Genomic DNA, 68,810 nt, shown 5'->3' with positions numbered 1-68,810 from the left:
GAGTAGGAAGGAGGGGAGAGCAAGCTTTGGGGGTGCTGGATCATGATGCTGAGATGGCAAATCCGAGATATGCTCCCACCTCCCTCTTTGCACCTGCTGTCCCTCCCTCCTGGCGTGCCCTTCCCTCGGAAACCCACAGGGCATCATTGGGATGTCCCCACTCAGGGAAGCCCTCCCCAGGCACCCGCCTGTGCCCCACCCACTTCACTTGTCTCCCTAGCACCCTCGCCACCTGACATAGTGAAGCCGTTTGGGTTCTTTGTTTATTTTCGTTCTCCCTCACCAGTCTGTGAGCTGGCTACAGGCAGGGACTCTGTTCTCGAATGTGTCCTTGGTTTCTGAAACCTCACCTGGCACGTAATAGGCACTTAATTAAATATCTGCTGAATGGATGAGCCAGGGCAGCCTTTCTCTGCACCCAGAAACGGTCTAAGGGTTTTACATGGGCCGTCTCATTCATTTCATTTCATCTCATTAATCTTGCATAACTAGAAAATTTTATGATTCTGAAGTTAAATTGATCTGTTTTAGAATTCTGAGACTTGGCAGAACTCCATGAAAAACAATAAGCGAATGTTTTCTGGGCCGGCGCTAAGCCGTTTCTAAGTCTTGGCTTATAGACTCCTTACAACAACCATGTGCAGCAGACAACTGATTATCCCCATTTTACAGATGAGGAAACTGAGCCCAGACATGTCAAGTGGTCTGCCAGTCAGATTACACTCAGTTAGGCAGGGCTGCACTTAGAACCCTGCCTGGATCCTACCCTCTGCCCCACCTCTTCCCTAGAGATGGCCTCCAGGTCTGGAGGGAGGCAGGAAGGGCCGGGGGTGGGGCCAGGCACTCGGTCATTCCACAGACCTCCTCAGAGCACCTGCTAGATTAGACCTGGTGCTGAGTACTCAGAATGGAGACAGGAAGGCAGAAGCTCTGCCTTCACGGAACTCACAGCCCAGTGAGGGAGACAGACCCATAGTCAGGCAGTGATGACCCAGGACATAAACACCCTGGAAGGGGAGGTACAAAGGGCTGGGAGAGTCTGGGAAGGCCTCCTGGAGGAGGTGATTCTTCACGGAGCCTTGAAGGGGGAGTGGCAATTTTCCGGGTGGGAAGAGCATTCCAGGCCGTGTGACCAGCATGTACAAGGGCTCAGAGGCGTGGATGGGCAAGTCACGTTCGGAGAGCTGGCCTTTGGTGTGGCAGGAACAGAGGCCACACGAGGAGGAAGCCGGGTTCCCAAGTGGCCCTGAGTGAGTGCCAGGGTGAGGAGCCGGGACCTCATCCCAGGGTCGCGGCAGTGAACGTGTCCGACGTAGGTGTGGAAGTTAATGGAGAGACTGGAACAGTGTGATCCCAGAGAGAAAACAGAAAGAGGTACCCACCCCCAGCCTGAATTCTCACTCACGGTTTTCAAAGGGCTTGAAGTTCTGGGCCAGGGCCATCCTCCACCCGTCCCCATCGGGGCATATCACTTCCAACGAGAGGATGTCTGCTGCGGTCAGCATCTGAGACTGCAAGGGAAGGGGGTCAGAGATGTTGCTGGCAGCCGCTGGGGTCGGGAGGGGAGGCCATCAGGATGAGGTGGGGGAGGGGGAGGGCAGGAGTGGGGGCCGAGACTGCAGTGCAGGTGGGGCCCCACCACACAGCCTCACCGTCTAAGGTCGGGTTGGCAAACTTTTTCTGCAAAGGGTCAGATGACAGATATTTTTGGCTTGGCAGGTGATAGGGTCTCTGTTTTAACTGCTCAACTCTGTATACTCAACAGGTAAGAGAATGGTTGTGGCCGTGTGCCAATAAAACTTTATTTACAAAAACGGACAGCAGCCCGGTTTTGGCCCATGGGCTACAGTAGTTTGTCAACCCCTGATCTAAAGTGAAGTGAGTTGCCTTGGGAGGGAGTTCCCAGTCACAAGAGGTGTGCAGGCGGATGAGTCCCCAAGAGGGTCAGGGCTGGAACTATACCTGTGGAAGTGTGATGCCTCCCCTCCCCCCTCCCACCCCCAGCCCCTGACTTTTCTGGAAGGAACAGCCAGGTAGTAAGCATCTGTGGGCAGGCACTGCTCAGGGGCTTCAGCCATTTCTCCGGCTGATTCTCAGCAGTCCAGCCCCGTCCTGCAGGTGAGACACCTGAGGCTCGGACAGGTGAAGGGACTTGCCCAACGTCACGCACCTGGTCCCCAGGGGAACCCAGATTCAAACCTAGGCTCGGTGTCCACAGTCCCACAGAGACTGCAGCCCCGCCCGGCCCGCCGTGCCTGACTGCGGGCTACCAAGTGAGCAGCGTGTGCCCCCCCCTGTCTCCCCCCTGTGCAGAGGCAGCCTGCAGAAGGGAGGCCTGGCGCGGGCTCTGTTAGGGTCTGTGCTCTGGGCCCAGGGTGCCCTTTGTGTGTCCAGGACCCAGGGCACAGTCCTCTGACCTGCTGCAGGCCCACTATGTGCGAACTCGAGCCTGATCATCAGCGTTCCCAGGGCTGGGAGCAACACTTCCTCCCTCTGTACCCCAAGGACCTGCCCGCGCCTTCTTCCAGCTCCCATGGGGGCCAGATTTTCCCAGGTGACACTAGTATTATCATTATTATTATTATTGCTGTTATTGTGGTTGTGAAGATGCCAATAACACATTCTGCCGAGCACTGAGCCTGTGTCAGGCATTCTTCTACCATTGACACACGTTGTCTTGTTGCATTTTCTCCCCATCCACGGGCCAGGCACCATTACTGTCTCGTCCTGCAGCACAGAGGCTTAGGGACGGGCCTAAGGCCACCCCGCGAGGAAAGCCACAGCGAGGTGGGACCAGGACTGGAAGCCGGACCACCTGCTGCGCGCAGACCGGACTGACGCTGCGCCTTCCTCCGCTGCAGGGTCCGTGCCCGTCCCCGCTCCCTCCCGCCTCCGAGACGCAGATAACTTCCTGACGGCTGGACATGGGTCTGGGCGGCCCTGGTGCCCGCCACTGCCAAGGACAGTTTGCCAGGCAAGAATTAGATGCACGCCACCCGGACACGGCCACGAGCCCTTCCAGAGGCAGCCCGGTGCCCTGCGAAAGGCCGGCTGGGGTCGGCAGACCTGGCTGCAACCCCAGCTGTGCCCCTCCCTGGGACCCACTGCGTCCCGTCCAGGGCTTGCTCTACTCTGGGCGGCGGCACGTGCTGTACACTTGGATCAGCCCTGCGGGTAGGCGCCATTATCAGTCCCATTTTATAGACGGGGACACGGGCACAGGAGCCGCCCCATGCCACCCCGCTGGCATACAGTGGGGCCAGGGCCGGAACCCAGGCCGTCCGGTTCCGGAATCCACATACCCGACCCCACACCACCCTGCACTCGGGAAGACCCCGCCAGAGTCCGCTGTGTGGTTATTACTAGCACTGGGGTGCTCTCCCCACTTGAGGAGGAGGGCGGAAGTGTCACAGGACCCCTACGCATGAGGAGGACAGTGGAGCAGAGGCAGGGTGCGAGCCTCCTGCATCCAGCACCGGGGCAGGCCTGCGTGAGGCCCTCCTGCTGGGTCCCGCCCTGGGCAGCCCACTCCACCCAGCTTGCTGGGCCGGCTCCTCTCTAGAAGGACACCCGTGGCACCCGCCCTTTCCCTGGCCCGCTCCCCTCAGCACAGATACTCACATCTGGGGTTCCAAGGATCAGGTTGCAGGACCAGGATGCCGGCCCCGCTGGGAGCAGCTCGCAGGATTTGTTCCAGGACCTTTCAAAGTCAAATAACCTGCTTAGAAATTCCTGCCTAGGGACCCCAGAGCCGGCCCTTAGGATGGTCCCCCTGCAGTGAGGATGCTCTATGCCAACCGCACGGGGTGCCCGTTCCCCTGTCTGCTCTACCTCCGCTCATGAGCACTCCCCACCCCAGCCTGGCCCGCAGAGCCAGAGTGACCGAGAAGCAAACCCGCTCAGGACACAGCCTCCGCACCGAAAGCCCTGCGAAGTCTCCCCACGAGGCTTGACTGGGCCTTGGGAGCCTCGTGGAATCACCACCGCGGGGGCCTTTGCCACTGTCACCAGGATGTTTGCATGTGGCAGTCCCCTCGTCAGCTCCCACCCAGTCCCCAAGTTCCCCAACCACTCCCAAGGCCCCTGTCCCCACAGCTGCTGCAGGGGTCTCTCAAAATCAGGTTACTCCCAAAGCTTGGGGAGCCGCTGTTCTTCCCCCCTTGCCTCTAAGTTCAAGTGCAGCCTCAGTCTACCTGGTCCAGCTCATCTCCAGCCTGGACCCCTACACCCCACTCTCACCCAGAGGAGTCGAAATATCTGGCTCCTACACGCCCCAGACGCCTGTGATACCAAGAGCCTGTGGGTCCCATGAGTTCAAGATTCTCAAAGGACAGACGTCTTGGAGTCTGTCAGTTAGGGTTCCAAGAGTGTCAACGTCAGCGGCTGTAAGGTCCCCCGTCCTGAGACTGCAGCTGGCCAGCCAGCCCCACACTCACCGTCTGTTGGGCTGGGCGTGGATGCGGCAGGGTGCAGCCTGCAGGCCCCCATCCTGGCTCCAGACACAGGAGATGTTGGCTCTCGAGTTATAGAAGCACGTGAGCTGGGAATTGTCTGCCAGCAAGACGAGGTGTGAGAGCTGCCTGCAGGGGCCCGCTGCCCTCCCCTGGGGCCCCCCCACCACCTCTGCTCCCCGCACCCTCAGCCTACTAGATCAGGAGCCCAACAACCCTGACAGACAGAGAAGGGGTTAGTGGCCCTCTTCAGAGAGGACACAATTGAACCCAAGCCTCAAGGTCCCCACAGGCAGGCTGAGGCAGGGCAGGGAGGAGATGCCAGTAGCTTGGAGAGGCATGTGGGTGCAGTGCGGGCCGCACAGAGGGCGAGGGCGAAGACGGACACCTGATCTCTGGCCCCACTGCTCCTGCCTTCGTCCTCCCTGCCTCCTGTCCTGGACGGGGGGCCTTCTGCCAAGAAGCAGGGTCCGGGAGGGCTCTAGAAGGGCCTTGGCCTCCTTCTTAAGGGAAAGCACAGCTGTCCAGATGCCAGGATCCTCACCATTCACTGCTGTGGATGCCCGAGCGATGGCCAGGGGCAGGAGGAAGACGAGGAGGGACAGACACCAGGACACAGCAGGAGCTGCCATCACATCCACAGGTGGGAGCCGGGGAAGGGAGCCCTGGGGGAGGAAGAGGGGAGAGAGCACAGGTGAAAACCCACCCGCCTGCTCAGGGGTGCAGGCCTGCCCTCCACCATGCCACTGTCCAGCCTCAGGGCCTTTGCACCTGCTGGTCTCTGCCCCACGCATGCTCACTCCCTGCCTTCAGGAACTCAGGGACCCACACGTTGTCATTGCTGTGTTCTCTGAGTAAGCTCCGCCCCTTGTTCAGAACTGGAGAAACCGAGGCCCAGGAGAGGGAAAGGTGTGCTCACGTCCTCCTAGGGAGGCCAGCACAGAGCTGGGATGGGAGCCCATCTCCTCTCGACCCTGCTGCCCCGAGACACTACCACCACTGGTCCAGGGGTCGCTACAGGCCAGGCTCTGTCTGAAACTCCAATCGCAGCCATAGGGCGTTTGTTGGAGATACTCTCATGATCCTGTCTGCAGAGGGGGAGCAGGCACAGCTGCCAAGAGGCAGGTGTGGGCCTGAGTCAGGGCGGCTGCCAGAGCCCAGGAGGCCCCCCTCCCCCGCCGTGACTTCTCTGTGTCTTCCCACCCACGGATGCAGTTCACAAGATCAATAAACACATGCTGATCACCTCCTAACGGTACCCGAGGTGCGTGCTGAGCGCTGACGCTCACCCAGAGCTCTGGTGCACCGGCTCAACTTAGCTGCCCCGCAGCTGGGGCTTGGGGGTGCTTGTACTACCCCCTACACAGACGAGCAAAGCAAGGCTCTAAGGCGTTAACCCGGCCAAGTTCATGTGTGCAGAAGAGGCAGAGCTGGGATCCAGTTCCCACGCACGCCCCAAGGCGCGCTCTCTCACGCCATTTCACCCGGCCCAGCCCGGCCCAGACGCTGGTCCCAGAGGTAAAGCCAATGGGCCCCCTGCCCCAGGGAGGCACAGGCCAGTTGGTGGCATGAGGGCTGATGTGGAAAGTGGCCCAGAGAGGCACCTGTGGGCTCTTCTGTGCCCGGCCCACCATCTCCACCAAAGGATGAACTCCCCAGGGTAGGGCTGGTTGCCCCCTTTGGGCCCTCCAAATATTACAGGGCACAGGGTTGGGGCCCCAAAGGGTACAGAGCCCAGTGAAAGGGCTCTCCCAGCAAGCCCCACTGTTCCCCTTAGTCACTCCATCACCACCCTGGGGCACAGGCACCGTCAATCCCCTGGAGGGTGTCACCTGGGGCCAGGCAGGCAACCCCATCCCCAGGACAGACTGTACAGAGCCCCAGGTGCGAGGAGGTGGGGGCAAAGGCGTGCAAGACTGCAGGAGGGTCAGGGCCAACCACAGCCCCAGCAGCATGGTCTAGAGCTCCCGGCCGCCCGAGCCCAAGGACACAGCAACATACAGCAAGAGGGCCAAGTGCACAGGAGGAGGAGGAGAGACAGACGCCATGACAGAGCAGGAGAGTGGAGTGTGCCAGAGGGGTGGGGGCTGGGCGCTCCTAGCAGTGTCTGAGCTGCACCATCATGCAGAAGAGGAAACTGAGTCTCAGTTTAAGAAACCTGCTCCAGGCACAGAACAAGGAAGAGGCCCAGCCTCAGGGAGGGCAAGTCAGACCTTGGAGCCCCAGGCACCTCTGTCCAGGGTTCGCACACACACCCACAAGTCCCTCAGGACTGCAGGGCCCTTCGCACCGACTGACTCATTAGGTCCCGACTCAGTAGGTCCCCGCCACAGCCCTGGGAGGCGAGTGTCATGGGCTTTTTTTTGATAGATGCCAACAATGACACACAGACTGCCCAGGGGCTGAACTCAAAGCAGGTCATCTGATTTCAAGTTAGAAGAAGCCACTGATAACGACAGTGAGGGTGATGGCAAGGAGTTTGAGCACGATGACGGTGACTAATACGCAGCTCCCACTGCCCGGCACTGTCGTTAGCACTTTGCATATATTACCTCACCCACTCCCCGCCACAGCCCTCTGCGCAGCTACAGTTGTGACCTCTTTGCTCAAATGAGGGGACTGAGGCACACAGCAGCGAGCCTCTTGTTCAGGCTCCGGTCGGGTGCGGTAGAGGCTCCAAGGGGCAGATACTGTGCAATGTGGGGTTTGGGGGGCTGGAAAGAGTGTGAAGCAGGAGCTCAGTAGCCAGAGATGAACGCCACTGACCTCTGTACTTGACGAAGACTGCCTTCCCTCGCCCCTCTGACACACACACACACACACTCTCTCTCTCTCACACACACTCACACTCACACACCCTCTCTCTCACACACACTCACACACTAACTCACTCACACTCACACACTCACACACACACTGTCTCACGCTCACATACATACACTCTCTCACACTCTCTCACACACTCACACACACTCACACACTCTCACGCACACTCACATACACACACTCACACTCTCTCACACACATACACACTCACACACTCTCTCACACACTTACACACTCACGCACACATTCACACTCACATACTCACACACACTCTCACGCGCTTACACACTCTCACACACTCACACTCACACACTCACACACACACACACTCTCACACTGACACACACACTCACACACACACACACACTCTCACACACTCTCACACACACTCACACAGGGCTCACTCTTGCTGTTTCGCTCCAGGCAGCATCTCCCCAGTAGGCCTGGGACGCCGGCTGTGGGGAAGGAGGGGCCTGAGGATGGATCTGCTCCCCAGCAGCCCCATCCCACAGTGCTCCCAGCAGTAAGCACAGGAGCCCGGGCCCCAGGGAGAGAGACAGCATGCCTTCCCGGCAGCCCCAGAGAGGGGGCCCTTCTCCCCAGGAGTGCCAGGAGACACTACTGACCTGCCCAGTCACACAGCCAAGTAAAGGACCAATCCAGACTTGAGCCCCGGAGACCTCCCAGCACCCCCACTTCACAGCCCCCCTCGCCCCACAAGCCTCCTCCGCAGCACTTGCCAAGTGGAGCCTCCCCCGGGGGCCATCCCTGTGACCTTCACTTCCAGCCCCCCTGGGGCCGGTGGGCGGGAGCCCCGAGGGAGCCACTGGTACCTGGGGACCGGCAGGGCAGAGTGAGGGCCGATGGCACATCACCTGGGGGAGACATGGGGCTTCGGCAAGCTCTCTCGGGTTCTCTCCGCCGCGGCGACCTCAGCCATCTCCCCGGGGCCCTGCTGGCTCTGGAGACTGCGGCGATGGGGGCAGCAGACTGAAATCCCAGGGCCGCCCACTTCCTGTGCAGAGGCTGGAGGGCACGGCCAGGCTGGGGGGGCGGGGAGATGGGGCTGCTGAGAAAGCCTGAAAGTCCTGAAGGCAGGGCCCTGATAAGATCTTCCTCCTCCGCTGGGGCGGGGCGGGCGGGGGTGTGTGTCAGTTCGGAGGTGATGCTCTTAGACAGACACCTTGCTGCACACAGGGGCCGGGGCAAACCCCTTCTCTTCCCTCCTACACCACCCCACCCCATCCCACACAGGCCACCTCAAGCCTCTGACACCTTCATCTGGTCACACATACCCCCTCTGACACCCAGGCCGTACACAAACCTGTCCCTGCCCTTCCGACTGGCACCAGACCCGTCTCTGTGACCTCCCCCTCCCTCCGCTCCCAGGAAGCCCCTTACCCACTGCAGCATTGTCAGGTGACTCTTGGGGGCTTTACAAACAGTTTGATGGTCACTCATTGAACATTCTAGAACCTTCCTCTCAAGTCATGGTTTTTAGCCTTTTTCCCCTCCTTTTTTGAGGGGAACGGGCTCAACTCGGGGATTTTTTAAATGATGAAAATGTACAGACCCCTCTTTAGAAAAGTGCATGTTTATTAATATGGTTTCCCAGGCCCAGCAACCCTGTGAGGTTGCATCCAGAGTCCTAACGGGCAGTTCAGGCCCTGGCCGGCCAGCCCAGTTGGTTAGAGCGTCGTTCCCAGTCTAGGAGGTTGTGGTTCGATCCCCGGTCAGGGCATGTGCAAGAGTCAACCAATGAAGGCATAAATACACGGAACAAATCGATCTCTCTCAAAGTAATAAATAAAAAATGTTAAAAATTAACTTTTAAGAAGCAGCTCCACTCTCTCCCTTCCTCTGGATTTTAATAGCCCTGCTTGTGAGTGGCTGTCTGTTCGGAAGAAGGGAAGAAGGGGAGGGCGAGGGGAGGGCGGGCAGCTCTGCAGAGCCCCTGACTGCAGGGCAGCAGGAAAGCAAGGGAAAGGCCCCCAGAAGAGGGTCAGCCCAGCTCCTGAGCGGGAGCGGTGCAGGAAGACCAGGCCCAAGGTGCCTGGGAGCAGTGACCCTGCCTCTCTGTGCTAGCAAAAGGCTAACAATTTCTGTGGGTCTGTCTGTCAAGAAGGCTAACAGCCCGGCCGGTGTGGCTCAGGGGTTGAGCGTCGACCCAGCACCAAGAGGTCCCGGTGTGATTCCCGGTCAGGGCACATGCCCAGGTTGTGGGCGCGATCCCCAGTGGGGGGCATGCAGGAGGCGGCCAATCGATGTTCTCTCTCATCGATGTCTCTATCTCTCTCCCTCTCCCTTCCTCTCTCTTTAAGGTCAATAAAGAAAAATTATTTTTTTTTAAAAAAAAACTGTTTTGAAAGGCTAACAATGGCCCTGAGCGCAGACAGCAGCTGCGGTGAAGGCCAGTCCTCTGCACCCCCGCACGGCTCCCTGGCTGCAGGAGAGGGTGCTCACCGCCACCTCGGGGAGGCGGAAACCAGCCGCGGCACACTTCTGGAAACTTCTCAAGAAACCAGGAACACTGGCCCTTCTGGGAAAGAAGCCCAGGTAAGCAAGGGTCGGAAGGCTGTTTTTCACTGTAGACCCTTTTGTACGGCAAGAATGTAGTTCCTAGCCCCAAATCCATGAATTCAGTTAAAACTTAAAAACACAAATAAAGAAAAAATACATTCCCAGGTGGAGCAAGAGCTTGGAATAAGCAGCCTCTGCCAGCAGCCCTGCCCATGGACGGGGACGGCACTGGCCTGCCCTGCGTGTCGTGCCCGAGGCTCTTCCTCCTCCTCTACCCCTTTCCTTCTTTCATTCACTCGGCAAATATTGCTGAGCACCCAAGATGTCCCAGCGGCCCAGCCAGGTGCAGAGGAGCCTGGTGACAGGCACAGGCTACACAGGACCAGGGGAGGGAAGGGAGGTGTCTCTAATCAGCCAGATGCCCCAGTTGGGGGAGTCATATGAGGCTGTTGGAACTAAAGCGAGGAAGGGGCCAGCCCCCACACTCATCACCCCCATCCCAGGCCCAGTGGGTCTTGCTTTTGCCAAGGGGCTTAGGCCAGGGCATCTCAGGTGGGCGCTACTGCACTGTGAGAACCTCAGCACTGCAGTCTTCCCCTCCCCTACCTAAACCTCAGGGGGCACAGCAGAGAGAAGGTGGGAATGTGTCCCCACTCCCTGCTGGGCATCTGCTAGACTGCACATCCCAGCCTCCCTTGCAGCTAGATGGGACCATGAACTGAGTCTGGCCAGTGGGAGGTGGGTGGAAGTGATTCCGTTTACTCCCAGCCCTGAACACCCTTCCCTTTGGTCCTCCTCAGTCTCTTCATCTCTCCTCCCCTCTCTCCCCCACCCTCTTCTCCTCTTTGTCCCCCCATCCGACCTCCCCTGCAAGAAGCCACTGGAGCAATGTGAAGCCTGGATGGTCCACGCGGGGCTGTGACATGTTAAAAATAAATAAACTTCCATCGTGTTGGGCCTCTGAGGTGTGGAGGTTTCCACAGCTACTGGGCATTAACCGACTAATACAGAGGGTGCCCCAGGGAAGGGGGTGACGAACGACATGCCAGGCTCGGACCCCAGGCTGGGGAGGTGAGCAGGTGCACAGAGAAGTGCTTTGCGTGGCCCTCAGCCCTGTCTCAGTGCCTTGGTCTCCCCCAGGCCAGGTGCACAGCGGCCCCCTGACTGTCCTCCCTGTTTCCAGCTCTGACCCCTTCCGGTCTGTTCTCCACCAAGGACAATCCTTCCCAGACCAAATCAGGTCATTTCACTGCGCCACCCCCTTTCAACCCTTCCTGGAATTCCCAGGGCGTCTATTATAAAATCTACAGTCTTCATCTTGGCCTTAACGTCCCACATGAGCGGGCCCTGTCGTCATCTCTGAACTTCCTGCCAGCTCAAGCTTTGTTGAAGGGCAGCAAGCATGCCAAGCTCTCCATGCCCGGGGGCTTTTCACATGCTCATCCCTGCCGGCAGCTGGCTACCGAGCAGCCCTGATCGGGGGAAGGGCAGTCATCAGAATAGGACCACAGTTGTTCAGTGATGATTCACCTTACTAACTATAGATAAGAGAGTGCGTACAGACCCTGGGAAACTGGAGGATGTGCTGTAAGAAGGAAAACAGGGCTGTAAAAAGATAAGATGCCTTAGGGCCCAGATGGTCCATTCCTCAGAAAAGAAAATGCAATTTGGGAACAGACAAAGGACAGGACACACCTTGATTTAGTTGCTGTGCCTGAGCCCTGACCCCCTCCAGAAGTTTGCTTCAGGAATGTTGACCATTCTCTGGTCCCAGGAACAGGCTGAGCTGTTTTAAGATCATAGAAAATTAACTGCCTTGCTATCGGACTTCAAGATCCTGGCAGGAGCCCTGGCCAGTTTGGCCCAGCAATTGGGGCATCGGCCTGCGGACCAGAGAGTGCTGGGTTTAGTTTCTGCTAGGGACACATACCAAAAGAAAAAGAAAAAAAGAGAAAGATCCTGGCAGGAGACACACGGACCACGGACCCTACAGCCCTTCCCTTGCCCCCTCCCCCCTTGCACACAGCCCCTTCCTACTTATCCCTATCTAATCAGCTAACTCATAGGAGAGGTCAGAGCAGAATTTCCAGGAGGACCTGCTGCTCTCTCCATACTGCCAGCATTGTTGGAATAAACGCTTACCTATGATTCAACCCTGTCTCTGCTTAATTTGGCTCAAGTAGTGACAGGTGGCCTCGGACCCGTCCTGTGTCTGGTTTCAGCCCCATCCTCAGCATTTTACAAGCAAGAACACCGAGGCTCACAGGTCATCTGGCCAGAATGTGACAGCCAGGATTGGAACTGGGGTCTGTTTGACAGAGAGCATCAGCCTCTCTCTGAGATAACCTGTAGAGGAATCGAGTCTACCTAGGCCTGCCCAGACCTCTGTCTCAGGAGTTCTGGGGTCAGACTCAGCCTCCTCCAGCAGGCCTCCTCCCTTCCCAGCACCCAAACCACCAAGTGCGTCAAACCCTCATTCTTTTAACTGCCTCTCCTGCCCCTCCCCCACCAGCCATCCCCACGGCATCCTTACAGGGTCCCTTTGTGAACAACTCCCCTGTACCTACAGCTTCTGTGGACACAGCCCCAGCCATTCAACCACCCCTGACCCAGCCCAGGGACCCCACCCAGGGACCCCACTTCCATAGGTGCCACGGGGCACAGATTGGGCACATCGAGCTCCATACCCTACCCTCATGATGACTTTTCCACTTGCCCATTACAGGGCCTCTTTTGGGGGTCAAACCAGGCCTCCAGCCCCCGTGCCCTTCTCAGCCCTGGCACCTCCCTCTCCCCTCCCCTTCCTCTCCACTACAGTTCCCAGGAGATGTCAGGGTCCATGTCTCAGCCTCTGGACTCCTGCACCACCATGTCCCCAGGGACCCTCTGTCCGACTCCATACCAGTGCCCAGGCTCAGCCCACATGGGGGCCTTGTCATCACTCTGAATTGTGCAGACCTAGACCCCTCAAACTGCCACCTCACCCCTTTCCTGCCACCACCCTCTTCCGCCTACAACAGTGTCCCAGTTTGGATGAGGTCCCGCGGTGAGTGTCAAAAGAGAATAGAAGATGGTAACAGTAGTTTAAAAGCAGAGCGGAGTTATTTCTCGCTTACATTAAAGCAGCCCGGAGGCAGGCAGGCCAGGCTGGAGGAGGGCCTTCATATGTCACCAGGATCCTGAGCTAAATCTGTCTTGCTGCCAGAGCACCTTGAATCCCTTTCTCCTTCCTCAGAGACCAAGAGAGCGGTTCAAGCTCCATCCATCACATTTGCATTTCTGCAGCTGGAAGGTGGAGGACGGAGCAAAGAAAGGCGTGTCTCTGCCTCTTAAGGACCCTTCCCCGCATTTGCCCTGGACACTTCTTGCATCCCATTAGTGATCACTGAGTCACATGACCAACCTAGCTACAAGGAAGGCTGGGAAACGGCCTAGCTATGACTCAGGTACACAGCCAGAGGAGATGGTTTGGAGGGACCATTCGCTGTCTCTGCCATAACTGTCCTCTGCCATCATGAAGGCCAGCATCTCTGGGGCCACTGCCCCTCCTGCCTCCCTCCCTCTCCTGCTCAGTCTAGATGGCAGTTTCTCATCCAGGAGACATTCTCACGTGCACCCTCAAGACTTTGCACCCCACCCCTCCCATGCCCTCTGACCTGCCTTCTCAAAAGTCAGCAGATAGCTGAATCCTCCGCTGGAGAAAACCCTACCTCCACAGTACCAGGCTTCTCTGGCAACCAGATGCATGTCCTAGTCCCTGGCCAGGAGGTAACACCACAGATGATTTTGCATCCAGCCCTCAGCGTGGTCACCCCCCACCCAAGACTACAGGGTGCCTTCACACCAGCGAAGGTCACAAGGCGGGAGGAAACCTCAGAGTAGGACAAGGAGGAAGAATGATCTGTGGCTGACCACCCAAGGGCTCTGCTCTGCTCTGCACCAACCCGTCGGCTGACCTTCACTCTCCATGGACACCCCACCCACTGGTCCTCAAGCCAGTGTGGCCATCGCTGTGGTACTTCCTCTCCCTCACCTCCCACTTCCAAGCCACCACCCTCACAATCTCTGCTTTGCCACGGAGGCCACCCCTAGGCAGCCTCCCAGGCTCTAGACCTGAACTCCCGTGTTCTTCCATGTTCCTCCGTGTTCCTCTCTGAGCGGCTGGTTCATTGGTTCTCTGATGCCAGCACCCCGCGCGGCTCGTGTCTCACGCACACCATGCTGTTCTCATAGGAAGTCCCTCCTTGTGCTGGTTCCGTGCCAGGCGTGTTCCAAAGGGACCAGAGCCCGAGGGGTTTTCCAGGACCCAGGACTTTCAGCGCTAAAACTGGGACAGAGTTGGTCACTCCATTCCCACCCCTCTCTTCCCACACTGACTCAGCTCCCGGTTTAAAACCGGCCCTTCACCGATCTAGCGCCCGGCAGGTTGGATTCCTGCATACACCTGTTACTGCATCTCCTCGCGAGCTTCTGTTCACACGTCCTCACCAGTTCCCTGAGAACAGACACCACGTGCAATTCATCAAGACGGCTCCAGAGCCTAGAAAATTTCCCGACATACAAAAGGTGTCAAGACGCAGGGATGGGAGGAATAAATGCCGAGAAAGAATCAAAGGTTCCAAAGCCCTGATGCACTAAAGCAGCAACGTTCAACCCTTTTCATCTCCCGGCACACAGAAACCGATCACTGACATTCTGCAGCACAAAAATATATTTTGTGCTGATCTGACAAAAAAAAATAGGTGTAATTTTGATTCATTCACACTGGATGGCTATTGTTGTGTTGGCTGTTGTCATTTTTTTATCTGACAATCTAAGGGAAAAGAGGTCACTGCCCCTGACTAAATAGTCAGGTGTTACATATTTTTAAAATTCTGTGGCATAGATATGAAAACTACCCTAAAGTTTCCAGAAAAAAATAAGTCGAAAACAACACTAAGAATAGTGTATTTGAAGTTTTAAAAGGTGGCCTTACAGGTTTGTCACCTTACTGGTGTGCACTCAAAGTGGTACCACCTCTGGGGGTGGGGGGAGTTGCAATTTGACAACCTCTATCAGCATCTCCAGCACATGGCTCATGTCTTGTACCATTGCTCAGGCCCAGCCTGCAGAGAAATGCGTGCCGAGTAGGAAGTGTGCATGCTAGGTAGGAAGTGTGCACGCCGGGTAGGAGGTGAGCATGCCGAGTAGGAAGTGTGCATGCCAGGTAGGAAGTGTGCATGCCAGGTAGGAGGTGTGCATTCCGGGTAGAAAGTGTGCACGCCAGGTAAGAAGTGTGCATGCCAGGTAGGAGGTGTGCATGCCGGATAGGAAGAGTGCATGCTCGGTAGGAAGAGTACATGCTGGGTAGGACGTGTGCATGCTGGGTAGGAAGTGTGAATGCGGGTAGGAGGTGCGCATGCAGGGTAGAAAGAATGCATGGCGGATAGGAAGAGTGCATGCTGGGTAGGAAGAGTACATGCTGGGTAGGAAGAGTACATGCTGGGTAGGAAGAGTACATGCTGGGTAGGAAGAGTACATGCTGGGTAGGAAGAGTACATGCTGGGTAGGAAGAGTGCATGCTGGGTAGGAAGAGTACATGCTGGGTAGGAAGAGTACATGCTGGGTAGGAAGAGTACATGCTGGGTAGAAAGAGTGCATGCTGAGTAGGAAGAGTACATGCTGAGTAGGAAGTGTGCATGCCAGGAATTCCTGCAGCAGCAGTGCTGGAAGCAGCCTAATGTGCACCAGCAAGGACTTCTGGCAAGTGAATTAAATTAGGGTCATGCATATGGTGGAATACAAAGTGGCCACGAACAAACACAAGGAGGGACAGCTCTTTATTCCCGACATGGAACAACCCCCAAGACGTAAGGCGGTGGAAGAAAGCCAAGTTCAGAACAAAGCGTGTAGTGTGCCCCGCCCGTGCAGGAGTAAAGGGGGCAAGTGTGAGTGAGTGTGTGTGTGAATGTGAGAGGGTGTGTGCAGTGTGAGGGCATGTCTGTGTGAGTGTGAGCCTGGCTGTGTGTAGGGGTGTGTGCATGTGTAAGGATGTGTGTGAGGGTGAGTAGGTCTGAGTACGCATGTGAGAGGGTGTGTGCACGTGTGAGGGAGAGTCTACGTGTGTGCGTTTGCGAAAGTGTGTGTGTTAGAGTATGTACGTGTGTAAGGGTGAGTATGCATGTGAGTGTGTGCACGTGTGTGCGAGTGTGTCCATGAACTAGCCTGCGTGTGCCCTGAGGAGCTCTGGAAGAAATCCCAGGTCTGGTAGCAGCATTTTCCTCTGGGGCCGGGCGCTGGGAGACCCGGGGGGCAGCGGGGGACACCACTCTCCCGAAACATCTTCTGTACTATGTGAGCTTTGTTTCACGGGAACATGATGCCCACGTAAGGAAATAAATACAATTAGAACCAAAATCAAAATACGAAGTGTGGGACCCTTTGTGGGAGACAGAGTGCCCCTCAGGGCTTCCCAAACACCAGCCCTCCTAGCACCCCCATCATCTCTAATCTCTCCCGAGGAACCTGACAGTGTCCTCAGTTCACCAAACCAGTGGGCTCAGGGGGCCCAGGTAGGGAGACATTTTGTGCACGGTCACAGGGATCCCTAACTCCTGTCCCCATCTCCTGACTGCCAAGCCAGCCAGGATCCTGCTGTGGGGACGGTCGGGACAGCTCCCCAGACCCTCCGCCAGTCCCCACAGTGGTTTCCGCCTTTCCCGTGGGAAACAGGTAGAAAAGAATCTTTTTGCTTTTTTTTTTTTTATTCTTAGGCAAGTTTCACCAAGATCCGTGATATTTCTCAGAACTCAATCTAGGTGTCACAGCGAGGAGAGAAGATGTGTGATGTTTGCCAAGTGTCTGTGAGAAGTCTCTCTCTAGCACTTACACTTGCTTGCCTTTTTTTCTTAGTATTTTTATTTTAAAATCAGAAAAAAATCTAAGTGTCCCTCTGTGGTGGCTGTGTCTGGTTGTCACCACAGCCTACCTACAGCGTCTGCTTGAAGAAAAGCAGTAAACGAGGTCGGATGAATCCAAGGCCGGGGGCCACAGCCCCCCCAGAGAACAGAGGACCCTGAGCTCCCTCATCAGTGACGATGCCAGCTTCAGGCAGGGGGCAGGTGCAAGATGAGCCCGATCTGGGGACCCTCTGGCCCTGCATCATATAACGAGACCATAAAATCTCCCCTTGGTCCCTCCGTCTGGGCATCTTGGCACCTCAGTCTCACTGGTGCCTGCCTGCGCAGCCCAGAGCCCGCCCTCATCTGCACCCCGTGTGCTCGCTCCCACAGGTGCACCAACAGGTTCTCTGGACTTGGTTCCGTGTTCAGGTTGTAGGCACACTCCACGGACCATCCCCACTGCACTGTGAGCCGTCATGGGCCAGGGGCATTTTTGGACAATCGGCAATCACTGAAATATCTCTTACTCTCTGGGCGTCCCAACATCAGCGACTTTCGTTCGAGGGAGGCGGCCAGGTGTGTCCCTCAAGGGGGGTTTGGGCAGGAGTCCCGCGGGGCAGGGACCGAAGTGTGGGGTGGGCAGGAGACATGGCGCAATACAGCCAGAAAATCCTGAATTTTCACGTAAAGCAGAAAACGGAGATTTTGCGGAAGTGTGAAAACCTCTCACTGAAAATGCTGGCCATTGATCCTAACTTTAACACAAGACAAACAGCACCGCCTGGCCTGCGGCTCCTTGCAGGGGGAGGGAGGGGCTGCAGGCCTGGGCGGACACGGACCCTCGGTCAGCGGTGTTCCTTCTCAAGCGCTGGTCAGATATTTATCTCACACTGTGGTCACACAGCAGCCTGCGAACCTTTCCTGTGTTTACATCTTTATAAGTTGTGTGTCCTGAGCAACAAGGGAACGCTTGACTTTCCCAGCCTGCCTCGGGGCAGTGGCCAGGCCCACCCAAACAGAAGGCTCTGCTGCAGGCCTGGGAAGGAGGGTGCAGACAGGAGGCGGAGGTCCAGGAGACTGGGCTGGGTGGCTCCGAACACCCCACCTCAGATGCTGCATCCAGCCAGCTTTGCCAGGCCGGCCAGAGATTCCCGAGCTGCAGAATAGCCTGAATAAATTCCTTGGCTCCTGGAGGCAGCCAGGTGGGGTTCCATGATTTGCCACTAAAACTCCTGGCAGACACAGTTGCCTTTGCCCAGCATGGAGGGACCGTCACTAACACATAGATTAAGGCTTGAAGTCATCTTTAATTAGCAGCCCCCACCCTGCCCTCCGGCTGCGGCTGACCAGCTGGGGTGGTGGGGAGGTGGGAACCGAGCGAGAGAGCAGCAGGAGAGGGCGCCTGTCCCCATGGGCTTCCCTGGGCTGGAGCCCTCGGAGGAGCACCAGGGCCGGCCGCAGGGGTGAGCACCGGCAGGGGTCTCAGGCAGGACAGGGTGATCTAAGACACAGCCTTCTGCCACCTGGTTGCTCTAAACGGGGGGCAGAGTGTCCCCCTGGCTGGCTGCAAGGCGGAACGCTGCCCTCCAAGGCCCGGGGAGGCCCGGGCACAGGCCGGCGGCCCCAGAACCTGGCTCGATGGCTGACGACGGGTTTTCAGTTTGAGTGCTGGCTGCGAGAGACAGGCTGCCAGAGCGCTCAGAACTGGTGAGGCCCTTGTGTTTGGTGGGTGGCTGGTTTCGCTTTCAGGGTGAGTGAGACACGGCCCGTGTGACTGCTCTCCCCGCACAGTCACGTACCTCCCATGGCTCATCTGAACCAGGTCAGTAGGCTCTGTTTACCAAATCCTCGTTCCTGGGGCGGCCTGCCCCCGCCCCCGTGCAGAGCTCCCAGGCACGTGTGAAGACCGCAGGGAGCCTGGCTGCTGACCCTTACACCCCCCCCAGTTTCCTTGTACTCCGCCCAGCAGCAAAACCACCCCCACCCCCACCCCAGCCCCTGGCCCGAGAATGCTCATTTCTTCTCTTCAGCTCTGAGTTTTAGTCCTACCACCCCTCTCCGGCCAGAGGCTCCTCCCTGGGGACAGGAGCACAGGCTAGCAGTCTAGAGGCCTGGCTTTCAGTGCCAGCGGTGCCACCAGCTCCCAGGCCACATGTCCTTCCCTGTGGTAGTCCCTGTTCTGGGGCCACAGACCACAGGCACAGGCGACAGCTAATTCGAGCCGAACAGAAGTGGCTAGAAGTGGTTCACAGGTTCCGGGGCCAGGTGAAGCCCAGACCTCCGGGGGCACAGACTCCAGACCCACTGCAAGGGCCTCGCAGCAGAGATCCTTCGAGAACCAGCCTCCAGTTGTCACTGGCTCGAGTCCACTACAAACCAGTCTCATCGGCTAGGATGGGCAAATGCCCGCCTGCTGGCCAGAGGACATGGGGTACTTTGACCAAAGCTTGACCGAGAGTTCCCCCTTATAGAAAGGGAGATCTCCAAAGAAGAATGGGTGCCGCCACCAGGCACAGAAGGCCAGAGGATGCTGAGCAACAGGCCCAGGCGCCCCTGTCCAAGCCCGTCTTTGGGCCCAGCCTCCCCGGCCCTGCAGGGATGGGGCTGGGTCCATGGTCCTAAAAGTTCTTCCCGGAAAAGCATCCCCTGATGAGCAGAATCTGAACTGGGCACCTTGCCTCCTTCAGAGGAGGAGGGACTGTTCCCAGCCCGAGGGCTGGGCCCCTGGCATGAGGCCCTGCCTCCCTCATCCTTTCGGAGAGGCCCAGGCGAGGGGAGGGCTGCCACCCGAATGGGAACGGGGGCTTGAACCAGTGCCTTGATTTCCTGGCCCTGCCGGAGCTCAGAAGCCAACCCTGAAAGCAGCAGGGGGTGAAGGTGCCAGGCCGGGTCCCCCTCTCTTGGGGCAGAGCTGGAGACGCTGTAAGCTCACTCCTCAAGGCCCTGAGCTGCTCCCCAGGTAATGACCTCAGTCGGGAGCTCCGGCGGCACCTGGCTGCACCTGCCAGAGAGCCCTTGTCCACTCCTGACGGAGAGGCCCTTTGTGTTCCCAGACCACTCTCCACAGGTCACCGCACTAGACCCCTGGAAACAGGCCTGAGAGGTGAAAGGCAGAGCCCACGGACAAGGGTGTGCAGGCAGGGGAGCCCCGAGGGCAGAGCTGAGCCCCTCGGCCACCCAGCCTCCCCAACAGGATTCTCCCTCGACACCCTGGCCCTCGGCCCCTCCACTCGCCCTCAACCTCCTCGACCTTTTCAGGGGGGCTGGAGAAGCCCGCCTGCCCCTGTCCGAGCCCGGACTCAGAAAGCAAGCCAGGTCTGGCCAGCGCCCGTGCGGCTGGAGAGGGGACGGGGCACTTCGACCGGAGGATGTGGTTCAGGCCTGTGGTTCCAGCCCAGATGTGCTGCTGGCAGCGCTGAGGTCACCTGTGCCTTCCTGCAGGAAGCAGGGGGCGGCTAGCGCAAGGCGGGGAGCTTCGAGGTGTGTGGTTTCGGCTGTGAAGCTCACACTCCGGCAAGTCCGGACACTCGTTCTGGGGGCCTGTGAGCCCCCCTCCACCAGCCCTCTTCCTGTTTCCTTCTTAGCTCTCCCCAAATCGCCCTCTGCCTGCCTCCTCCGGGCCCAGACACAGACCACCCAGGAGGTTCAGAACAGCCCACCTCAAAGACACCAGAGGCTCTAGCATCACCAAGGCTCCGGAGAGCAAAGTGCCATGAAGGATGGAGGACGCAGAAAGTTCTAGAAGCCATAATCTTCCCTGAGAGATGTCAAGTAACATCAGCTAGCACCACCTTCCCCAGCCCTTAGCATGCACCAGGCCCTGTTCTAAGCACCTTAGACACATTAACTCCTGACATTGGATGCAAAGGTCCAAGAGCATCAACATCCCCAGGAGCTGGTCAGAAACACAGCTTCTCGGCTGCAGAATCTGCCTTTTAGCCAGATCAGCAGGTGACTTGTGTGCACGTGCAAGTTTGAGAAGCCTCGTATTAACTCATTTCTGAACCTCCTGGGTGGTCTGTGTCTGGGCCCGGAGGAGGAGGCATTTAGTTAATGAGTTACGACAATGCTCTCAGGTAGGTACTCTTATTGTCCCATTTTACAGATGAAGAAACTAAGGCACAGAGAGCTTAAGTACCTTGCCTGAGGTCGCTCGGGTGGGAAGTGCCCGGGCTGGGACTTGAACCCAGACCGTCTGGCTCCAGAAGGCATGCTCCTAACTGCTGGGCTGCTGCTGGGCTTGGAATGAGAGCGCTGTGGGTATCGGAGGCCCTGCGGGCCATTGTGCCTGCCCGGCTGCTGCTCTGGCCTTCTGGAACCTCCTCTGGTCCTCCAGCCATGTCTCTGACCCCTGCCTCTCCGGGGAGAGTGAGTCACGCTTTCCTAGGCCTAACCTAGTGGTCAGTGCAGGGCATTTGTCAAGCACGTGTGACCTCAGCTCTGAGCTGAGAGTCATGGCAGCTAAAAGAGATGCTCAAGGCTCGACCCAGCCTCCAGGGGTCCGGGGCCATGGGGAGGCAGGAAGAGGCACGTGCGTGCGTAAGCGCAGTGACAATAGCTCGAGTCTGCGTAAGGGGTTCAGACACTCTCTGGGCAGTCGACGCTTCAGAGGAGGCTTCATGGAGGAGGAGGCTTTGAGCCAGGCCTTGAAGGATAGATAATGGCTGACACAGGTCAAGAGTCAGGGACCTGCCTGAGCAAAGGGGCAGAGACAGCAGTGGACACAAACGTCAAAAGGTCTGTGTGGCTTCAGCACATACCTGGGGCTTTATACATGCCCTCATCCAATGCCCAGCTACTCCCCACAGAGTCCCACTCAGGGTGCCCAGACTCCCCTGAACTCCCCCTGCGACAAGGAGATCCCCTCCCCCCCCAGAGGAGGAGCCACCCCAGCTCCGGGGTGCACACAGGTGTGCTGGAACAAGCTTTGGTCCTCCTCCAAGCTAACCAGAGCCACGGAGACACAGCCAGCCCCGTGCCGACTGAGGCCTGAGACAGCACCACGCCCAGGGCTCTGCTGCACTGGACAGGCCCCCACACCCTCAGGCCCTTGAGGCCCTGGCTCCTTGGAAACGCCACTGTTTATTAGACTGTATCTGCTGGGGACCTGCACAGCCAGGTCTCCCCACCCGGAGCAGCTGCCGGGGGACCCTCCCCTGCACCGCAGGGACAACACTGGAAAGGGCCCCTCAGCACTGAGCCCCTCCCTGCCTGGAGGCACCCCGAGGCCGGTGCATCCACACTCAGCCTTGTGCCCCTCTGATCACATGTCCTTCGAAGGCACTAAGCACGTGTGCTACCCCTGGAGTCTGGGCCCTGTGTTACCCCTGGAGTCTGGGCAGGGAGAGGGGCTGACCCGCACTCCAGGCGAGCCGCGTTAATCCCCACGGCAACCCTGTCCCCACAGAGGAGGTGAGGACACTCAGGGCTTGATGAGGCCGGCTGACTCGGTCGAGCTCTGAGCACCACAGACAGGATTCCTTCCCCTTTCTCCTCACTGCCACTTCCTTCACGCCTGCCTCAGGACATTGCACACCAAAGATGCTCAATAATTGCTTTAAGAATACTTGAGCTAAAACACGGCAAAGCACAGTGACTTGTGGGTCCAAAAATTGCCACCAGAGGGCGATGCTTGCTTCTCCGCTGTCTCTACACAGGGCCTGTTCTGCAGGAGGGAGAGGAGGCCAAGGCAAGAAGAGGCAGCCAAACTGGACAGTACCTTCTTCTTCCCTGGGAGTTCCAGGGGCCCAAGTGACAAGAGGGGAAAGAAGGCAGGGACCCTGGGTTCCAGGAAGAAAGCACGAGAGGAGCCTAAGGAAGAAGAAAGCCAAGACTGGGGACCTGCAAGGGATCTTGGAGGCTCTGAAGTCCATCCCTTCTCTGCACAGATGAGTCTGAGCTCAGAGAGGTGCAGCTATCATCCTGAGGTCACACAGCAGGGTGGGACTTGAATTCTGGCCTCCAGTCTCCCAGAGCCCTTCATCCCACTTACTATCAGGGAACTCAACCCAGGTAGTTCTTCATCTTCCTTTAGCTGGTGCAGGTCAGAAATGGGTATATCCCCTTCTCCTGGCCCTGACTGTTAGGTTCCTGAGACAGCACCAGGCCCCAGCCCGCTGTTCCTCCTGAGTTGCTGTCCCTTAGCTCCAGTGATGGTGTCCAGCCCCAACTGCCCCAGAGTGCTGAGGACTCACAACCCTGCACCCCCAGCCCTGACCCACATTCTCTGCCCTCCTTCCCCTTGTCCATCCATCACTTGGTCTCCCAAGTACCATGGCCATGCCCTTGGCCTCAGCCACTAGCCTTATAAAGTGAACACCACAAAGGCATGTGGCTCAGGGTTCCTGCTGCACTTGCCGCACATCACCTGCCGGCCCTGAAAGACCCAGGCCTCCCCGTGCCCCTGGCCCCAGCCAGTCCCTGGGAGGCTCCCGGCTCTTCCTGGCCTTGGCCCTCCCCCCACGCCACCTCAGCCCGCGGTCACGCTCTCAGAGAAGCCTTCCCTGGCCACCCCGCCCCGTTCCTGTTCTCATTTGTACTTGGCTGGGCACTGGCGGAGGACTGGGTCAGTATCTGTCTTCCTGGCTGGACCGTGGCTCCTCAAGGTCCCAGGTCAAGTCTGTGGAGCCCCATGGCTTCTTTAGCACCTAACGCCAGGCGTGGTTCAGGGCAGGTGATCAAACTGTATTTGTTGAAAGGATGACCTGATGGATGGAAGGAAGGAAGGGAGGGAGGAAGGGAGGGAGGTCTTGTTATTAGGATGAGGAGGCATCTATTCATTCTCTCATTCATCCCTCGGGGATTCACGGGTTCCTGCTGGCAGCACCGTGCTGGGCATTGTGGGAGTTACAAGGACGTGTGGGACTTGAAGTTTGCCGGAGGAGTCTCTCTCTGCCAGCAAGTGCAAGTAGCTCTAACAAAGGGAGCATGTCAGCACCATGACCACTGGCCTGCATTTTCAGGACAGTCCCGCTATTGTGTGTAAGAATAAATACAAGCCATTTGATTCTAATCCTTTTAAGGTTTTATCTAAAGACAGAAAAAATAAATTTTCAGACTATGTAGGCAATTTGTCTTCAGACAGAATGGGGATGAATGAGTTTAGAGACAGAGCTGACCTGTTTCGACAAAACACACGCAGGGGACAAAACAAACCCGGCTTTTTTTGGCTGGAGCTTACAGAGGCCTCCCACACACTCCCTCCCCACGTTCTCAGACTCATGTTCGCCCAGTCGGCAGATGTGGTTCTGCTTCCCAAATGCCAGGAGCGGACTCAGGCTGCCCCTGGGGTGGGGCCTCCCTTGGAGCCATCAGCCCCTGGCCCCCAGGGGACAGGGCAGAGTAAAGCGAAGGGCCCGGTGGGGTGGGGCATGGTGGAGTGAGGGGTTGTCAGGGAAAGAGGAGCCTGGGGACCACACCCAAGGTGCTTCCTTCAGGAGGCCCGCCCCCGCCTAAGCTTGCCCCTACTTCCCCACGAGCGGGCCCGAGGATTCAGCCCCCTACAAATGGTCAGGATGGGGTAATGCACTGGGAACGTCCTTCATCACCAGAGGGCTACATTTTTCATGAAAGCCTTGTTTTGTAAACATTAAAACGGTAACATTTGCCAGTGTAAGTACTGCCACCACTGCCAGGTTCCAGCCAACAGCCGTGTCTGAACGCGAAGTTGGGAGCAGAGGAACCGGGTGGGGGCTCGGGCCCCCCTCCAGCCAGGTGTCGGCCCCAGGACGAGAGCTCCCCGCAGACTCCTGTAAGGTCCCGCCCCATCAGGAGACCAGCCCGAAGAGCCTGAGGAGGTGTGGACGCTCTCAGAAAGGCCTGGATTCCAAGCCTGGGTCCCGCTCTGACCCAATGACCTGAAACTCCTTCAGGTGCCGTCCATTGGATAGACCCGAAATCCCAGGTCCTGCCAACCTGGCTGCTTCCTGCCCCCCACCCTTCTTTCAGCTCCTGGGATTGCTGAGCAGGCCTTGCTGATGCCTCCGCCCGCAGTGCCGTGCCCCCACTCACCCTGGGTCTCCCCTGAACCCCCTCTTCCTCTGAGAGGCCTTCCCTGACTGCCCCACCCAACCTTCCGAATTAGCTTCTCCCATGATGCCTTGAGAGCACCTACCGTGATCCGAAGGCCTGTGGGATGATCTGCGTGGTGTGTTTCCCCACTAGAGTGTAGGGCAGGGGCCGGGTGGGCGTTTTGTCCACTGCTTTGCCTCTGTGCCTAGCACAGTGCGGAGCCTCTGGTGGGTAGTCAGTCCGTACTGGCGAATGAATGAACCCGTGATAGATGAAGGAAATTGTCCAGTCTGCCCGCACTTCAGTTACTTCTCCTACAAAATGAGTGTAATAAAGTGTCTACCTCATGAACATATTTAACACTTATAGAGAGCCTACGGTGTGCCAGTATTTTGCCTATACTTCTTTCTTTCTTTCTTTCTTTCTTTCTTTCTTTCTTTCTTTCTTTCTTTCTTTCTTTCTTTCTTTCTTTCTTTCTTTTTTTCTTTCTTCCTTCCTTCCTTCCTTCTTTCCTTCCTTCCTTCCTTCCTTCCTTCCTTCCTTCCTTCCTTCCTTCCTTCCTTCCTCACCCGAGGATACTGTTTTTCCATTCATCTTCAGACAGAGTGGGAGAGAGAGAGGGACATCGATGTGAGAGAGACACATCGATTGGTTGCCTCCCACACGACCCCGACCAGGGCTGGAGGTCAAACTGACTTGCCCTTGACTGCAATCGAACCCACAAGTCTTTGGTTCTTAGGCCAACACTCTAACCGCTGAGCCAAACCGGACAGAGCCATATACTTACTTCTTTAATCCTTACAACAGTCCCCTTTTCCAGGTGAGGACACTGAGGCCCAGAGTCAGGGGACCTGCCCTCATTTACCAGTTAGCTCTGAACCCAGGCTATATCTCTCCAGTGGCCTCAGTCGAATTCAGGGGTGTTGGGGGGACTCTGGAGGTGTTGACGTCGGTGCTGCTATAAGCCCCCGTGCCCCGGGAAGCTGGAAACCCAATGGGCAGGGCTGATGACTGATAAGCACTATATTAGGTGACACTGTGGCCAAGGCCACCTTCAAGTTGGAGAAGGTTTCCTAGAACCCAGATATGGGGCTGAGTCAGACACCCACATCTGACAGCGTGGCCAAAGAGCGCTAACGAAGCGTGAACCAGCGGTACGCTTAACCCCTCCTCCCCATGACCCCTCGGACCTTGCTTGAAGGTTCAGCCTGACCTTGGGGGTCCAAGAGTAAACCTTGCTTCCCATAATCCTGTTCTCCTTCCCAGAGACTGGGTCGCGGGTGGCCACGTGCGCAGTTCTGGCCAGTGAAAAGTGCGTAGAAGGTGCTGGATAAAAGATTCTGCTTCTGCTCTCACTGGCCCTCGTCTTGCTGTGACACCTGGCCCAGGACAGCGGTCCTGTGGCCGTCATCCTGTGGCCCTGGGGGGGCTGGTCTAAGAGCAAAACCGTTTCAGGAAGTGTGCCGAGCGGCAACAGGACAAACCCAGGTCCTTAGCGGTGCCGCGTGAACCAGCCCTGGGGCGGCCCACCTTGCACAGGGTCGTTTTCCTGCACGCTGCTTGGGACCGATACGTGTTCCTTGCACCCAAAAGCACCCTAACCAATACCGAAGGGATATGTAGCAAGAAGCAGAGGAGGAAGGGAGTCTTTTCCAGGGTCTTAAGTTCCAAAATAAGAAAGAGAGAGCCTGTGTGCCAAGCCAAACTCTCCGGGAGAGCATGTGTCAAGTATGCAGTCTCCTCCCCCCACCCCCCCAAGATGGCCCCGGCGGAAGGAGCAGGGAGAAAGCAAGGAGTATCAGTGTTGGGGCTCCTGGCCAGAGTAGATCCTGGCCCCTCCAACCCAGCTGAGCCTGGTAGAGACCGTGCAGAGAAGACCCCCAGCCGGTTTAGGACGTCTGAGATTCCGAGGGGCCATCCTCTCTCCCAGGCAGAACCCCAGGGAGGCAGCTGAGGCCTCAAGGTGGATGCCATGCGGTGCATCCAGGCAATGGGCATGGGCTCAGACAGCTCTCCGAGGGACGCGGACTTTGTAAGTGCTTGTGCAGAGAGGACCGGGATGCCCCAAGAGGGATGAGGGCCCAGGAGACTGGCATGTGGGTGGAATCAGGAGTCCAGAGCAGATGGGACATTGACACCCTCAGTAGATGCCACGTGAACATGCAGTGCCAGGGGACCCCTCCCCGCTGCCAGGGAGGGGCACTTCGATGCAGCGCCCGCCCCCCAGAAGTGTGGTGAGAGAGGGACCCGGCTGTCCAAAAGCACATTTCTTTGACTTCAGCAGAAGCGAAGTACCTATTGGAAATTAAGTTTAGCCATGGAGACATAAAATAAGCTCTGTTTCAGGTACGTCTGAGTTTGTGACATCAATTCGTTCATTACCTCCAGTGGTGAAAGGCAGTCAGCCAGATGAAGGTCGGCCCCGCACCCCTCCCTCACCCTGCAGAGGGTCCCGTTTCCTCCATGTGCCCGGACCCCAATTTCTCCTTCTTCCAGCCCACAGCACCACCTCCAGGCTGCAGCCTCACACCCCCTCCTGACCTTGCCCTACAACCTCGATGTGTCCCAGACACCCAGCCTCCTGTCGCGCTGGGCCTGCAGGCCAGGGGCTCCCAGCCATACGGATTTGGCCCCTGCTCCTCTAGACTCGTGTCATGAAAATCCCTTCTTCCTCCCTGGCGTCCAGGCCGCCTGCTGGCCCCGGCTCTCCCCGACTTGGCCCCACCCATCATGCTCTCGCCATCTGTTTCTGGTCCTGTTGAGTTTCTGCCTGTTTTCCCCTCCGCCAGAGGTCCACGTGGCAGTGTGTGGCTACTGGGAGGAGCCGGGCGCTGGCGGGAGGCGAGGAAGAGAGCGGGCAGGGTTTCACCTCCGGGGCTCCCCTCCCACCGCCCAGCAGCCATTCCTCCCCAGCCGCGCTCCCCAGCACCCCCTCCCCGCCGCCACCAGCGCCACAAGACGCCAGCACACCTGGTCCCCACTCAACAAAACAGAGAGGAAGTGACAAGCCCAGGTCACACGTCCAAGAAGCCAGTGTCATCTGCCCTAAGCCAGGAGCTGTTTTAAGGAAATGCAGACACAGGATCAGAACCCCTGGCCTGGCTCCAGAGCCCACACACTGAAATGGGAGCCGCTCTGAACATTTTCAAGGCCCTGTCACAGGCCCTGAAATTTTCCAGGACAATCAGCTGTATTTTTCACATTTTCTGACCTATGGTTAGTCTACAGGGTGTAATTTGGGGTTCTGAAAATACAGTCATGCACATAGCCTCAAATATCCATGAAGGCTTCAATGGGGCAGAAGAGGACACGTTTTAAATCCGATGCAACAGATAAAGATAGTGATGGGGTCCCGAGAGGCTAGACGCATCACCCAGCACCCTCCAGTCCTTAAGCCAGTCAGGTGATACCTGGCAGAGCTGGCCCAGGAGCCCACCTCCTGCACCCGGGCCTGCCCTCCTCCCACTATCAGAGAGAAGTCTGATAGGAGCAGACCCTTTGCCCAAGTGGGTCCCCTACCTGGCTACCTCTTCCCACCGCTTCGTTAATAAGCCTTTTGCCTCCTTAAAAGTCCAGTGGGGCCCTGGCCAGTTTGGCTCAGCGGTTGAAGCATCGGCCTGCGGACCAGAGAGTCCCAGGTTCGGTTCCCGCTAAGGGCACGTACCAAAAACAAAATAAATAAATAAATGTCCAGTGGGCACATGACCCCCTCCCCCAAGATGACATTCACAGTTCACCCAGTTTCCAACTATTGTTCCGTGTCCTCCCTTAGACTACGGCACAGCCCCCTAGTGCCCCCAGCCTCACCCTCTGTAATCCATGCCCCACCTGGCCACCAGTCATGTGCCTCTTAAATCAGCCCTAACCAGAAACTACTGCTCAGAACCCTCCACAGCTCCCCAGCACCTGAGAGGTCAAGTCCAGACTTAGCCTGATATTTAAGGCCTTTCACAGCTTGGCCCCTACTTTTCCAATCTCCTCTCTCTCTCTCTCTCTCTCTCTCTCTCTCTCTCTCTCTCTCTCTCCTGCCTTCTTTCCAAACATTTATCTAGCATACTATCTTTCCCACTGTCCAGAGTATAGACAGCACTGTCCCACTGTTTCCTTTGCACATAACATGTGCCATCCAAACTCCTATTCATCCTCCAAGGCCCTGCTTAAATGTCCGCACCACCAAGAAGCCTTTCCCTGATTAACCTCTTCAGAATTCTCTCTTCCCTGCTCTCCCACGTTGCAGAGGAAGGAGTTTCTGTATGGACCGTCTGAGGAAGGCTGAGGACTTCCACACACCCTACCCAAGCCCATGGAACAAATCTAGCCCAACCATCCCGGAAGCAGGCCACCAGGGACACTGTACCAGCTCTGCCCCTGGTTTCAACTCAGATAACTGTCTGGTCACCCTTTCCTTTCAATGTTTCCTGCATTTTCCCCAGGCCACCCAACCAGGCAATGGCAAACCAGCAGGGTGAGGTGTTCCGGCTCCCATGTCATGGGCTGCTTCTCCTCCTGGCCCTCCTGCCCCTTCCCTTCCTTGTTGTCTAACATTTCAGAGGGAAAATATCATTTATGTAACTGAAGGGATGGCCCCAGTTTGGGGAGGTGACCATACGGGCATTTCACCAGCTCCCCAGGGGACGCTGTCCCTACAGACCTGGCAGCAGGTTTGGGGGCCTCTAGTTTTCCAGGGTTCTTTCCCAGCCCCCATCAAGACCTGACCAATGGGAGAGTCTCCACCACAAAGCCCTGGTGGTTCTTACCACCCAGGGAGGCTATGCCACCAAGTCAGGAACTGGGATCCGGGGGTAAAAGCGGCCCAGACGGTCAGCCCAAAGGCTGCCTCTGCCCGGCATAGACGTGTTTGCAGTGGGTCAGAGGAGACAAGGGAGGGGACTGCCCGTCTCGGAGCCCTGAACTAACGTGGCCTGGAAATACCCGGGGCCTTTGGCCTGGCTGCACAGGACAAACTTGGATTCTCCTGCAGGTGTCTGGCAAGAAGAGTCCAAAGCTTGGCTGTCTCGGCAAACAGCAAACCCCCCTCTGCGTGACGCCCATGAGCAAAGGCTCCTGTCCGGCGCTGGGGGCAACCCTCACCGCCAAGGTCTGGTCAGGCCGGTGATGCACAAACAGCCAGGGCCCAAAGCATGCCATGGGGTCACCCCCTGGGGAGCCCTGACCTGCCTGGGGGAGAACTGCAAGGGGTCCAGGGGTGACGGGAAGCCTCCCTCAGTAGCCAGGTGGGCTCCGAGGAAATAGACTCGTGTTACCCCGACTGGGCCGGCCGCTGGGCTCGGCTGCATCCTGGGGCAGTTATGCTGGTTCCTTCTTTATAGAATATTCTTCCACATGGTGCCCAGAGAGCCCTCAAAGCAGGCGATGGCCACCCATGGCAGCGCAGGGGGTCAGGGTGGACGGCTTCGGCCCGTCATGCAGCAGCCACGTTCCAGCTTAGAAAGTCAGGCCGCTGCACAACGTGGTGTGCGTCTTCCTCCAGACAGGGTCCAGCGGTCCTCTCGTAAACGTCACTAAGGCACCAGGCAGCATCCCCAGCGGAGCGCCGGGGCTCTCGGCACCCAGCGCAAGCTCCGCAGCTGTCCCCCAGGGAAGCGAGGGGCTGTGGGCCCACTGCAGCCTGTGCGAGCGGGGCACCCAGCACACAGGAGGTGCCACCCCCTGAGGTAGATTATCATCATCCCCATTTCTCAGACAAGGAAACAGGCTCAGAGCAGTGGGGACTCACCTGAGGCCACAGTCAGTGTGTCGCACAGCAGACTCTGAGCTGGTCCCACGCACTCCACAGCACCCCGGCTGAGTGACCAAGGGGGCTAGCTTCTTGGTGGGTGGGGAGCCCGCAGAGTGGAGCTCTGGAGCTGGGCCCCAGGGGACCGAGGACTGGCTGCCCTCTCAAGGTGGGCAAAGGGCACCCAGCAGAAAGAACCAGGCTGAATCACCAAGAAATGTGTCACCTTTAATCACGCCGGACAGCAGGGCAGGGTGCAGTGGCTGGGAGTGGCTGTCAGTACGAGCCTTCTCGCCGCCACGCCCTGGTGGCCCCCTCGGCTGTAATGAGCACCAGAGACCACCACGGGCCTCTTCCTGGGATCTGCAGAAGCACCGATGGCTGGAGGCCACCTCCCTCAGGGGGTCAGGCCACCTGCGTGGGGGTGAGGAAGGCTGGGGGCCACCAGGCTGGCCCACCCCGGGAGTGGGAGAAGGGACGGAAAGCCGATGTCTCTTACTTGGCCGGGGCTTGTCTGGGCCTCATGGCTCAGAGTTCTCCCTGACTGACCCGGAATGTTACCACTTCAGTTCCCCAGACCTGCTGGGGGGTCTAAATCCTGGAGCCTTCCGCCCTGTCATGTCTAAAGGCAGCACCAGACCCGAGGAGACTCTGCCGGGTCTTCAGCACCTTAAAGCTTAAAAAGCGAGGGACACCGAGCTGGTAGGAGGGGCGAGGAGGGTCAGAGAGCACCGGGGACAGGTGTCAATGTCTGACCGTGGCTGGAAGCTTGGGGGCCTGAGGCCCAGGTGCTGGTGGCAGAAGGGCTGAGCAAAGTCCTGCCTGAGCCCCAGGAGGGGCAGGGAGGGGTGCTGTGGGGATAGGGGCCTCGCAGGGGACCATCCCAGCTGTATGGGGAGCTACGGATCCCTTCTGCAGAGGCTCCTTCACCCCAAAATTCCTCCAAGCTCCTGGGTCTTCCCCTCACAGTGCCCTTGCCCTGACCAAGGCCCTTCGGGTGGTTGCTTTAACGACAGGCATTGAGCAGGAATGAGAGTAGGCGGAATGCGACCCCACCACCTCGGGGACCCTCTCCTACCAGCTTCGAGGAGCCGTGGGTGATGAGGGGCCACAACGTCGAAATGCCCCGAACCCAGACAGCTGTGACAAAAGCACCGTGATTTCTCTAGGCCAGGTCTCGGAATCCTGTCTCCCCAGCCTGGCTGGACTGTGTCCTCGTCCTCACAGGGGCAGGGTCTGTGTCTGACTCGCCAGCGTTCCCCGGGCCTGGCCAGAGGGAGCCCTCGGTGAGCCCTCATGGGTGACCCAGGGAGCGGCCGCCCCGGCTGGGGTGCAGACCCGAGTGAGGGAGCGAGGGAGGGTGGCATGTGAGAATGTTTCAGGATGTTTGGACGATTCCAAAATATTTAGAGGATTCCAGAATGTTCAGGGAGTACTAGAGTGTTGTGAAAGTTTCCGAATCCAGTTACTCTCGTGGGGCCCAGAGACCAGCAGCGCACGTCACCCGAGAACGTGGTCAGGTGCAGAGTCCTGGGCCCGCACCGCGCCTGCCTGAGCGGAACCTGCACTGGACCACGGTCCCCAGGGGATGCTTGTGCACAGTCAGGTTTGAGAAGTGCTGAGTAAAGGTTGGGAAAGTCCTAGAATACTTAGATTACACAGCTTCTTAAAAGATGTCCCAGAGAGGACAGTGGCAGAACAGTGGGAGGGAAGGACAGGAGAGGAGGCTGCCCAGTGCCCGGCCCCACGGGGCCCCCTGTCGAGGTGCACACTGAGGCCCTGCAGGGGAGGAGACCCCCGCACGGAGCGGAGGCACTAATCCTCCTCGGGCTTGATGAGGTGGCCGCTGAAGGTGATATAGGTGTCGACGTCGTCGCTGTAGATGGCGTTCTCCCGCTCGCGCTTGAAGAGCCGAGCCCAGACGCGGTCGCCGGGCGCCAGCGCCAGCATCACGCTCTGGCTCTGCATGATGCTGCGGTCGCTGGGCTGCGCGTACAGGATGGCGGCCGCCTCCTCGTTGTGCACCACGTGCACGTAGGTCTCCTTGAAGTTCCAGCTGTGCACATTGAGGCTGAAGAAGTAGACGCCGCCCAGGGGGGCGACAAAGTGGCCGGCGGCCAGGTCGAAGTGCCCGTCCGGGTTGACGAAGACCGTGTCAAAGAGCAGGGGCTGGAAGCCCTCGCTGCTGTGCAGGGCCGCCTTCCGGCCCACGGAGAAGGCCGAGAAGCGAGTCTGGCAGGGGCTGCCGGGGCTGCCCGCCTGCCCCTTGTCGCCCTTGGCGCCCTGCGGGCCTCGCTCTCCCAGGGGACCTTCCCTGCCCTGCTTCCCAGGTGTGCCCAGCAGGCCTCGGTCCCCTTTGTCACCTGTGGGAACAAGGGAGAAGTCAGAGCGGGCGCCAGAGCACCGGGGCCTGAACGAAGGGGATGCCCTGCACTTGTCTGCCGAGGGCGCTGCCCCGGCCCCGAGAGGAAGCCAGCGTCCGTTGAGCACCTGTGTCACGCCAGCCATCACCTGTCCGAACGCCCCTCTAAAGGAGACGCCGTGACCGTTTCCCCTCATAGAGCGGCTGAGTGACTCACCCAGGGTGTCATGCAGCTCAGGAGCAGGAGAGGCAGGACCCCAACTCCTCTGTCTCCAACCCGCCCATCCTGCTCCCTCCCTACAGCGAAGGTCTGTGGGCTCTGGGGAGTCGGCCCCCCACCGCACCCCCACCCCAGAGACGCTGCTGGAGTGGCAGGGTGCACTTTGCATTTCTCTCCCAGAGAAGGAACCAAGGGAAATACGTCTGCCCGCCGGGAGGGAAATGCCTGGTTAGGAGCTAAGCAGCCCTTGGCTGGCATTACACCTCACTCTGTGACCTGGGCCATCTCATGGCTGGGGTCTTGGTTGTGTTGTCTGTATCTTGAGAAAGGATCATGCCCACCTCACAGGGAGACCTCAACCAAATGCTGGCTGGAAAACCCTCTGCAAACTGCAAATACGAAGCAGGAGGGTCCCCCCAGCGCTGCTCGGCCATCCCCACCTGCCCTGGGGTGCGGCTAACGTGACCCCCAGGCAGACACACCTCTGGCCAGTCCTTGTTCCAGGCTGACCTTGAACACGAGAAGCAAGTAGCCACCTATGTCTTGAGGGAACTAATCCCAAACATTTCCCTGCTGTTGTGGAACCTGAAATTGCACCATAAACCACACCCCTCTCAGTGAACTTCATGACCCCGTGTTTTCCTGGAAGTCCGCCTATGGCCATAGCAATACTGGAAAGAGTGGAGGAAGGGCCCTTGGAGGAGACGCCTGGAGAGAAGGGGGGAGAAGCCTGGAGAGAGGGGGAGAAGCCTGGAGAGAGGGGGAGAAGCCTGGAGAGAAGGGGAGAGAAGCCTGGAGAGAAGGGGGAGAAGCCTGGAGAGAAGGGGGGGAGAAGCCTGGAGAGAAGTGGGGAGAAGCCTGGAGAGAGGAGGGGAGAAGCCTGGAGAGAAGGGGGAGAAGCCTGGAGAGAAGGGGGGAGAAGCCTGGAGAGAAGAGGGGGGAGAAGCCTGAAGAGAGTGGGGGAGAAGCCTGGAGAGAGGGGGTAGGAGCCTGGAGAGGGGAGGAGCCTGGAGAGGAGTGGGAGGAGCCTGGAGAGAGAGGGAGGAGCCTGGAGAGAGGGGAGGAGCCTGGGGAGGGGGAGGGGCCTGGAGAGAGGGGGAGGAGCCTGGAGAGAGGGGGAGGGGCCTGGAGAGAGGGGGAGGAGCCTAGAGAGAAGGCCGGAGAGAGTCTAAGTTCTGCGGAGGTCAGGCTCAAAGGCCTCACTGGAGAACTAACTGCTCATCATGCGCACTGTACTTGACAGTTTGCAGAGCACTGGCTCCCCCCAGTCCAGAGGGAGGAGGTGAAAGGTGGTTATAGGAGGGGGTTGCCTTCTGTTTACAAATGAGGCAGCAAGCCCAGGGCAGGATCAGCCTGACCCACACAGCAAGGGAGCTGAAGACCTGGGGCTGGGACCTGGGACTCCTGATGCCCGGCAGGCGCCTTCTGTGAGAGCAGCTGCCACCCCCGGCAGGCGGCAAGCCTGGCCCAGGAGCAGGGACACGGAGTTTGCAGGGGGACTAGTGTGGGGAAAGCCCTGTCCGCATCCCGGCCCTTCTCAACCCGACACAGAGAGCTCTGGGAACCTTGAAGCTGTACTGTATTAGGTGGTGGGGAACTGGGGGTGTCCTCACCCAGAAAATCCGAAGACAGGAAGGCCTCAGACACCAGCCCACACCTGGCTGTGGGGTGGAGTGGCCCTGTGAGGACCCCAGGGACAGATCCCAACCCTGTCCCTGACAACTGTGTGCCCCAGGAGAGTTCCTCCCCTCTCTGAGGCTGTTTCCCCACCAGCAAAGTGGAAGGAATGACAAAGTACCAGCCTCGGGGTAGTCGAGAGCAAAGATGGAGGTTAAGGGTGCCGAGGGCCTGAGCCCAGCCCCAGGGAGCACAGTCCCCAGCAGCAGAGGTGGCTTCCTTCAGGATAAGGAGCCCTCATTCACCTGCATGGCCCCAGTGGCCCTCCACAGGTCCCCCTGCTTCTACCCTTGTTCCCTGCCATCTCGTCTTCACGGGACTCTAGAGCGATCCATTTGAAACCTAAGTCAGATCAGGTCACTCCCTCTGCTCAATCCTCTGCTGCTCCCCATCTCACTCAGAGGAGACCCCAAGTCTGATCTGGGCCCTGTTTCATCTCCAACTTCAGCTCCCTCCCTTGTTCCTGCTCCTTAAAAACCCCAGGCCCAATGCTACCCCAGGGCCTTTGAACCTACTGTTCCCTCTGCCTGGAATGCTCTTCCCCAGACACACATGGTTTCTCCCTCATTTTTTCAGTGAGAACTGACCACCGTGTTTGATAGGCAACCTGCCCCCTTACCTGCGCTGCGATATCCCTTACCCTGCCCCACCTTGTCATTTCTACGGCATGTATCACATTGATCATTCTGTCTCATTAACTTGGGTAGTATGTTTCTTGCTGTCTGCCCCCCACTATAATGGAAGCTCAACGGAGGTAGGTGTATCTGTCTGATTTGTTCGTGCTCTGGCCCCAGAATTCAGAACAGTCCTGGCGCATAATAAGTGCTCAATTAATGTGTGAAAGAAAGAAAGGGTGTGAAACAATTTTCTGTCCTGGTTTCTTCTGCTTCCTCCACCTCCCCTCCCCAGGCCCAGGAAGAGAGACCCTCAGGCCAGTCCAACATGAGCCACATATGGGTACTCACCCTTCAGGATGGTGATGTTAATGTAGGGCCTGACCTCAGGCAACACATATGGAAAGGTGGATGGGGAGGCCGGGGACACATCTGCAGCATCGGCAGGGGCCAGGGGGTCCTCAGAGTCACAGCACCATCGGCAATGCTCAGGGGGCTTGGAGGCCACAGCTTCCCCAAACACCACAAGAGGGAGCAGCACTGTCCAGAGAAGGTCGGGGGCAGCTATCCCCATGGCGACCTGGGAAGACGGGACAGACAGTGCACTTAACTTACCTCCACGTGCCCAGGCCCCGCAGGAATGCAGCCACCCACAGCAAGTGCGTTCCTGACATAACTCAGTCTGTCCATTTAACAGACAAGAACACTGAGGTCTACACAGGGAAGCAAGTTCTTCAAGGTCACAGAGACTTGTGGCAGGGCAGGGCCTGGAGGTCTCCCAGAAGGAACCCAGTCCCCGGAATCTCTGCCACACAAAGTCCCCAAAGGAAGAAGCCCCTTTAAGAGAGCCACAGCCAAGAGCAGAGGGGGCTCCTGGGGACCTTTGCAGGGATGGGTGAAGAAGATGCCCCAGCTGTCCCTGTGTCATAACCACTGAGACTAAAATGTTCCCTCTGGCTTGCTTTCTTGCCTTGGGCAGATCAGAGGGCCCACGGGACAAACACAAAGGATTCTGCAGGCTTGCCCTTCGGGAGAGGGGCTGAGCCCACAGTTTGGAAGATGTACACAATGGTCCTGACAAAGGAGCTAGGAAAGTCCATCTATTCTAGCAGACAGGTAGCAACTGCCACCAGAGAAAATGCACGGGGTCCTGCGTGGTGACGGTTGTTCCACTGTGGAGCTCAGGAGCAGGTATTCTGAGTCATGGGCTGCAGGCCACCGCTGGCCTGCAGAAGGTGGAAGAGGGCACTCCTCGGGAGGGACAAATTGCAAACAAAAGATGCATCACTGAAGTGTGGAGCTGGCCGGGCTGGCGTCAGCCTACCTCCTCTTGGCATCCTAGTGCAGTCAACCACCTACACATCTTTACACACGGTCCCTGCCGCAGCCTCAGCAGAGAGCTAAATCATTGGAAACTGGTGGTGTCAATCACAGTAGACCTGCCAATCAGCTACCAAGGTGGTAAATTGGAATTAAGGGGCAGGACTGGGAAGTCTGGAAAATTCAAAAGGATCAGAGAAGTCCTGGGTTTGTGCGTCTCTGTCTTGGCCATGGCAAGAAAGAAGGCATCCAGAGTTCCTGGAGAGGGGCAGGAAGTAGCCTGGATACCAGCCGCTGGAGCCAGGCCGGGGCTGGGTGGGCAGGAAGCCGGGCACAGAGCCTTTGAGGTGGTGGCAGTCTTTGGGGGCTGGCGCCGAGTTATCGCAGAATCAAAAACTCGGCTTTTGAAACTAGACTGGTTTTTTACACTTCTGGCGTTTCTTTGTTTATTTCCTTTTTGTTCTCTTTTAACATTTAGCACAATTCAAAAATATTTTTTTGTGGTTAATACATGTAGAGAAGGTACAATTATTATTTTAAATGCCATCTTATCTGCTGAGCACAGTGGTAAGACCTAAGTTTTAAAGGGGCAGAGGCCCTCCCCTGAACACCTCCCCCTCCCTGGGGCTGGCTGGTAGCAGGAGAAGGGGGGGCCCGCGGTCTCCCCAGCCATCACCCCCTCCTGGAGGTGGCCATTCCCCTGCTCCTGTCTCCCCACCCTGGTCCAGTCCCCTGGTTCTGCTCCATAAGGCAGGTCAAATCCACATAGATCAACGTCCTCTCTGCTCAAGATGATCACCCTCAACTTTTATTTGTAAATTACACGTCCCAGTGATTTTGAGAAAAGCAAAAATCCCCTCTCTTTCCTGGCCAGCTTGTGACCTCTGGGGGAAAGGTGAGGCCTTGGAGTCAGACTGGAAATCCCAGGCTGGCTGACACGCTGTGACCCAGGGCTGTGACCCAGGGCTGGTGGCTTAACCCTCGGGACTTCCTGCTCCTTGACTACGGTCAAGGAGATGACCCCCTCCCCCACCCAGGTGGTTTGGGAGGATTTAAATGCTGGGAACTTGCCTGACTTGAAAAAGACTCTTAAGAAAAAGTTTATTCCTTCTTCTGCCCAACATGACCTCTTCCCAGTGCCTGCCCAGGACAGAGCCAGGCAGAGCAGAGGGCCAGCTGGGTCTGGGTACCTCTCTGTTGGCTCTGGCCAGATGACAGCCCACAGCTCTGAGATGTGAACTGGGGGCAGGAAGCAGGAAGCAAAACAGCCTTTAACAAAAGTAACAATAACGACAGCCTGGGTCACTAACTGGCCATGGAGAGTGCCAGGCAGGGAGTGTGAGGGACCATGCCATTGGGGGTGACTAGGGGTCCCTGCTGCCTCCACTGGGGAGCTGGGATCTCTCTGGGGTGGGGAACGGGCCAGGCATTGCTGCGTTGAATTGGCGTGTGTCCCAGCAGCAGTGGGCACGAGCCAGGAGTGGGCAGGAGCCAGGAGGCATGGAGGGCAGCCCTTCACGGGGGGCCAAGGTCTCAGTCACAGGAGGGAGTGGGGAAGGGAGAGCTGGAGGGACTGCGGGCATCAGAGGGGTAGTGCAGGGCCGGAGATGTGTTCAGGAAAGCAGAGGGAGGAGAGGAATTCCAGGCTCTGACCCGTCTCCTGGTGGGTCGGCAGCCCTGCCGTGGGAAAGGCAGGACTCCATCACTCACCCTGCGTCCTGAAGCCTCACCCAGCAGCTCAGCCCCGGGCTCGGGTCAGCTTCTGGCTCCTTGGCCCATGTCTGCAGGAATAACTTGTTGCTGGCCCAGACCCCCAGGCCCAGCCGAGGAGGGAGGGAGTAAGGGATGGAGGCAGGGCGAAAGGAAGGGAGGGCGGAGGGAGAGGGCTGAGCTGGCTTCCCACTTCCCCTCCTCCCTGCTCCCTCCCCTCCAGACGCTGGCTTCTGCCGAGATAATGGGAGCACTAGATTTCCTTTGCTTAACTCTTTGGTGGGGTTTTGTTGGATCCAGAGGCCCGATAAAGTCAGAGCCAGAAGAGATCTGAGGCCCCCGAGGGGCTAGCAGGAAAACTGAGGCAGGGAGGAGCCCCGTAGGTTGCCCAGGAAGGGAAGCGCTGCGTAATCCTGCTGCCAGGGGCCTCAGCTCGGGCTGAAGCTTGGAGAGGGCACAGGCACCAGCCCGGCAGCCTCAGGGTCAATCGGGTCCCATCACCCACTAGTAAGTGACACCCTAGGTGTCTGTGAACTCCAGTCCCCAGCCCCAGCCCTTGGTCACAGGGAGGCTCAGTCAAGGTTTGCCGAGTGGAGGTTATTACCTGCTGGGGTGTCAGGGGGGCAGCCAGGTCAAAACCCTCACCCCAATGGATGCCAAAGTCCTCCTCCTCCGCCTAGAATGTTGCCAGGATTGATTCATCCTCCTGGTCTTCTAGAGCAATGCCCTGGCGGAAATGCTGCCGAAGCTCACGGGAGGGCAGCTCAGTGCCCCTGGGCTGGGCAGGCCTCAGGTTAGGCTGTGGGGTTGTACAGGCTGCAGCCCTGGTCCTCTGCAGCCAGAGAACCTGTGCAGAGCTCCGGTGTCCCCTGGCCCGCCAGCACCTTCTTCGCAGGGATTGCAGTACCCAAAGCGTCTTCACATCCATCGTGTCAGGGAATCCTACCCCAGCCTGGGGACGGGGCTGAGGGGACTCGCCCCAGATCATGCAGCTGGAGAAGAGGAACCGCACCTCCACACAGTGGGTGTGCTCCCCACCGGGCTGCAGCTCCCACCACGGCACCTGGCTCAGGTCTGCCCTGGGAGGAGAGCCATGGTGATGTTATTGCCCTCAGGAGGTGCAGGAGTACAGAGAAGCCTGGGGTTTGGGGCCCTAAAGCCACCCAGTCCCCACTCACGGTGAGCAAGGCGTAGAGGCTGGACCAGCCCCTGGGTCGTGTCCTTGACCAGACCTCACCTCAGGCCTATGTAGCTGACTGTCCAGGCCTGGAAGGACCCTTAGATATGATCTAATCTGATGCTTTAATGTGTCCCTCAGGGACACTGGGATCCAGGGAGGACAAGCCTTTGGCTCAAGGTCACACAGCAGATGGGAGCCAAGAGGGAGGAGGGCCAGACTCCCAACGGCTCCTTCTGTGCGTCTCCCTCCCGAGTCCACTTGGAGCACCCCCAGGCCTATCTAAGGGTCTAAGGGGGCCCAAAGGGAAGCAGATGGGGGGACCATGGCGCTGGGAGAGCTGTCAGGTCCCCACCGGCAGTGCCCTCCTCCTGGCCCTGCCCCGGGCAGCACTCCCAGGGCGCGGAGCCAGGCGAGGAGGGAAGGAGCCAGGGGGAGCCACCCTCCCGCCCTCCCCACTCTGCTGCCCCCAGGGAAAGAGCTGAGTCAGCAGCACTGGAAGGGGAGACAGCTGGCTGTCTCTGAGCTCTCTGGCTTAGACAGCCTAGCATCTGAGGAAAGGGGGGGCAATGGATGGGGGATGGGGAGAAGCAGGAAGGGGACTCAGGAATGGTTTTGTCCGGGCCTCTCATGTGGCCAGCACTGTGCTCCAGGCCCACTCAGCTGCCCCCTGCAGGGAAGGCTGCTCATCCCACTTACCAGGGGAGCAGGCTGAGCCCTGGGAAGACCCCCCAGGTTCTAGGCCAGCTCCTCGGCCCCAGGCCACATCGATGTCCCAGAAAAGGGCCCCTTGTGCCCTTGGGTGCAGGGCAGTTGGCCAGGAGCAGGGCAGACAAGAGAGCAGAACTCAGAAATAGTATTCTTTAACTTTTCCCGGCTACTCTCTTGAACCATGCCTGACCTCCCTCCATCTGTGCATCATCCCTCAGGCTCCTAGCCATTCCGAGGGTCTCCACAGCGGCCAGGGAGGTAACCTGGAGACAGAGCTCCAGCCCTGGGGCAGACGAAACTGGGTGGTGTCTCAGCTCCCCCTCTTTCTTGGCGTGTGGCCTCGGGCATGTCTTCCTACCTCTGAGCCTTGGTGACTCTGGGCATGAGGGACATGAAGAAGCCAAGGCCACCTGAGCAGCCTGGCGGGACACCCAATGGAGGTGCTCTCTACTGGCCGCCACTCAGTGCTTGGGTAGACTCCGACCCTGCTGAGGAACTGACCCATTGTCCGCATGCGCACAGGTAAGAGAAAGGAGGCAGGGACTCACTAGTTACCACCGAGATGACGGAGGCCTTGGTTCTTATCTTCTTGAGGGAAGGATTTTAATCAAGAGACAAAGTGCAGTAAAGTAGGATTTTATTGGCAGTGTGGAAGTACACTCAGAAGGGGCTGAGTGGGCACCTCGGAGCGAGCTTGCCCTGCTCAGTTACAGAGCTCAGTTTGTACGGACGTTGTCTTCCTGGTCGTCTTTGCTTCGGTCCCCTTAGCTCCTCCCTCTGTCTTAACCATCTTCGTACCTGTTAGGTGACTGCAACTGGTGACCTATGTGGCTGAATAACGTTCTGAGACTGACCTGGAGATCTGATGGCCATACGTCCAGGTATGGTTAAGCTTAAAATGTTTATCCTTGGGCCCTATAGACGTGCAAGAAGGTACATGGATAGCCTGTTCCCTTTCTCTCCCTTTGCCTGCCCCAGCTCACGTCTAACTAGCGACTTATCCTAATATCCCCCCTCAAGAGAGTGGGACCCAAAAGCTTTTGGAAAGTTGAAGGTCGATGGTCTGGCTTTTGTCATTTCCTTCTGCTCTCAGTAGGTGTAGACTGATGGGTCCCAGTGTCTCGTTGACTGTTTGGGATAGGTTTAGGTAGGACGGAACTGAATTTCTGTGTGATTCAGGGGCTGCTGAAGTTGATTATCGAGGGAGCAGGTTGGAATCCTCGCGTGCCATTATTCGAAGCTGCACCGCCTGAGCTCTGGAGGAGACAAAGCGAGTGAGACAGTTAAGTGTGCGTGGGCCAAATGGCAGCAGGAGGATTGTTGTCAAGGTACCTAGCAGTGGGAGGAATTAGGTCAGGTCAAGAAGCTCATGTTTCGTATGGAGTCCCAAACAGTGTCCTTAATGCTCTGCTGGCTGAAGGCCTGTAACCAGTTAGTACGTTTTATTATTTTCTGAGTGCTCCTCTTCATTTGGCCAGTGGTATTTATATGAAAGCAATAAAAGGTGTTTGTCACCCTGGCCAGTTTGGCTCAGTGGTTAAGCGACGGCCCACGACCAAAGAATCTCGAGTTTGATTCCGGTCAAGGGCACGTGCCTCGGTTGTGGTTCGATCCCCGGCCCTGGTTGGGGTCATGCGGGCGGCAACCAATCAGTGTGTCTCTCTCACATCAATGTCTCTCTCTCTCTCTCTCTCTCTCTCTCTCTCTCTCTCTCTCTCTCTCTCTCCCTGCCTCCCTCCCGCTCTATCTGAAAATCAATGGAAAAATATCCTCAGGTGAGAATTTTTTTTGAAAAAAGGTGTTTGTCATAGCACAAACGTTTTTTGTGATACCAGTAAGTAGTCTAGCACTATGTGGTTATTTAATGTCATTTTGGCTAGTGAGTCTAAAGATTTTTAAAGTAGTTGGAAATGTTTCCTATTTTATGTGCGATGGCGGTCATAGATGTAGTTATATTTTTTGTAGTTATGGCTTTATAAGTTGTTTTATTTGTGAGTCCTATGAGGCTGCTGATTAAGGCTCTAATTCCAGCAAATAGAAGTCCAATTGCACTTTGTGTGTGTGTGTGTATAGAATAAAAGATTTGAATATTTTTTTGCTGGGGGGTAATATATTCTATTGTTTAGAACCCTGAAGTCTTTGCAGGGTTGAGGCATTGTAAAGCAATGCCCCTTGTGGGGTTTTGTCTCGGAACATAAGGCCCTGTGGTAAGTATAAAGAGTTTGGTTTTGAGTTGATGTGGAATTCAGACTAGAGTGATTTAGCCAGTGCAAGATAGGTATAGAATGTAAGGCATGGTAGATAGAGTTAGGATAGTCACTCTTAAAGATGATGTTGCCTCTTAAAATTTTTTCTTCAACTTTATTGAGATATCATTTATGCATAACACTAAAATTTAAAGCACTCAATGTAATGATTTAATACATGAATACATTGCAAAAGGCTTACCACAATTAGGTTAGTTAACACATCCTTTAACTCACATAATTCCCATTTGGTTGTTGTTATGGTGAGAACACTACACCTCTACTCTCATAGCAACTTTCAAGTATACAATACAGCCATGTTCACTGTAGTCCATACTGTACATTAAATCCCCAGAACTTACTCATTTTATGACTGACCAACGTATCTCCCAGCCATTAGATAACAAGGCATACCCTCTTGTTTCTATGAGTTCAGTGTTTTTAGATTCCACCTGTAAGTGAGAATCATATTGTTTGTCTCTGTCTGATCTATTTCACTCAGCATAATGCCCCTAAATATCAATTCATGTTGTCATAAATGGCAAGATTTCCTGCTTTTTATAGCTGATTATTTGTTGTTGTTGATTTTTATATCCTGAAACTACTGAACTTGCTTATTAGGTCTAACAGTTTGGGGTAGTATTTTTAGGATTTTCTCTCTATATATTACACCATGTCATCAACAAACAGAGGCAATTTTACTTCTTTCTTTCAAATGTGGATGTCTTTTATTTCCTTTTCTTGTCTTATTGCTCTGGCTAGGAATTCCAATATTCTGTTGAATAAAATTGCTGAGAGTTGGCACCTTTGTCATGTTCCTAATCTTAGAGGGAAATATTTATTTGTCATTAGGTCTTGTGTGGTGTTATTATATATTGATGATTTTATTAGTGGTCCTTTAGTGTAATTGCTGGCATTTGGTCCGCATTGATTTTTCTTTTTTCATTATATGGGTTTTTTGAAATTATGTTTTATTTTTAAGTAGAAGGTAGCATTTTGTTGTGGGCCACATATATATCTATAAGACCTTTTGCTAAACCCGACTAGCAAAACTGAAGTTTTTTTGTAAAACTGAAAACTTTGTTGGAGGAAAAGTTAGTGTACAGATTAGTGTAGAGGATGATGCTTATGGGTTCAAAGTATCAATGCTGAGTGGAGTTAATTGGGATTATAGAAACCTCAATAGCTGTATTAGGGGTAGATAAAGGAGCCCAATAAGGGCGTTTTAGAAAGATACTAGTAGGATGAGCAGGTTGTCCTAATATAGCATTTTGTGCTCCTGGAGTGGGCTGTTGGTGACATACCCCATAATTGGGTTTAGAAATTTGTGATAATATTTCTTGAGTTGTTAGGAAGAGAGAATTATTCTGCCAAATTATAGCTAGAGATGGATAGCAGTAAGTAACAATTAGTAAAAGCATGTACATGTTAACTTGTCCCACCTTTAAACCCACTGAGGACAGAAATGTTCCCTCCTTGGCATCTCAGAGTATTTGAAGACAGTATAAAAATTAGTTTAAAAAACACACACACAGAAAACGGCCATAGCAAATTCCATTTATTACATTATGTATTTTGCGTGGTGGTTTTGGTTTTGTTTTTGTTTTTTTATCCTCACCAGAGGACATTTTTGCATTTATCTTCAGACAGATCAGGAGAGAAGGAGGGAAGAGAGAGAGAGAAACATCGATGTGAGAGAGACACATCAAGTGGTTGCCACCCACATGACCCCAACTGGGGTGGGGACAAACTGCAGCCAAAGTATGTGCCCTTAGCGGGAACCGAACCCGGGACTCTCTGGTCCGCAGGCCGATGCTCTAACCACTGAGCAAACTGGCCAGGGCGTGTGGTGGTTTTGTTTCACTCTTTTTAAAAAAAGAAACTTAAGGTATTTCAAGGGCTCACTGGTCCATTTAGTTCTTTTCTTGTTTCCTTTTTCCTTTGGCTCAGTTTGACAGTAGGGTTTTATCCTGAAATTATGTATTTAGCTGGAAATTTGGGGTATTTTGATTGCTGTAGGGGTGGAAAGCAAGACACGGTATGGTCCTTTTCATAAGGGTGTGAGTTGCCATCCAGGAGATTCATCTCTCCAGGTTTTAATGAGGACCTGGGAGCCGGACTCATATAAAAGAAGAGTATTAGCAGTTGTGGGGTCTATATGGTGATTATATTTTTGTAAGGTTTGTTAAAATTTGGCTAGTGATATGAAATAATGGGTGGTTTTAGCTATTTCTTTGTTAAACAGTAGGTCAGAATAAAGGAAGGATCTCCCATATCAGGCCTCCAAGGGGCTCAGTTGGAGTTGAGTAGTCTTTATAGTCCTTAAAACAGCAATTCAAAGGGCCTGGCCGGTGTGGCTCACTGGTTGAGCGTCGACCCATGCACCAATAGGTGGCCGTTCGATTCCCAGTCAGGGCACGTGCCCAGGTTGTGGGCTGGATCCCCAGTGGGGGGCATGCAGGAGGCTGCCGCTCGATGTTCTCTCTCATCGATGTTTCTATCTCTCTCTCCCTCTCACGTCCTCTCTCTCTAAAGTCAATAAAGGAGCGATAGGGAGGACTTGTAACCAATTTTGTTTGTTTTGTTTGCAGAGCCTGTTAATGATTCTCTTGATAGTCTGATTCGTTTCCCCGCCTTTCCTGAGGATCGAGGTCTCCAAGCCGAGTGCAAGTGCCGGTGACCCCCCGAGCCTTACAGACCCCTGTGTGGTGGGAAGGAAGGCCCTTGTCACTGTGTAGGGACCTGGGTTGTCCGAATCGAGGAACAATCTCTTTTAAGAGATTTCTGACTAACTCTTGGGCTCTTTATGTCCTGGTCAGAAAGACTTTTAGTCAGCGGATAAAGGTGTCAATGAAGACGAGTAGAGACTTTTGGCCTCCACATGAGGGCATTTGAGTGAAGTCGGTTCGCCAGTCTTCCCCTGGGTCAGTTCCTCTGCACTGGTCTCGCTAAAGGAGGGCGGGATCCCTGGGGGTTGTTTACGGCACAGAGGGCACAATTCTGACCGACCTGGCAGATGGTTTTTGTTAGGCCCTTTTAGTGAAAAGACATTGACAGACTTTTTGTAATTTATTTTGCATAAAGTGGCAGGAGTCATGTGACCCTTTAATAGCTTTTCATTGCAGGGTTTGTGAAAGGTGAGTGAGACCTTCCTGCTGGTACCAGCCCTTCGTGTTCTTGACATATTTATGGTGTTTGACCCAACGACTCTCCTCCTGGGTAAACCGAGGCGTTAGGGCCTCCCCGGCCCATTGGACTTAAAGGCCCTAGAAGGGAACCTTGAGCAGAAGCCTCCCTTCTAGCAGAGATATTGGCAAACTTATTTGTCTTTTTTTTTCGTTTTTGGTACGTGCCCCTAGTGGGAACCGAACCTGGGACTCTCTGGTCCACAGGCCGACGCTCCAACCGCTGAGCCAAACCGGCCAGGGCGCAAACTTATTTTTCTGTGTTATTTTATGTTACGTTTTGTGTGCTTGCAGTGTATAAGTGCTATTTTCCTGGGTAAGTTTATAGCTTGAAGTAATTTAAGGATGTGAGGCCCCTGTTTAATAGGAGTATTCCTGGTGATGATGTATCCCCTTTCTCTCCAAATAGAGGCTTGAGTATGAAGTACTAGAAATGCATATGTAGAGTCCGTGTAAATATTGATTCTTTTCCCTGCTCCTAATCCAAGGGCTCTTGTTAGGGCTGTCACTTCAGCTAGCTGGGCAGGCGTCCCGGGAGGCAAGGCTCAGGCCTGTGACCTGCTGATGTGCGACAGCAGTATCCGGCGTGGTGGACCCCATTCCTGACCGAACAGCTTCCACCAGTGAACCAGACCTTGTCCACACTGTCCCGTGGCTGGGCCTGCAAGGCTCTCTGCTGGCACAGGATTGGGGGATGTCACTGCAGGAGCGGGGTGGCGCACTGTCTCCTGGAAGGGGCACTATGGTCGCTGGATTTAGGGGGAGCAGCACTCTACCCTGACCTAGTATTAACCCTTGGTATTTTAGTATCCTACTGTCAGTACGCCGGTGGGCTCCCTCACGTTCTAGAAGGGGGTTTATTTGGTTGGACGTATAAAGGGTGATTTCTTGTCTGAGAGTAATCCTGAGACCTCCTCCGCCGGCAGGGCTGCTGCTGCAAGCATCCTGAGGCGGTGTGGCCACCCCTGGGCCACCGGGTCTAAGTTCTTGGGGAGGTATCCAATGCGTTGGTTTCTGGGCCCTAGATTTTGGGTTAGAACCCCAAAGACTACCCCACTTCTCAGTTACAAATAGTTGGCAAGGTTTTTCTGGGTTCGGTTGCTTGAGAGTAGGCGCGTTCATTGGCGCTGCCTTTCATTTGGGTGAATGCCCGGACCTGCTCCCCATCCTAGGGTGCAGGGGTGGGCTCAGGCTCTGGTCTGAGACCCTGCTGGAGAGGCTTTGTTAGTTCCCCTTACTCTGGGTCCGCGGGCTACAGTGCCCCGTCAGCCCGAGAAAGGCTCGGAGCTGCTCCCAGGTGAGGGAATCCGGGATCTCTTGTGTGGCCCGCCTCTTTCTGGAGATACCCTTGTTCCCAGGGGCTGAGAAGGAGAAGTAGTTTATTCGTTGTACTCTGTGCCTTCTTTCTGGTTATCTTGTAGCCCCTCTTGACAAGAAAATTTAGAGTTTTGGTTATATGGTGAAGACCTAGCTTCCTGGTGGGGGAGTGGATGAGTCCATTATCAACACAGTGAATGGCCGCCCCCCCTTGAAAAATAGGTCCTGTAGGTCTCTTGTTAAGGCCTGCCCAATAGGGGGTACTGTACCCGAAGCCTTGGGGCAGTACTGTCCAGGTGAGGGCAAGAGAACAGTTGGTCGCGTCCTTCAAGCCGAGGTGGCACGGACAGCTGGCTCACCAGCGATGAGACAATCCGGGTCACGGCACCACATGTTTTACCGGAGTGATGACGAGAACTCGGCTCTTGTCTTCTTGGGGAAAAGATGTCAATCAAGAGACAACGTGCAGTGAAGTGAGAATGTATTGGTAGTGTGGAAATCCACTCGGGCGGTGCCGAGTGGGCACCTTTTCTTTACAGAGCTCAGTATTTATGGGCTTTTCTTCCTGGGCTTCTCTGCGCCCGTCCCTGTCCCTTCAGCTCCCCTCTTTTGCTCAACCACCTGTGCACGTGCTGGGCAACTGGCACTGGTGACCTAAATGTCCTGAGATTAAATCAGAGATCTGATGACCATAAACCCAGGTATTGTGAAGTCTGTTTGGGCTTAAATTTTTTTACCTTGGGCCCTATACACGTGCAGGACTGCACGTGGGTAGTCTACCCCCTTGCTTTCCCTTTGCCCTCCCCAGCTGATGTGTAACTAGCAACCTATCCTAACACACTGATTCTCAGAACCCAGCTCCTACCCACATCCACCTCCCAGCCCAGAGCTGTGAGAAAGTATAAAAATAGTGACATTTAGTCAGTGCATATAAAGCCGTGGGAACCCTGCGTGTATTTAAAAAATAAAATGTGTGCCTGTCAAAAAAATGAGAGAGATCCAAATGATTCCTGGAGTCAGCTATGGGAAGTGTGACTGGCCGGACACTTTTCCAATTGCTCAAGGACAGTAACCAATTAAAACTGGACAAAGGAAACCGCCAGCGCCACCAACTAGGGAGAGAGAACGTTGGCGCCCAGAGGCCGGTGATGCTCCCATCCAACCTGGCACCCCATGGGGCATCCCATCCCCTTCCTAGGGAGCTGAGGGGGCAGGGAAGGGGAAGGAGGAGGATAGAGAGCCCACTGAGACCGAGGCTGAGGCTGGCTGGGGCTGGCTGGGGCGCGCATTCCCTCATCTGTTCCTCCAAAGCAGGCAGAGGGTCCAATGGGAACTCCCTGTCCCCTGAGCTGGTTCGCTGGCTTGCTAGTCCTGAGCCCCTCCTCGGACTGGCTGGATGGCTTCACTCTCCGGACTCACTTTCTCCACCTTTGGCTTTCTGCAACCCAGGACTAATTCAAAAGGTATTCATCCGAACTGGGCGAATTATCCCACTTTACAGAGGGGGAAACTGGATCCCCGAGAGACCCAAGAAGGACAGAGCCTGCGCCGTCCCAGGCCCTCTGGACCCTGCTCATTGTTGCAGGGGAAACAGACAGGGAAACAGGTGCAGAAGCTGGCTCCCTCCCACGGCCCACTCTCTCGGCAGAAATAAGGGGAGTGACGCTCCCCCCCAGGCCCGGGAGCCCCTCCATCACCACCCGCTCGGTCCTCAAGCGCTGGGAAAAGACCTGTCGGCTGAACCGACCCCGCTGTACCGACACCTGCCGGTGAGCCGCGGAGATGCGGCTCTGCTCCCGCGACGCGCAGGGGCTGCGGCGCGGGGAGGAGCCGAACAGAACCGAACGAGGCCGAGCTCGGCCGAGCACAGCCTAGTGTTGCCGAATGTTACCGAGGACAGCCGAACAGAGCCAGCCTGCGAGTCTGGCCGAACACTGCCGAGCCCGGCCGAGTGGATCCGACTGGGGATGAACAGAGCCGAGGCGGGCCCCCGCGGCGCGGCGCCGGGCTCCTCGAGGCGAGGTGGAGTTCCCTGGCGCCCCCTGCCGGACACAGAGCACAGCGCTGGCCTCGGGATCCGGAGACAGGCCTGTGGGGTGGTGGATGGGGCCCCCTTTGTGGATGAGGAAACTGAGGCTCCAGAGGTTCCTAGGCTAACCTAAAGGCACGCCGAGCTAAGAAGTGGTGGCGCTGGGGTTCGAACCTGGTTGTGTGGCTGAGAGCTCACTTGCCTCTGTAATGGGCATTGTGTTTGCTTTGTCCTCCTCCTAATTGCTGCCATTTATTATGACCGGCGCGGAAAGACCTGTCCTGTATGAAGAGCAGACGGAAGGCCCGAGCTCAGAGACAACCCCTCCTCTTACAGACGGAGAAACCAAACAGGCTCTGGGCGTGCTGACGAGATGTGACAGTACCAGCAGTTCCCATGTGCAAATATTGACATTTTCCTGGTCATTAACGCAGATGGCAGGACGGAAAGGCCATGTCCGACTGCAAGCCTCTTTGTCCCCCTTTAAACAAGATGGCCGTAGAGGACATGGGCTCCTGGTTCCCAGTGCCTGAGCCAGGACCTGAGGTGTCTGGGACCCTGGAGAATGCCGAGTGTGGGCTGGGCACTGTCTTTGAGCCTGTGAGAAAGTGAAGGCTGGTCCTTTCTCCACAGTCACACACGCACACGAGTGTGCAGGTCCTTCAGCCCCACGTGCACACTGCCCTGGCCTGCCGAGGCTGCGGGGTTTGCTGGAGAGTGGCTGGGGCCTGTAGGAGGCCACTGAGGTCCCATGGGGCCTGGGCTGCCTCTCGTGCCTGTTAGGTCTTGCCTGAGGGCATTGTCTGCCACCGCCCAGTGGCCACCAAGGAGCTGGCAAGAGTGACCTCAGAGGTCTCTCCACCTGAGCATCAATCCTGACCCCTGGCCCTCATGTTTGTAATTTTAAAAAAACTGTAGAGACTGGACTAGGGGCTAGAAAACAAGGGTTCTGGCTTCTACCTCTGGTGCTGTGACCCTGGACAAGTCACATGACCTATGCAGACTTCACCGTCTTCGGCTATCGAATGGATGTCAGAGCTGTTCTCAGTACCTGGACTGTCTCCCACGCCTCCCTCCCTGTGCACAAACTCCACTTCCCTCTTTACACTCAGCTGGGCTATAAGCCTCCGAGATGGCCACCCCCACCCAGAGGTGGGTTCATGCTTCTGCGTAAAGCACTTCTCATGTTTACTTAACACAAGTATCTACAACGCACCAGGCACTGTCATAAGCTGTTTATAAATATTAACTCATTTAAATCTCCTAACAATAGAGACATCTGCTTTTGTCCTCACTCAGAGAAGAGGTGACGGAAGCACAGAAAGCTTAGTGAACTGGTTCAAGGTTAAGCAGCTAGTGAATGAATGAGCTGGGATTCGAACCCAGGCAATTCTAGGGTCAGGGAGGCAGGGGTCTTTCTCTCTTGTCTAGGTTCCTGAACGGCGGGCCTTGTATTTCTCTGCTTTGAGTTTGTTGTGCCTGGCAGCTGCCCAGTAAACACTTGTAGAATGAAAGAACGAACAAGTTAGCCCATCGGTCCTGAGGGCCAGGAGCGGAGGGGCGCTGTCTTCGTTGGGCTGGCGGGGACTGTGCTGGCTTGCTGGGGCTGTCGCAGCAGAGCACCGCAGACTAGGTGGCTTAGGCAACAGACACTGATTTTCCTTCGGTTCTGGAGGCTGCAAGTCTAAAATCAAGGGGTCAGGTAGGATTGCTTCTTTCTGAGGGCTGTCCCAGGCCTCTCTCCCAGCTTCTGGTGGTTTGCGTACAATCTTTGGTGATCCGTGGCTTGCAGAAGTATTGCCCCAGCATTTTCCCTGTGCACAGGCCTCTGTCCAAATTTTTTCTTTAAAAAAAAAATTTTTTTTTCTTTTCTTTATTGATTTTAGAGCGAGAGGAAGGGAAAGGGAGAGAGAGCTAGAAACATCGATGAGAAAGAATATCGATTGGCCACCTCCTGCATGCCCCCCACTGGGGAGGAGGCCCACAACCTGGGCATGTGCCCTGACCGGGAATTGAACCAGTGATCTCATGCGTTGATGCTCAACCACTGAGCCACACCAGCTGGGCTCCAAATCTTTTCTTAGAACACATTGTTGACCGCTCACGAGTTAACTCGTGTTTGTACTTGCATTAGCTATTTCAATTTTTAAAACTCAAGGTAATACAGGATTATTGTATTTGTGACTCTGCCCTGAGGGTCGAAGTTCAAAAAACAGCACATGGTTCTATATTATTGAAGTTGCTAGGGAGTGGGTATCTGCTGGTTCAGATGAGTGCAGCTCAGAACCTAACACTTCAGGACTTCTAAAAGAGCTCCTTACATTGGTTCACCTTTTAGGCTTTCAGGGCAACTAAAAGACCACGTTTTAGAAAAAATAGTCACTGGTATAAAAAAAAATCCAACCAGAACGTGTAAAGTGTGTGTTTCAAAAGGTGATTGCTATACAGTATACCACACCAAAAAAAATTACAAAATAGCCCTGGCCGGTTTGGCTCAGCGGTTAGAGCGTCGGCCTGCGGTCTGGAGAGACCCGGGTTCGGTTCCCGCTAAGGGCATGTACCTCGGTTGCAGTTTGTCCCCGGCCCTGGTTGGGTCGTGTGGGTGGCAACCACTCGATGTGTTGCTTTCACGTCGTTGTTTCTCTCTCTCTCTCTCTCTCTCTCTCTCTCTCTCTCTCTCTCTCTCTCCCTCCCACTCTATCTGAACAAAAAATATCAAAAAATGTCCTCGGGTGAGGATGAAAAAAAAAAATTACAAAAATAAATAATATGTATAAAACATAATATGTAGCAGACATGTGCAAAGTTTCATTTAAATTCATTATGTATAAATAAAGTATACTGAAGTTAATTGAGCTTCACTTTCATACGCAATTACGAAGAAATAGCTGGTGACATGAGATAACTTCTGGGTCAAATTGCAGGTCAACCATGTGTTAAGAACACCAGTCATATTGGAGTAGGGGCTCACCCTGCTGTAGTATGACCTCGTCTTAACTCCTTACATCTGCCACAACCCTCTTTCCAAATAAAGTCACATCCGAGGTCCTCGAGGTTAGGACTTCAGTATATGGGGGGCGAGGGGCAGGAGCATAATTCAATCCACAACAGGAATGGACCTTCTAGGAGGTCCTGTCTGACACAACGTCTGTCCCTGAATTGGGCTTCACCTCTGCCTTTCCTTCACTGTGTCGCCAGCCTCCAGGCCTTGGCATGGGTAGGCCCCTGTGCCTGGCACCCATGCTCACCCCTCTGCTCCCAGTGCAGCCCCCACCGCTGACCCTCCCCAAAGTTGTGCTCCCCCCGAGCAATCTGCACTTCCCTCCCCTCTGGACAGTGACACCTTTGCTTGCCTGGCTGCCTGTGAACCAAGAACACAAGCACGGGGTCTGTTTTCCTTCACTGCACCGCCAGCCCAGTGTCAGTGAAACTCTGTGAACTTCATGAACTATGCCCAGAGAGGCGAGGTGAATGGCCCAACGCCACACAGTAGGTTCGTGGCAGAGGGGGCTCAGGACCCAGGCCCCCTGACTTTGGGCCCCATAACTTGGAGGGGATGCATTTCCCTCACAGCCTTCTAGTGGACCCACTGGGAGTCTCACCATGGCCTGTCAGCGACAGGGGAGCACCCTGAGACCTTGGCGGGACTATGACCTCGCACAGCTCCAGGGAGAGCCCCTCACATCACAGCCTGTGGTGCTCGTGCTTTTAGAGTATTTTCTTCTGTGTCTGGAGTCCCACGGAGCCCAGGCTATCACCTTCCCAAGGGACAGTGACCTCTGTCTTTCTGACCCCTCGTAGGTGAGGTGGGCCTGAAGCCCTGTGGCCTTGGCCATCCCTACTGCAGGGCCTACAAACCGCCAGCTCCTCTCCTGTCATGCTGAGACTGCTGCATGAAGTCGGGGTCCAGAGCATGGTGGCCAAGAGCTGTTGCCAGGCAACCAGCTCTGAGACATAAGTTCAAGGGAAGGTCTTGGGTTTGAGCAAGTTGGATGTCTGGAGAGGAGGAATCAGGCAGGAAGAGTCATTGCCCCCCCTTCCTGCATGCTCAGCCTTAATCCCAGAGCTGCCCCTCACCCTACAGTCCGGTGGTTCCCGCTACCAAGATTCCAGCCCCAAACCCTCATACAGGCTCCTTTGGTTCCCCGCTCCCCACCCCACTTCTTCAGGGTCACCACGTTGTACAAATCCAAAGGAGGCTAGAGTCACAAAGTGAAAATCGCCCCTTGGGGCAGTGAAATGGAATTCTGCTTATTCATTTATTTATTCCAAATACTCACATGAAGGGCTCACGTTGCTGCCAGGCCCTGGAAACACAGATGCACGAGGAACAGTCCCTGCCCCAAGGGGCAAGGCTGGCGGGACACCTGGCACACCCATGCACAGGCAGGGGGACACCGGGTGGTGGGGTCCAGCAGGGGGCACTGTGGCCTGGGCACCACTCCCGCACAGCGCGGGACTCCCATGGATACAGCAGAGATGCCCTGAGCACCTACTATGCACCTGTACTGTACTTACCTCCCCCACCCCCACCTCAGCCTGCTATTGATGCTGCCTGGCTCACCTCCCTTTGCCATTGTAGTCTGTCTCCCACCCAACTCCTACCCATTGGTCAGGCCAGACTGTTCATCACAGAGTCCTACCTTCTCTCTGGCTGGAAGGATGGTCACATGCTCACACCTGGCCAATCATGGCCACCATGTGACCTAGTTGGAACCAATCAGCTTCCTTCCATGAGATTTGAGATTTGGACACAGGAAGAAAGTATATTTACTGCTTTTGCATCCAGGTCTGTAAGACTGTAGGCTGAGTCTTGCCAGGGTCATCTTCCATGTCCCCTGGAGCACTGGGACTCTGGGAGGCCTGGGCACGCAGAGCTGAGAGATGGATACAGGGAGCATCGGGATAGAGCTGGATGCCTGTACACACACTCACACATGCACACCAGTCTAGACACACAGCACCTGGCGAAGAAATTGGCCCAGGTCATGGCTGTTGTCATGTGTCACCATCTTTATTGACAAGAGCTAGGGACAGAAGCAGCAAAGAAGTTCCCTAAGGGGCCTCCCAGCCACCCTTGCAGAACAGGCTCACCTACCCCAGGAATCAGAAAGGCAGGGCCTGCCAGGGAATGCTGGAATGCCAGGGGCCTCTTCACTTGGACCCCCAGACCCCTACGGGGGCCATATACTCCCCTAAGCCCTTCCTCCCTGATCTTTGGCCTTTGACCCCCAAGTCCACCTTTGTTGTGTCCTCACCCCCAAGGGTGGGATACAGAGAGGTTACAGGATGAAGGAGAAGGGGTGTAGGCCGAGCCTGGCAGGGGGCCACCTCCATTTTATAACGTGGTACATACACCCCACCCATTAGAGTGTGCATGGCAATGAACCTGCGTGACTTACTTTCCTCCCCAAATCCGAGAAGTCAGGCAAGCTGGGATAACCACCTCCGCTTCCTGATGGGCAAAGAGGCCCGGAGAGGTCAAAGCTAGCCAGGATCTGGAGACGTGTTGAGGATGTGGGTCTCCCAAGTGGCGCGGGTGCTTTCCCTGAGGACCCCTTGTCCTCTGCAGAGTGGAGGGGGGCTGAGCCAGAGATACCACCCTCCCGGGGCCAGTTTCACTGTGGCTCTAAGAGGTCATCTCTGAGAGGAGTCCAGGCCCAGCCTTGGACAGTGGCCTCCCGCTGTGGTCCCACACTTGGTCTCGTCTCGTCTTCCCTGGGCCTTTCCAATCTGCGGCCGGGAAGGCGGAGGGCAGAGGCCTGCTCCCGACCTGCCAGGCCCAGCTTCTCAGCGCAGTCATGGGGCCCAGCCCTTCTTACCAGACTGACAGGCCCTCGAGGGGGCGGGCCCCGTGCCCTTCAGAGCATTTGCTCTTCCACCCTGATGGCATCTTGGGACTGGTCAGGCCAGCAACCCAGTGTCACTGATGCAGCCACTGAGCTCAGTCCAGAGGGGCCAAGGGCAGACAGCGCCAGGGGCATGGAACTGATCTGTCCGCCACCCTCCTCCCCCTCGTGCTCCTCCTCCTCCTCCCCCACCCCATCTTCCTCCCCTTCTTCCTCCTCTTCTCAGCCCTCTCACCCTCTGCCTTTCCATGCCAGTCTGCCTGGTCAGACCCCTGCCTTGGTCACTGAGGGGAGGAAGAGGGATGATTTCTCCTGTGAGGGGGCTCCGGGGGCCCTCAAAGACCCAGAGACACCCCCCCAAACAGGCCACAAAGTGGGCTGCCGTGGGGAGCGGCAGGCTGCTGAGCTGGGCTCTGGGTGGCCTAAGCTCATGCATTTGGGGATCCCTCCGAAGAAAAGCAACACAAAATCACAAGTACAAAGTTAGACTTGGGGACTCCGCAGGGCCCAAGCAGTAGGGACCCTGCAGCTGCACCTAATGAGCTTCTGGGAAAGTCGCTGCTTCTCCTCAGGTCCAGGATCACAGGAGTCCTGGCCTGGCCATCGGGGCCAAGAGGGCCTGGAGGTTATTGGGTTGCGTGGCGGCTGAGACCCACAGCCCAGAGAGGGGCCTGCTCAGGCCTTGCAGCAAGCAGAGGTAGCTGAGGGGCCTGGGCAGTCCCCACCCCTCCCCCCTCAGGCTAAGACTTCTACTTGGTGCCCTGGTCCAGCTCCCTGTGAATTTGGGCCCCAGTCTCTCTCCTGTGAACCTGAGTCTGAGCTCAGGAAATCCAGGCCTTGGTTTAGCCTCCGCGGACCAAGAATCAGGCCAATCCACCAGGATGCTGTCTGAGGGGACGGCCAGTGTGCACCTGCCTCCTTCACCTGGCCCCACTCAGGAGGGTCAGCCCAGGGGTAATGCCACTCCAGTCTTCTCCATCGACGCAGGAGAACACAGGCCCAGAGAGGGAAAGAGTCTCAGCAGCTGTGGGATCTGAACATCCCATCCTGTGCCCCTGGCACCTTGGGTGGCCTGCCCTAGGCACACCCACAGCCTCTGCGCAGTCCTCGGGCCACCGGGCCTCCACAGGCCCCTACAGACAGCTGATGTTCAGTGTGCCCGACTTCTCCTCAGCCGAGGGCTCTTGGGGTAAGAACTGCTGCTCCTTGCGGCTGGGTGGCGGCTCCTGCTTGCTGGTGCCAGGCTGTGCAATCTGGCTGACCCGGCCATTCATCTCCTTCCCTTCCCTCTGCTTCCCAGCCCCCTCCCCCCCACTCTCCTCCTCCTCCTCCTCCTCCTCTTCCTCCTCTGTCTTCTCTGGGGGCCCGGCAGGGGGCTCTTGGCTTCGCACCCGGCGGGACGGCCGAAGCAGGACCCGGCGGAAGCCCTGCTTGAAGCGGTAGGAGAGGAAGCCATACAGGATGGGGTTGGCACAGCTGTTGGCATAGGGCAGCGCCACCACCAGAAAGTAGAGGCCAAAGAAGGCGGGCTCCTCGGGCAGTGGGCACACCACGTTGATGATGTTGAGCACGTAGAAGGGCATCCAGCAGAGGACGAAGAGCGCCACCACGGCCACCACCATGCGTGTGACTCTGCGCTCGGAGCGCCGCCGACGCTGGCACGAGGGCGCCCATACCCGCCGCCCTGCTGAGCGCATCTTGACCACAATGAGCAGGTAGCAGAGACAGATGACCAGCAGGGGCCCAAAGAAGCCCAGTGCAGCCGTGTAGATGATGAAGCCAGCTCGCCAGGCGGCCGCTGGCTCAGGCCACTGCATGTGGCAGGTGCTCATGCCCCGGGGCACACCCGAGAAGACCACCACGGGCAGCACCACCACGGCCGCGGCCACCCAGACGGCCGCGCTGACCGTGCGAGCCACGGGGGCCGTGCGCCAGCGGGCCGAGCGCGTGGGGTGCACCACCGCCAGGTAGCGATCCACGCTCATGACCGTGAGGCAGAAGATGCTGGTGAACTGGTTGATGCCGTCCACGGCCATGACCAGGCGGCACATGAGGGAGCCGAAGGGCCAGTAGGACAGGGCATTCTGGGCGGCCAGGAAGGGCAGCCCCAGCATGAAGAGCTCATCGGCCAGCGCCAGGTTGAGGATGTAGATGTTGGTGACGGACGGGCTGGCCCTGTGCCGCAGGACCACGTAGATCACCAGGGAGTTGCCCAGCAGGCCCACCACGCACACCACCAGGTAGACCAGTGGGATCAGGACGCCACTGACGGCCAGCCCGGCTGTGCTCGGGGCCGCGGACGCGTTTCCCGGGGTGGCCTCCGGGAGCCAGGCCGAGGAGGCGTTCCCTGGTTCCGAGGTTGTGGGCACTGATGGAGGGTAGCCAGGGGTGTCCATGGCAGAGGGGAGGGCAGTCAGCAGTCAGCTACTGGCCTGGAGGAGGGAGGACACAGCCGGGTCATGGCAGAGGATGGCTTCTGTCCACTGCCCCTCCCGCATCACACTGAGCTTGTGCTCGGCCAGAGTTTGACATGCACCGGCCCATTCACTGCACAGGCCAGCAAGGTGTCCCCACTTCTCGGATGAGGAAACTGAGGTGACCCCCTGTGTCACCACAACGAAGACCCGGTGAGGGACACGGGCTTGCCTGGCTCCAAGGGACCGGCGCCGGCCTGTGTCCCTTCACCTGTGCACAGGTGAGGACTACACAAACGTCCGGAAAGGGAACCAGTGGTCATCTGATCGGCCGATGACAACATAGGCCCTTTCAAATCGTTCTGATGCCAGTGCCTTTCACAGAGCAACCCACCGAGGTCGTGTGGTTTCATGAAACAGCACCTGCTCTTTCTACGGATGCTGGTCCCAAGCAGCAGAGCCCAGTGGCTCACCCACTGCTATAGACTTGAATGTGTCCCCCACCAAATCCATATGTTGACATCTTCACCCCCAGTGTGTTGGCATGAGGGGATGGGACCTTTGGGAGGGGATTATGTCATGAGGGTGGCGTCCTCAGGATGGGATTAGTGCCCTTATGGAGGGGACGCCAGGGAGCTCCTTGGCCCTCGGCTGTGAGGACACAGCTGAAAGATGACCGTCTGTGAACCTTGAAGCAGGCCCTCAGCAGACACCAACCCTGCCAGCACCTCCATCCTCGACCTCCAGCCTCTAGAACTAAAATAAATTTCGGTTGTGTATACGTCACCAGGTCTATAATATGTTATAGGAGCCCAGACAGACTAAGACACCCACCAACAGGTCTCATTTTTTGTTTGTTTTTTTGTTAACCCTCACCCGAGGATATTGCCCCATTGATTTTTCAGATAGAGCGGAAGGGAGGGAGGGGGAGAGAGAGAGAGAGAGAGACACTGACTGGTTGCCTCCCGCATGACCCCAACCAGGGCCTGGGATCAAATCTGCAACCCAGGAAGCGAACCTGAGACCCCTCAGTCTGTGGGCCGACACTCCAACTGCTGAGCCAAACCGGCCAGGGCCAGCCCTCACATTTATTTATTTATTTATTTTGGTACGTGCCCCTAGCGGGAACCAAACCCGGGACTCTCTGGTCCACAGGCCGACGCTCCAACCGCTGAGCCAAACCGGCCAGGGCCAGCCCTCACATTTAAAACACTGCTGCATAGCGGAGGTCCTTAACCTTGAACTTCAGAGCATCCATGAACCTTGAAAACCAGAGGTTTCATCAGATGGAAAACCACAGGCTCGGGGGGGATCCTCTACCCTGGGAGTCGGAGCCCTCGGGACCCTTTCTGCCTGGTCCGTCCCACTTGCCCCCGTAAAGACCCTGCGCAGGAGGATTGGCTGTGAACCTGGGAAGTGGGCAGCTGGGGCCCTTCGTCCCCCGAGGGAGACTCGTAGAGAAAGTCACAGACACAGGAGGTAGGCAGAACATCCTGGTTCCCCGGCACCGGCAAGGGGACCTCTCAGGCGGGTCTGGAGGCGTCGGTAAGAGCAGGTCCCCAGCACGGTGGAAACCAGCGTCCATTCACTGCCAGCCCCTCACACCTCCCAGGCTTGACGCGGGGTGGGGCGGCCTGGCTCCCCGCTAGACCGGCTCCTCATGGGGAGACAGCTTACTCGCCGTTGAGCCTCCCCTCTCCCGCTGTCCCCTTGCACAGCACCAGCTCCGCCTCAGGCTTGGGGTGCCGTCCAAGGAGGCAGAGGGGCCAGAGAGGGCGGACCTTAGTGCCAAGGAGGGTGAATGCGGGCCGTGGAGGCGGCGCTGCTGGGAGCGGCCCGGCCTCAGGACTTGCTGGCCGCCCTCAGCGGCTCCCTGGCCCCCGGAGGTCCGGCTGGAGACAGGGCTGCAGGCTGGAGCCTCCGCTGGGCCGGGGCCTCCCTCTTCTTCCTAATGACCCTCCCGATATGCAGTGTTTTCCTGCCCACCCGACACTGGGCCTGAAATGCCACCCGTGTGAGCGTGGGGTCCGCACTGCCCCACATACAGCTCCTGGACAGGGGGCTGGGTGGTAGGGTGCGAGGCCCCTGCACGATGACCCGGCCGCCCGAGGGTTCTGAGCACCAGGCAGGGCGATGCTGACAGTGGCCGTGGTTCCTCCGAGGAGACTCCAGCTGGCCGGGCTCACAGCGCTCCTTCCTGTTCCTCCATGCCCAGGGGGGCCCCCCCGGCCTGCCCTCAAGCCCCTCGTCACCCCAGCTCATCGGCTTCCCGGAGCCTGGGACAGCATCCCTGAGGGAGGGGCCCTCTGGACACCGGGCTCATGGATCCCAGCAGCGTCGCCAGCTCCTTGTCACTGAGCCCGATGGCCAGGTTCCCCGCTTAGCCGCGAACGTGCTGCGTCCGCTGGGTCTCAGGAGGAAGGTGCTCGTGTCTGTCACTCCCAACATGCATTCGGGGAGCAGAAGTGAGTCCACAGGCCCTGGTCACATAGCTGTGAAGGGGCAGAGCCGGGGGACCCGAAGGCCACCCCAGCCACAGGCCAGGCCTGGGCAAGCCCTTGCCTCTGTCACGCGGTCAGGCCCCGCGGCCCCAGCTCTCCCACCGGCCTGCTCAGGGCTCTTGCTGCTTCTCAGGACCTGGAACTACTAGGGTCATGGGCCCGAATTTCCAGGCCCTTAGAGGCCCAGAAGTGGAACTTTGGACCCTTAGGACTGAGTTGTAGATTCATGGATTTTTAGATCCGTGTCCTTGGATCAGAGGTTAGCGTTCCAGAATACCAGAATCAGCCCTCTGTGGACTTGGAACTGTGGGCTCCAGGACCTTAAAGTCCTGGCGTCCCCGGCGGGAGCCCCGCATCACCGACCGTCTACCTTGCCCCCGTGCGCACGCCCCCCTCACAGCGTCCCCGCCAGGGGCCAGGCCAAGCCGGTGCTGGGAGGGAGGCGGTGCGGGGCTCCCCAAGGAGGAGCAGTGGGTTGCCGGCTGCAGGGATACATGCCCCCGAGGGAGCCGGGGGTGAGCTCTGAGGACAGCCTTCCTCCTGCCCCGTCACACACATGTGCACCCCCACACGCAAGCACGTGTGCTAACACACGGTCCTGGCAGAATACAGGGGCCACCAGGCCCTGCCATGGCACCAGGGTGGAAGGGGTTCCTCCCAGAGCCCCTGCCCCCCTCCCCACGATGCCCTGGTCCACCCTTATCTGGTCCATCTCCCCTTCAAAGTTCAAGGGGCCAGGGTGCCGAAATCAGGGAAATAACAGCTTTCTGGGGGCGTCAGCCAGACCTGCAATTTAAATGCCGCCTGTTCTTTAAGGAGCTGGAATCCTAAGCATGATCTAGTTCATCCTGGGGGAGGGGTACGCTTCCTCCGGGCCTGGTTATCTTTGGCACGGCTCGCTGAAGCTGGGGGTGGACTCCTCAGAGGACTGTTCAGGGGGGCCGGAAGCCCAGAGAGGGTGAGTGGCTGCCCTGAGCCCCACACAATTCAGGACGGCGCTTCAGGGATGCTGTACACCCCGCGGTTCTGCATTTGTCTGTCCCCCACCCCTGCCCCTGCAGATTGCTGGCTCTTGGGTGCAGGGACCCTGCGCTACTTACTGCTTTAACCTCAGCACCTAGCACGCCGCCCAGAACAAATAGGAGCAGACCAAGAAGTTCAGCGAGCAGAGCCCCGAGCGAGGCGAGGCATTGCTCCTGAGCAGGGGCCTCAGCCCACATTATGAAATCCTCACAGGGCCCATGAGAGAGCGTGTTTCAGGAAGGGGAAGTTGAGGCTCAGACAGGTTCAGTAAGTTGCACAAGGTCACTCAGCTGGTGAGTGGGAGGTCAGAATTCAAAGCCAGTTCTGTCTACTCTGAAACCCTCAGTCCCTCTGGCCCGCTGGCTTCCCCGACGACCTCGGGCTTAAAGGAAGCAGGGACAGGGACAGCCCTGGACCCTGCAGACCGAGGGCCCCTGGCCAGCTGCATCCTGTTTGCCCTCTGTTGCCCTGGGCCTTCCCCCAAGGGGCCGAACACAGTGCTAGTCACTGCCGACTGAATAACTCCCACCCCAGGCCTGGGATCCGACCCAGGAATACACTCCTCAAGCCCGAGGTTGGGGCTCGGGCTCTGCCACAGAGTGGTGATGCCAAACTGTTGTGTGACCTTGGGCAAGTCACTTCCCTTCTCTGGACCTTGGTTCCTCCCAGTACAATGACGACAAGCGTACCCACCTCCCAGGGCTGCGTGAAGCTGGCACGGGACGTGCTGAGCACAGTGCCCGGCACAGAGAGGGAGCCCAGGAGGACGTGCCAGCCGAGGCCAAGCAGCACGGTGCAGCTGGCTTCTCCCAGCTCTGACGCCCTGCGGCCCCGGGATTCTAGACCTGTGCTGCAAAGGCCAAGATTAATGCCCCCACCCGCCCACCAGAGGTCACAGGAAAAGCCTCACTCCTCCCTGGGCCTTCCCGCCCTCTCCCAACCGCAGCCCAACCTCCCACATTTATTCTGGGGGGCTCCAGGACCCCACCCTCGGGGACCCCACCCCAGTCCCAGCCTCCTTACCTGTCCATGGGGTGAGGGATGCCCTCCTTGCTGCCAAGATGGTTATCATTCTGTTGCCCCCTCTCCCTGCACAGTCTCCACTGCCCCCAGAGCACCCGTTCGCCGGGGTCCCCACACAGTGCCCACTTCTACACCGCTCCTGGCCGGGCCCCTCCTAGGCCCGCGGTGGCCACGGCTGCCCACAGAGCCTCTCCCATCTGGTCTCCAGCCCTGACTTCCCACTGGCGCCTGGTGCATCGCCCCTCATCTCTAGGGCCTGTCCTGGAGGGCAGGGGCACAGAGGGGCTCTGCCAGCAGGCGCTGGGGTGGGGGGCAGGGAGAAGCCTCCTGAGGAAAGAAGAGAAATGGGGAACAGGGGACTGCAAGGAGCCAACAGAGATCGAGGGAGGGGGTGGCTGGAGGTGGGGAGAGAGAGAGGACGGTGAGTGGGTGGAAAGCCAGAATGAGGGGGAGTGATGAGAAGTGCGTGACAGGGAGAAGAAAGGAGGAGGAAAGAGCGAGAGAAGGGAAGAGGGAGAGATGCGGAGAGAGGCAGGGACAGAGAGCAGGGAAGGAGGCAGGGGAAGGAGGGGGTGGCAGAGAGAGTGACAGAGAAGGATTGTGCCACAGATGGTGACATGGAGAGCCAGGGAAGGAGGGAGCGGGGGGTGGGGGGTGCTGCGGGAGGGGCCCAGGGGCCAGAGAGCAGGTGCGGGTGAGGGAGGAGGGAGGCAGGTTAGGGGAGGAGGCTGGGAGGAGGGGGAGGCCCTGTTACCGGGGAGATTTCAGCCACCCACGCGGGCCTTGGCTCCTGCAAGGTGTTGGAGAGGACAGTGTGGTGCTCAGGGAAGCTGGGGGCTGAGAGCCAGGGGCCAGGCGCCCCCACCCCAGGCCACCATGTTGCATGTCCCCTAGTGCAGCAGCGGGGTCCCGAGGCCAGGTGGCCGTGGGGTTGGGCAGTGCCACCCGGAGGGCTGAGAGCATGGGGTGAGCACTGGAATGGGAGTCCAAAGTCTTGTTCACCAGCTGCAGGCTAGACACCAGCCACAGAGGAAGCCCGGAGGGACCCTAGCCCTGCGCGAGACTGGCTGAGTCCGGAGGCGCGGGCAGGCGAGGCATGGAAGGACGGACAGGGGAAGGAACTGCTGCAGGGCTGGGGGCCGAGCGCACAAGCCAAGGTGGGGAAACAACTGTCCACTCTGCAAACTGACAGAATCTAACATGTAATAATAACAGTCGAAGACAATGTTTTGTAATACAGATCTACTGCAGAGAAGAGGCGAATTCTTTGGGGGGAAACAATATTTGGCTTAATTGAAATTCAAAGTTAGTACTTCCCATCATCAGGTCGGCTGCAAGTGGTCATCTGTGACATCTATTCTGAGCGGGCCGGCTGGACACGCGCAGCGGTGGGCGGATCGCCCCCGGCTCCAAGGTGCTCTGCCTGGGGCCCGAGCACAGTGTCCCAGCTCGTGCTGACTTGCCACTTGACCACGAGGGAGTCCTCTCTCTGGGCCTCAGTTTCCTCATCGGGATCATAGGGAGTTTAGACAGGATCAGTCCTAAGACCCTCTTTCAACGTGAGGGTCAATTAGTAACAACGGCTATTGTTATTAACAACGGGCTGCCTCACGCCCCCACACCCACGCCGTAAGCCGCGCTCCTGCGTCTGGTTCACAGACAAGGCGGCTGGGGCTCAGAGAGGGAAGCCGTCTGCTCAGATCACACAGGAGAAGCCCAGCAGCCTCGTGCCAGAGGTGTGCTCTCAGGCACCTTGCCACCGAGCGGCCCTCTCCTTCTCAGGAGGGCAGGGCGGTAGCAGTCAGGAGAAGGGCAGGAAGGACATGAGTCTTTGTAGAACACGGACTGTGTGCCGGGCCCTGGCCGGGCCCCGTTTCTCAAGATCGGAGCTGGACCTACTTGGCTATAGGGCTGGTGTGTAGAAGGTCCTCAGAGAGCCAGGCACCCAGTTCTTCCAGAGGTGCCATCCTGCTGTGGCAGCACACAGGAGGACCAGGGACACTGCTGCTTGTGCCTGGAGCCCCTGGCCTCTTGACATTGTCCTTCCGCTCGCCATGGGCCCAGGGTGAGTCCCTTCCTCCAGGCCTCACCCTCTGCCTGGACAAGGTGGTGAGGAGTGACCGGCACCGAGGCAGCTCCTGGGAGTGAGGGAGGGCTCCCCGGTACTGCGGCTCCCCCCAAGGCCTTTTCATCAGCCCCGGGCTTTACCCTCCCCCAGACGTGCCGCCTGCCCTTGGCTCCTCTGCTGATTTCCGTCGCTGACCTGTGCTCCAGGTACACCCGGCCTCATTCATTCATTTATTAAGTCAGTCTTTCATTCATTCATTAGACAGGTGAGCTCGGAAGGCCTCTCTGAAGAGGTGAGACGAGCGTCCAGCCCGAGGGAAGGGCAGGGTCTCAGCTGTGGTGGGCACAAGCTGTGTGCTGAGGAAGTGGGAGGAGACGGCAAGGAGGGAGGTCACTTTGCCAGGTTTGTCATCTCAGTCTGGTTGGGAGCCTGGCAGGGTGTGAGCGGAGGAACTCATGACCTGATATGTTTTCCAAATGCTCGCCAGTCAGGAACCAGTGAGTGTTGGTTCTCCGCAGGGCCTTTGCACAGGCTGTGCCTACGTCCTGCCGCCTCCCAGCCAGGACACACCCCACCCCACCCCCATGAGTGACACGAAGTCCTTCAGATGGCCTCCTTCTGCAGCCGTCCACCCCGGGTTAACTAGGCCCCACCCCTAGACTTCCCAGAGCCCCCCTCCCCTCCTCGGGGCCTCTCACTTGAGCTCATCAAGACTCCGCTCAGGGGGCTTTGTCCTCTGTGCCAGCTAAAAGCTCTGGAAGGGACGAAAGACCCTGTGGGTTCTCACTGTCCCCAGGCCTGCCGTCGGCCTGGCCCCGGAGGGGTTGGCTGCATGTTTAATGAGGAAAAGGGACGGAGAGCTGGTTGGTGGGCAGGGCGGCAGGAGGAGGGGAGACTGTGCCTGCACCTGCTGGGGGCGGAGAGTGTGAGGCGCCCTGCTGGGGACAGGTGTGACCCGAGTCAAACACCCACTCCCACCCAGGGGCCTTCCCCGCAGGAATGACCCTGATCGGCCCTCCCCCCGAGACTGGCGAGGCAGAAGGAAGTACAACTCTACACCTGTGAGTTCTGGGGAGCAGGGACGATAGGTGTCTGGGGGCCGTGGGGTGGCCCTGCCCTGCCTGGCATTAAGGTCCTGGAGTGTGAGGCCTGGACCTGTCACCTCGGTGTCTGTCTCCCGTCCACCTAGTAACCTGGAGGGGCTGCCTGGCCCCCGTCCCCAAGACAGGGCAATCACACCCTGGCCCTCTCAAACCCAGGGCCATGTCTCCCTGGCTCAGACCGGAGGGCTCCCCCAAGTCCAACAAGTGTGCCTCCACCATCAGACAGGTGGTTTTCCGGAGCTGGGGGCCCAGGCTCCTCCCATCCCTGAGTGCCAGGACAGAACCCATGCCTCTGCCCTCCTCCCCGACATAGTGCCCAGCCAGAGCCAGCCACAGTGCAGGGTGGGGCCCTCAGCTACAGACGCAGAGGTCTGTGCTCTCAAATGACGAGATGAGCAGAAATACCTTCCCAGCCCAACCCCTGGGGCTTTGTCACTGGTGTCCCCATTAAGGGTGTCCTCTGGCTCATCAGTCCCTGGTGGGTCCTGCTGGGGTTGAATCTCAGCTTCACCGTCTACTGGCTGTGTGATCTTGGATATGTGACTTAACCTCTCTGACCCTCAGTCCCTCATCTTCAATACCTACTGCATAGGGTGCTTCAAGGATGGGGTTACTTAACCCCCTTCTACAGCAGCCGTTCCCAGGGGTGCTGCTCCATGTTTCTTTTCTACTCTGAGCCAGTGGCCTTACCAGGACATATTCTTTTGTCAGCACAAGAGAGCAAGCCCAAGGGCGAAACACACTCAGGACTCTCCTTGTGATGCTTGTGCTAACAACCCATTGGCCAAAAGCGAGTCACATGGCCCAGGCTGCATCGGTGGTGAGGGAAATTACGCCTGTGCCCTGGAGGTAGGGGTGGGGGATGGGAGTGATTATCTGCTAAGCATCATCCACTCTCCCACATCCCCAGTAACCAGTCTGGGGTCTCACCCCTACCTGCTCCGTAGCCAGTAGCCAGGGGCCTTTGGGTCCAGAGCTGTGGCTGGATTTTTCCTGCCCAGGTTTAGAGAGGAATGGTCGCCGGGCTGCACGGTGAAGGGGGAGACCTGGCGTCTAACTGCTCCTTAAACAGACTTCAAACCACCCTGCGTTTTCAGCCTCCTGCTTAGCGGCCTGTGGCGTCTGGGCCTGGACTCGGAGCCTCCCCGGGGTTCTGCGAGGCCGGAGTTTGCATCTCCTCCGGCTCCACTCCCACCCGCCCCTCCCACCCCGCAGTTAGGTTTGCCTTCCCAGGGCTCTGTTCAATCATTTACCACTCCTCCATCTGCTCTCCTGCCTGGGTGCTGTGGTTTGGGGTCACAGGTGTCTCCCGGTTTCTTTGAAGATGAGTTTGTGTTTCTGTTTCGTGTTCTCATCCGTGTGGCTGCTTTTCAGCGGGGAGCGGAAATCTCTACCTTGGCACCTTGAGACCAGTCTCTTCCTCTCTTCACTGAGTACACACACCCCTGTGGTATGTGAACCAGACCACGTGTCGGGTGTTGATTTGCACGCCCATGTCTCCCACTGGCCTCTGAGCCCCTGGGGAGCAGAAGGCTGGGTCGCAATCCTTCTCTTCACTTTCAGCCCCGGGCACAGTGTGGCACAGAGCACATGTTAGTACATGGGAACTGAGGGAATAAACTTCACATTATACAGATGACAGCTCATCATTTCGCCTCCCTTGAGGCCTTCAGGAGCCTTCTAGAACCACCTAGATTCTTATCTCCCTCCCCAGAGCCTACCCTGCCCTACTCCCCATATCCCACAAGGCCTGGATGGAGTCAGATGTCCCTAGAGGTGAACGTGTTCTGGGTGACGGGAGGGTAAAGAGGACAGGGAGCAGAGGTCAACGATGAAAGGAAAAGAGCCAGGATCATGTTTCTCAGTCTGTGGAGATCTTGCTTCCAGGCATATCCTATGATTGGCTCAAATACATTTTACAAAAATTTAAAAAAGAGCAGGGACTTGGGCTCCAAAAAGTTGGTAAACATTGTTGAAAACATTGAAAATTGTTTCAGTATATCATTTTGTCATCTCCCACGATTCTGCGGTCAGCTGGGCTCAGCTGGGTGGTTCTTCTGCTCCACGTGTTGCTGGCGGGGGCTGCAGTCAGCTGGGCTGGCACACCCAGGATGGCTCACGCCCACAACTGGCGGCTCGATGGCTGGCAAGCGGGGCCCGCTGTGTATCCAGTGTCTACCAGGTACTTGCTAGGGTCATGGTGACCCATCGAAGCAGAAGGGACATTTCCCTGGGCTCGCTGAAGGTTCGGCAGCTCCCCATCGGGCTGTGAGCTCCTGAGAACAGGCCCGCGCTCGACCTGCCCTCAAACCCTGCGTTCGGCACACAGCCTCAGTAACTATTTGCTGAACGATCACATGCCTGATTGAGTCGATGCTGTATAACATTTTTGAAGGCATCTGAGAAGCACAGTCATGTGTGTAAATGAGGAAGATCCCTCAGGTTGCTGGTGGAGGTTGGAGTATAAGCAGGTAGCGGAGGCTGGGATGCCAATGAAAAGGCTGAACTGTCCATGAAGGAGATGCAAGGCCCAGACAGGGAATGGCAGTGGGCCAGATAAGGAGACGGGTTTAACAGGAATGGGGAGCAGACTGGTCCCGGCTGGGGGTGAGGGAACGGGAGCAGCCAGGCTCTGTGATGGACAGCCCCAAGGGAAGTAGTCTTATTGGCCAGTGCTTTCTACCCGCCAGGCAATCACTGCATGATATGGGGCCAAGTCTGATGCCCCAGACTGGGTGGGTGCTTGGGAGCGATCGCTGTCGAATGAGTGAACACCACCATGGTGTCAGCTCCTGCCCACAACCAACAGTTTTTCCTGTTTCAAAACAGGTTTTTCTTTCCTGTCTAAAGTCCTCAGCCAGTCTGCCGCTCAAAAACAAGTGACTCTCCCCATGTTCAGTGACTGCCGGGCACCATGATACGGTGGAAAGAGCATGGGGCTGGCAGTCCTGAGACCTCAAAAACACACGCTGTCAGCTAAAGAAGGCCTGGCCCACCACGCGTGAACAGACAGGTGGTTTCATTTTCATTCTGTTCCCACCACAAAGCAGCCATTGGCACTGGTTCAGCTGCCCATCAAAGTTGTCGAGGATCCAGACTCTTTTTCTCTCTCTGCTCCTCTATCCTTAACATGGTAGTATGAATCTTTATGCTGCTGGCTTCACGTTTGCAAGATGGCTGCTCCAGTTCCGGACATCTCATCAGTGTCCAAGACAGGGAACAGGACAGGACAAGGGGCATTGCCAGCGAGGTCTTATCATTTTTTTTTTTTTTTTATCCTCACCCGAGGACATTTTTCCATTTGTTGTACAGATAGAGTGGGAGGGAGAGAGAGGAAGAGAGAGAGAGAGAGAGAGAAACATCGATGTGAAAGGGACACATCGAGTGGCTGCCACCCACACGACCAACCAGGGCCGGGGACAAACTGCAACCGAAGTACATGCCCTTAGCAGGAACCGAACCGGGGTCTCTCCGGACCGCAGGCCAACACTCTAACTGCTGAGCCAAACCAGCCAGGGCTCTTATCATTTTTTTTATGGAAGAAAACAAAAATGTCCACAGATGCCACCTCCCCAGCGGATTTTCACTTATGTCTTGACCAGAATTGGGCAATCTTGGAAACCAGCTGCAAAGCAGGCGGGGAAAACAATTATGTTTGTTCGAGGTTCGCTGCATTGCTGCTCTGCACAAAACTAGCTTCTGATGACAAGGAGCATGGGCGCCTGGCAGAGTGGAAAAGCAGAGTGCTGGTCCGAGTGAGTTGAGCTCTAACTCCTGTGCCTCCATTTCCTTCTCTGCATAAAAGAGCTGCTAGGACCGACCTTGGAGAGCTACTA

The 68,810-nt window shown here is 56.9% G+C and overlaps 3 protein-coding genes across 4 annotated transcripts in view; all 3 read right to left on the bottom strand.

Moving 5' to 3' along the window:
- IL2RB (interleukin 2 receptor subunit beta) overlaps window positions 1-8,223 on the bottom strand; it is a 16,617-nt gene extending 8,394 nt beyond the window's left edge. Inside the window, exons 1-5 of one of the 2 annotated variants that reach the window (XM_036252038.1) lie at window positions 8,111-8,223; window positions 4,996-5,116; window positions 4,437-4,551; window positions 3,622-3,700; window positions 1,406-1,511 (exon numbers count right to left, since the gene is read on the bottom strand). In XM_036252038.1, the coding sequence (XP_036107931.1) occupies window positions 1,406-1,511; window positions 3,622-3,700; window positions 4,437-4,551; window positions 4,996-5,116; window positions 8,111-8,149 (460 nt within the window). In that variant the 5' untranslated portion in view covers window positions 8,150-8,223. The remainder of the gene's footprint in view (window positions 1-1,405; window positions 1,512-3,621; window positions 3,701-4,436; window positions 4,552-4,995; window positions 5,117-8,110) is intronic. The other variant, XM_036252039.1, reaches the window with a different exon arrangement.
- A 22,652-nt stretch (window positions 8,224-30,875) lies between these two features.
- Window positions 30,876-39,634, bottom strand: C1QTNF6 (C1q and TNF related 6). Its single transcript, XM_036251993.1, has 4 exons — window positions 38,933-39,634; window positions 38,329-38,399; window positions 35,650-35,878; window positions 30,876-32,788 (listed from the first exon to the last, which is right to left on the bottom strand). Exons 3-4 carry the CDS (start codon window positions 35,870-35,872, stop codon window positions 32,241-32,243), a joined length of 771 nt encoding a protein of 256 aa, XP_036107886.1. The 5' UTR covers window positions 35,873-35,878; window positions 38,329-38,399; window positions 38,933-39,634; the 3' UTR covers window positions 30,876-32,240.
- A 16,241-nt stretch (window positions 39,635-55,875) lies between these two features.
- SSTR3 (somatostatin receptor 3) lies at window positions 55,876-62,088 on the bottom strand. The gene is made up of 2 exons (XM_036252601.1): window positions 61,804-62,088; window positions 55,876-57,274 (listed from the first exon to the last, which is right to left on the bottom strand). The coding sequence occupies exon 2, from the start codon at window positions 57,236-57,238 to the stop codon at window positions 55,976-55,978; it is 1,263 nt and encodes a 420-aa protein (XP_036108494.1). The 5' UTR covers window positions 57,239-57,274; window positions 61,804-62,088; the 3' UTR covers window positions 55,876-55,975.
- Between the last annotated feature and the right edge of the window lie 6,722 nt (window positions 62,089-68,810).

This window comes from Molossus molossus, unplaced genomic scaffold (genome assembly GCF_014108415.1).
Source record: "Molossus molossus isolate mMolMol1 unplaced genomic scaffold, mMolMol1.p scaffold_m16_p_10, whole genome shotgun sequence".
Taxonomy (NCBI): domain Eukaryota; kingdom Metazoa; phylum Chordata; class Mammalia; order Chiroptera; family Molossidae; genus Molossus; species Molossus molossus.
Note: the sequence above shows the minus strand (reverse complement) of the source record. Positions and strands in the feature narration are given on the sequence as shown.

Bases quoted from the DNA above. Each gene is read 5' to 3' on its own strand.
- C1QTNF6 (XM_036251993.1), bottom strand. From the start codon at position 35,872: ATGGGGATAGCTGCCCCCGACCTTCTCTGGACAGTGCTGCTCCCTCTT. The intron at 32,789-35,649 runs GTGAGTACCCAT...TTGTTCCCACAG, and splicing joins TAACATCACCATCCTGAAGG to GTGACAAAGGGGACCGAGGC.
- SSTR3 (XM_036252601.1), bottom strand. From the start codon at position 57,238: ATGGACACCCCTGGCTACCCTCCATCAGTGCCCACAACCTCGGAACCA.